Raw genomic sequence first — 72089 nt, 5'->3', positions numbered from 1 at the left:
GACAGCACCATGAGCAAGTAGCACAGAATCAGCTACAACACCTTGGGATTCCCTTATACGAGGTGTATCTCAAACTGACAGTTTAAGACAGTATTTTGTCTCCTTGTGCAACCAGAGCATGGATCTGTCCAAAGTTCTGGAGAAATAAAGATCATGTTAGCTGTGTTATTAATTTTCTTGTGTTATATTTGTAGGGATGTAAACTCACTAGTTGTCATATAAAGTTTTTTACCGGGCGTTAGAAGATGCCCAACTTAGTTAAACAAAAGAGCTCAGTTAATAATGAATAATTTAGTCCTGGTTCAGCAAAGCACATACTCATGCATTTAACTTTAAAGCTTGACTTAACTTTGAATATGGATGGACTTATGCACATACTTAAAGTTAAGTGTGTGCTGAAACACTTTGCTGAATAGGAACGGACTTAAGCTTGTTCATAAAGGCTTGGGGCATTTTTAAGTATGGAAAAGTGCAACTCACTTCTGAAAACCTGACCATTCTCTCTCTCTCTTTTTTTTTTTTTAAAGCAAACTTGTGATTTATAGATCAGTTTTAGATGCAGCTCAGTAGAATCTTCAAGAGATAACCATGATCCTGAGATAGTCCCTTGGATATATAAAGTGCTTTCCACTTATTTCATACATTGATTAATTTGTTCCAAACTTCTGGACTAAATAATTTGTATTCAAAACAATTTCATCCTTTATTCTGATCAATTCTCATAGCATATTCTCTGGATAACTTGATCAATGACTGTAAGGCCCAATTAATTAGACTTTTTTTCCATTGACTGCAAAGGGAACAGGCTCAGAACCATAGTGAGGAAGCACAACATAGACAAAGACCTCCAGAAAGAGTTATGGGATAAAAGAGGACTACAACTGAAGCTGGATTTTTCTTGGAATTATTCATTTCTATAATGTGCTATGGAAACTGTGCTATGTATTCCGATGATCAGATAGAAATTATAAAAATCAATCCCTTATTTAAATTAAAAATGTGATAAGAATGGATTTAACCAAAATGCTGGCCCATTAGGGAGATCTTGTTTAGCCTTATTATCATATGCTCTACAGCAGTGGTTCTCAATCAGGGTACACATATCCCTGGGGGTACACAAAGGTCTTCCAGGGGTACATCTGCTCATCTAGATATTTGCCTGGTTTTACAACATGCTACATAAGAAGCACTAGCGAAGTCAGTACAAACTAAAATTTAATGCAGCTAAAATGAGAAAATACGCAATTTTTCAGTAATAGTGTGCGGTGACACTTTTGTATTTTTATGTCTGATTTTGTAATCAAGTAATTTTTAAGTGAGGTGAAACCTGGGGTATGCAAGATAAATCGCACTCCTAAAAGGGATACGGTAGTCTGGAAAGATTGAGAACCACTGCTCTCCACTGTGCTATTCTGTTAGGAATTTGGAAAAGCTTTAAAAGATATGACAAGAGAATATTAGAATATAAAACATAAGGGAAAAAACAATTAAAGTAAACCATTTTTTTAAATTTTTTCATTTCCAAATCCAAAATGTAACATATGAAATGAAAAATAAGAAAGGCTTCTAGTTATAGAGAAGAGGACAGAATCATACCACAAGAAAAATATGATACATCAGGGAGGAATCCTGGCTCCATTAGTGGATGTTTTGCCATTGACTTCCATGGGATCAGGATTTCACCCCATATCCTCTCAAATTCTTTTGTATTAATTGGTAAGAAATCCTATCAAAGTTAACTAGAACTGTCAGATCTACACACTGGCCTAAAATATTCAGCATTACAGATATTTTCCATTTTTTGAGAATTAGTAATTTAACAACTCAAGTAGCTTTCTTTAAAAAAGTCTACTGCCCTGCTCTCCTTGAATGAAAATATAAGATCCCCGAAAGAGCTATGTTTGATATTAATGTAAGCCTTTACACTCCACTCCCCCAAATGTACATCTCCCAATGTGTGTGTATTAAGTTTAGGTTTTTTAGCCTCCTAATTCCAACATTAATCACTATTTTTATTCAGGCCTTCTTCATTCTATAGCGTCCAATGGATTTATTTTAGTGATCTTCCTTATTATAGCCCAAAATAAAATAGCAACTCTTCTATCTACATCACGTCTTGGAAGCAAAAACCATTACCTGGGAAATATTTCCAAATGCAGGAAAACACTAGATTTGACTGCAAGGCATTTTAGTCAGAAACAATTTTTAGCATTCTCACCCTTTTAATGTACCCTCAGACTCCACTGATTTTTAAAGGAGAAGCTAAATCCCTTACAAGATGGAGCCCAGTAATCCTATGTGTGAGTAAAGAGTAGATGGCAGTTGTTGTGTTAGTGGCAGGAATAGATTTATATAACAAAACTATTAGGATCCCATCCCTCCCAGAATGAACATTGAGTGAAATCCTGCCTAAATGCCAACTTAATTGGTTAGAGACATGGGTCTGATCTTGCTCCCACTGAAGCTGATGCCAAAACTCCACAGACTTCAGTGGAGGTCATTTCTATATTTATATTTCAGCAACAGGCTCTGGGGCGGCAGAGGAAGGAGGAGAAGGAGAAATAGTGCCTACTTCCTATTTGCTGCTGCTGCTTTCACAATCAATAGTGATTAGCTTTTACATGTTCTTTTGTTTGCTTTCTGCTTTGAGCTTTTACTTTCTAAAAATAAAATAAGAGCTTGGAAACAGTCAAGTTCAAAATTCAGAGTAAGAAAAATGTAACAGCTGCCCTGACCTGTATCCTATTTGATTTATTTAAATGTGTCATTCTGCCACCTGAAGAAATCCAGATTATACAGTAGGTCTATACTTACCTCCGGGTCCGGCGGTAAGCAATCGATCTTCTGGGATCGATCCCGGAAGTGCTCGCCGTCGACGCCGGTACTCCAGCTCGGCGAGAGGAGTACACGGCATCGACGGGGGAGCCTGCCTGCCGCATCTGGACCCGCGGTAAATTCGAACTAAGGTACTTCGACTTCAGCTACGTTATTAACGTAGCTGAAGTTGCGTACCTTAGTTCGAAGTGGGGGGTTAGTGTGGACCAGGCCTAAGTAGTAGTAATAATGTAAACCCCAATCCTGAAAAAAAACATGGACATGTTCCACTTTATGGTAGTACCCACGTATGTAAAATTAAGCATGAGCACAAGTGTTTGCAGGATCAGGGCTTTATATAGAACCAGACATTTAGATGCTGATTTACAAATAGAGGGCCTGATTCTCCACTGCCTTTTGCTTGTATAGTCATTTGCACTTGTGCAAAGTGGGGGGTAAAATGCTACTCAAGCAGAATCGAACATTTTACATTCATTGTGCACTCTTTTTGCAGATGTGTAAATGACTGCACCAGGTGCCAGACAGCAGAAAATCAGGCCCAGAATAAGATACATTTGTGGTATAGAAAAGTGAATAGAAAGAGTAGTTGGGAAAGAAGAGAAATAACAGCAGGTTACAGTAAAGTCTCAGCTGGTGTAAATTGTAATTGACCAATTTATTCCAGCTGAGGATTTGAACATCTGTGTGTGTCAAAATCAACATCTATAATAACTTCAGCTTTTGCAAGAAAAAAAAAGGGGGGGGATAGATGTGCTTTTTTTTCCCCCTTGGAGATCAAACTCTCTTGAAAGACTGTTCCTTGAGGTGCCCATCTGACCCTTAGGCAGAACCTTGCCAATGAAAAGATTCTTGCCCTTCTCCAAAATGAAAGGAAGGATGGAACATAGAAAAGGAACACTGAATTCCTGAGGAGCTCCCAAAAGGGAGGGAAAGCACCTATACATTTTTGTGTAAGCAATCTGCACTCTTTTTCCTGATCTCTCTACCTAGGCATAGCAAAGCTGCAAGGTTGCCTTTTCATTTATATGTGCCTTTATCTGAATTTTGAAATGCCTGTTTTGTAAAATTAAACAGGGAAAAGGAAATTTAAGGAGTATTTGTTTCAAACTGCTCCAGCCGTCTCTGCCAATGCTGTTCAATGCTGCATGCTGCCTCGTACCTGGAGATTCCCCCGCTATGGATCAGTGCCTTTGGACTACCACAACAGGGCAAGCTTGCAGCTCAGAATCGGGTTCTGTGTTCCCATTCCCTACTCACTTGTACTGTCTTATCTACTTTCTCCTGCTGACACCATCAACTGCCACTGTGCTACATGTGAGAAAAGAGAAATCGTTCATATTTGAGCTGATTCCTACTATGTTTCTGAGCAACCAGTTCTATGTTGAGTCTTTAGGAGCTGTGCATGGGAGTGATTTTACAGAATGTAGGCAAACGGGCTTTTCCTTACATATGGTTCATGAAACTACTGGTTGCTGCTCAGATTGCAAATGTGCTTGGATTTAATGGCACAACAGGATGTAGTTTACCAAGCGTGTTTTGGAATAACTTTTGCTGCATTATTTTCTCTGAGTGCCTTTTTTTCCCCTCCAGTCATTGCACCCCAGATTTGTAGTTCATCCAAACTTCATTCAGTGGTCAGGATTAGCTCCCCTACCAGGACTGTACTGAGGGCAGTGCTCCTGTTTTGACAAAACCAGAGATGTTTAGAGTTTTGATGGACCATGACACTGGCTCTCCAGCCCCTAGTTCTACACAGAAAAAATACTGCCCTGCTTGATATGAATAAAGCACAAATGCCTCATCAATTTTGAGCATGTCAAGTGAATCCCAATTCTGGCCCCCACAGCTGTGCTGAGTCTCTTCTTGTGTAAATCTTTCATGCAAAAGCAAAAACCAGTAGGAAAGACTGTCAAAACAAGGCAGAGTTTTGCCTGCAGGAAGATGAGCTATGCTGCTGCAACCTACAGAATGAATGCCAAGTGAAATACCAGTTACATAGGAATACATTGTTTGCAGATAATGTAGCACAGAGTTTTGCTAAAGCTTGAGGTTATTGAGAAAAAAGTCACATGTTTTCCTAAATATTATATATTTAAAATGAATAGCTTATAACACGGGAGGAGAAAAACCAACAGATTATCACAAACTTTTTTTTACCGTGACTTTTTTGCTTAGTCTCTGGTTTAATGTATCAAACACTACCTCTGTTTTTCTGAATTTGATCGTTTGGGAGTTTAAGCAACTGCTATTTGAGAGAAAACCAACACCAGAGGAAGAAATATTTGCATCAATAATGAAGAAAAGCACAAATGCTACTTAGCACTTACATAGCACTTTTCATGTTCAGTGTGATTTACAAACATTGGCCAATTGATAGTAAATTAAACAGTATTATCTCTTCATTCTTTTGTGACTAATGCTCTGGCGTGGGAATCAGGAGATTTCCTGGTTGACTTTAAGTAAACTGGCGAATTTTAGCATATTGGCTCCTTCACATGGAAGTATACCACCTGTCCACACACACAATTGCTCTCTGCTGTGCACAGGCCCTTATGCAGGACCCTATTTAGCTATCTTCTAATATCTTGCTGCAATCCCATTTCAATCTGCCTTTCCATTTAACGTATGAAACACAGACACAAATATTTCCTGATAGCAAACTGCTATACAGCTGCTACAGGAAAGGTGGATGGGATCATTTTTATGTCCATCTTCTCTGCTGCTATCCAGAAAATTCTTAGAAATCAATCTTACAGAGATAATTTATCTTGGCCCTAATTTCCCCCCGGTCCTTTGGAGTAATGTCAGCAGAACTTTGGTAAAGCCAGTGTTCTAGCCAGGCAAATCAAACTGCAAATTTCCCTGTGTCTGATAACTGTGGAAAAAGTATCCACTTTTGCAAATGCACTTGCAGACTAGAGTCGTCAGCCTGGATCCTCGGCTTCTGTAAATCAGTGTAGCTTCACTGACATCAGTGGAGCTATGCAAAATTTACACCAGCAGGGGATCTGGCCCATTGTGTGGATGTGGATCATAACTGCCTCTTAAAGGGGAAGGCTACTGTGGATGCAGTGCATTATAGGTGCTTTTCCCGTGCAGACCGTTCAGTTGCCAATGGTCCAATTCACATAGCATGCATGCAGCCTTAATCTCTCTGCTCCTAGTTCCTTATCTGTAAAATGGGTGCAACAATACTTCTCTATCTCACAGGCATGTTGTGAGGTTAAGTTCACTGATCTGTGTGAGGAGCTCAAATGCATAAATAGATAGGTAATCATTATTCGTCTAAACAGCTGCTATGTATAACTGTGTTCCCTTATTGTAAGCATAAATAGACTTAAGAATAGACTTAAACAAAACTGATTTTGATTAATCTAGTGAGAGTATGCCTGTCGCATATGCCTGACATATGCAAGCATTGAGGCATGACTCACCCTTTAAACAATGATTCAGATTAGCTTTCCTTGTGGGCTGTATGTCTTTTGTCTGCCTTTGTTTCCAAAGTCTCTGTAATCATCTCACAAGAGCAGTGATGGTTAAAACAACATTAAAATGAGACCTTTAATAGAGCCTGTACAGCGGAGTTCTTGGTAAAGGGCAGGAGGGCATGTCTCTATTGTTCTGCTGAAAAATCAAGAAGTCTGGGATAGAGGGTCATTTTAAATTGGGAAAATAAAAAAGCAGAGTGACATGGATGAGTATAAAAGTGTTACTGCTGGAAGGGCAATATTGCCAAGTCATGTGACCTTATATTTGGTTACTGCATAAGAAGCTATTGAATGTGGAATAGCTGAGAGTAGTAACACTGACTTCCCCACCACCACCACCCCCCCTCCACTCCCCTGCCCCGTTTGCTTTTACTGAGTCAGGACTGCATGATCTCAATAAGAGACTAAATTTTGGAGGGTGTTTTATTTACACAAACATGAATTTTAATGGCTCAATTGTGCAGTTTGCACACAACTGTGTTAGGGCATGGCACAGAACAGATTGCATTAGGATGACAAAAATTGTTTCTCTGCACTGGTCCCACTCGATGGTCGGTTGCATAGGGGTGCTGAATTTAGGGTTGCCAACTTTCTAATTGCTTGAAAACTGAACACCCTTACCCTGCCCTGCTTCTTTCCCCAAGGCCCTGCCCCCACTCAATCCTACTCCCTCCCTCCATCACTTGCCCCCCACCCTCCCATCGCTCACTCCCACCTCTCCTGGGACTCACCGGCTGCCTGCAGAGCCAGGCTGGGAGGAGCTGATGCAAAGCCTGCCCAATTGGGGCACAGCGGGGGCCAGTCCCTGGAGCAAGGGGCCAGGGCAGAGAGGCGTCGGTCCCCATAGCCAGGGCAATCAGGGCACGACAAGGCAGAAAGGGGTGGACAGGACCGCCCTGTCCCCCCAGGCAGTGGCACCTACCTCTTAGGTCCAGTCAGTGACAAGTTCCCTTTTCGACTGGACATTCTGGTTGAAAACCAGACACCTGGCAACCCTACTGGGACTACGGCCTTGACTCCTTCCCATCCCTTTTTGGGAGATTTGCTCCCTGAAGGAGCAAAAACGGAACAGTCCCTGCTCACAGAGATTGCTGTCGTGACCTGCCCTTGTGCAAGTGCGGGGAAGGCTTGTTGTATACCCTCCCTTCCCATGCATCTGTAAAAAGGCAGATCCTAGTCTAGCACTCAGGATTTTGATGGTCATGGCAATGGTCACTTATCACATGTAACCTTCCATATCCTACTGCGCTAGGTGTACAAATAACTGTAAAAAGCTTTCCAGGTAGCAGGCTAGAGGCTGTGTTGAGACTGAATGGGACTTTTAGTCCCCCTTATGTAAAATAAAATGCCCTCAGCCAAATGTTCAATATCATTTGCTAAATGACACTGAATGGAAGGGAGCCAGAGGTGAAAGTAAGCCGGTACGGTACGGTATGGCGTACTGATAAGAAAGTGGCTGCCGTTACACAGCCGACCGTACGGCAGGGCTGCTGATGGGGCGGGGAGCAACAGGGGCAGCTGCCCCAGGGCCCAGCAATTTAAAAGGGCATGGGGCTCCTGGCAGTGACCGGAGCCCCTGGCCCCGGGGCTCCCGACTGCCGCCCCGCTACCCCAGAGTTCCGGTGGCGATTTAAAGGGACCAGGGCTCCCGGCCACAGCTGCCGCTACTGCACCAGCGCCTGGAGCCCCAGGTCCTTTAAATCGCCGCCAGAGCCCCAGGTGGCGCAGGCTGGGCAGTGCTAAAGGGCTGGCTGGGGGAGTCTGGCCCCAGCCCTGCCCCTTCCACCCGAGGCCCCACCCCTTCCAGGGGCCCAGAGCCACCCCTCTCCCTCACCTTGCCCAGGACCCCAGCCACCCTGCGTACCGGTAAGTCCGTTACGTTACTTTCACCTCTGAATGGAGCGCCACACTTCCTATAATAGAACAATTAACTGATCTGTTTTTTGTGGCCAGACAATTTGATCCAAGTTTCAGTCCCTTCTGTCTGCCGCAGGGTACTGAAATTCAGTCAGAATAACTAGAGTCCTTGTAAGAAAAGAAAGTGAATAAAAGAACTCTCATTATTTGAGGGAGGTTGCTCTACCCCTTTAAATTGAGTGTCAGAGTTTGCAATGGATTAGAGTATATAACTTGTAATGCCGTTTTCTCTTTCTCTACCATCTCTACTGTCTATACTCGGAACTGGATCTGAAGAAAGGGATATTAAGAGCAATTCCAGACTGTTCATACGTTTTATTTCACACAGTAGAGCTCTGAGGAGGAATGGAGCTCACTAATTTTGGGGGCCCCCACTAAACACAACCAGATTATTTAATCCAACTTTTACATCCAATAACATTTTTTAAAATATTTAACTTAATGTGTCTCCCTTGTCCTTATTCCTCCTCCTCATTTTCTTTCCTTTTTCACTCACTTTGCTTCCTTTTACTTTCTATTGTGGTTTATCTTTTCCTCCGTTTTATGTCTCTCGTCTGTCTATTTTGTCTTATATCTAATATATTGGTTTGAATTTCAGTACATTTTTTTTCTCTCAAATCATTCCATTTTCATTCCCCCTTTCTCTTTCTAATGGTGCCTTTCTTCAGCTCCTTGTCCCCCCTTCCCTCCTCCATTTTCTTTCCTATTTAATACTTTGCTGTGACCTTCTTTTCTCTCCTTTGTTAAATTTCTCCCTTCTCTCTTAAGCCTCTGTCCCCTCCTTCTGTCCCCTATGTACTGCCCCTTTTTAGCTTCTCTTTCAAATGAGGCCAGGAAAGGAAGAGCAAATAGAGCTCTCCCACTGCATTGGGGAACTGATTTCTCCTCAAACTCCCTCTGGCTTTAACCGCTTGCGTTTACAGTAAGTTCTCGTTTAAAATGGAACAAGGAACTTGAATGAAATCAAATTCCTTCCATTCCTACATGCATAACTTCCCTTCAGCAGCATCAGTTCCATGTCACTCTGCTTCTCCTGCCTCCCCACAGAGTGTTACATTTATGGAAAAAAGCTACCTCACTGGCTTCATCTCTGTCACTGCAGATGGCTTTCCAGACTCTCAGCCTTTTGTCTCTTTGGGCTGCTTTAAGCTGGTGCTCCCAGTTCAGCTCAGCAGTCAATGTTTCTTTGTGTGCTTAAACCACAAGCATTTTTGCCATTCATGCCTGGGCTACTTCAGACTTTTTTCCAACTCTTGCTGACCAACCTTGTTACCATAGGGTAAACCCTGGTGTCAGCACTCAGCACTAGTAACCAGGCTCTGCACTGATAAGTTCCTTGGTGACTTGAGATGGAAAGGAATACTTCCACCCACCTGGACAGAGCGGAGCAACAGTCATTACACAGCTGCTCCTGTAGCCTCTTGGCTAAGAGAAGAATGGCAAGTGGGTCCACGTAGTCACAGATCCAGTGGCCCTCCCAGTCTCCTTGACTTCAGTAGGAGCTGTATATGCGTATATGAAGGTCAGAAATGTGGCCCTCATGTTTATCTTTACCTTTTCCCTAAAGCCTCACACAATTTGAATATATTCCATCCTCCCAATTTTGCTGTCTCTGTCTTTTTTGGGAGTTTAGGCAATCCAAACATGATATTTCAGGAGCCACTCATGAGAGTAGGTAAGGATATGAAGGATTAGGCATTCAAATGGTATTATATGGTAACTGAGCATAAAAATACAACTGTAAGGTGACTGGATTGTAAGCTCTGTGGGGCAGGGACTGTCTCCAAATATGTATTTGTACAGCGCCTAGCACAACGGGGCCCTGATCCTGAGTGGATTCTCTGGGTATTCCCATAATACAAATAGTAATAATGTTAAGTACACAAGTAATGACTTATTATGGTGTCACAATGTGAAGAAAATTACTCTTTAAAAGATTAGTTTTGAGGGTGGGGGGAGGGGAAATTCCAGTATGAAAGAAAATGCAGAAACAGTGCAGAAGGAAAGAAGACATCATAGTAGGAGACAGGGAGAAGAATACAACGCACAGGCACTGACTTTTGTTTTTGCTGGTGGGTGCTTTTGACGAGGTGTGTGTGTTTGGGGGGGGTGGCACTCTGCCAGTTTGGGGAGGAGGCTATTTTCAGCATATTTATACACTTATTTCAGATTCTAGTTATTGAATATGTGTCTACCATTGGTATCTTAACAATTTAATCATTATTAAAACAGTAATGAACTACATCATTACATTATCACGAATTATAGTATCTTAAAATCATTGCACTCACCTACAAGCTGTCTTCACTAACGTCCCAATTTAAAGACATTACGTCTCACTATAGCTTTCTGAATGAAACTGTCAGCAACACTGTGGCTCGTAGGTGCTCAGTACAGGGTTTATAATGGCCCGAATGGCACTGTGGCGCCGTGTCCATGCACAAAAGGGGCCCCGGCACCCACCTCTGCTCATCCCTTCCCCCCAAGGCCCCACCACCACTTGGCCTTTTCACCCCGAGGCCCCATCCGCTGCTCACTCCTCTCTGCCCCCTCCCCACCATGCGAGCAGTAGGCAGGACCTCGGGGGGAAGATGCTGATTGGGGGGCAGGGCCTCAGGGCAGAGCACGGGCAGGGCCTCAGGGGGAAGAGGCCAAGCAGGGGCAGGGCATTGGGACGGAGCAGGGGCTGAGTGGAGGGCAGGGCCACAGTCCAACCTCCAAGGCCCACAAAAGATTAATCAGGTCCTGTGGGTGCTGAGCACACCCTATTTTTTTCAATGGGTGCTTAAGCCCTGGAGCACCCCTGGAGTCGGCGCCTATGTTACCTTATACATAGACAGAAAACCTGCAATGATTGCTCACTGCTTGCTAATGAGAGTGGTCCCAAAGGCACGTATAAGGATTGACTACTCGTGTGAGTTAGGGCAGAAGGACTGATCTCATATTACCAGTGAAGACCAGCTGACTCTCTGACTTGGCAGTGCCTGAAGGGCCACTTTCTTTATTATGGCCCTGATGCAAAACTCACTGAAATCAGTGGAAAGACCCCCATCATCTTCAATGAGCTTTGTTATCAGGCTCATTGTGAGCATCACAAGGAAAATATCTTTCTAACAAAACAGGAACTTGCAACAACATTCCCAGCAAACTCATTGTTAACCTGTGGGTGCTGGAATTTCCTTCAATAAAATCCACTAGTATTAATAAATGTGCTGGTGACTGTGTCTGCTTAAGAACTAAAGGCATTTCCTGCAGTACTTCAGGAATAACTTTCATGCTATTGGAGTAGGCAACACCAGCACAAACACTACCCTGCTATGGAACTACTGTTCCCCAACAAATATCAGTTATGACCGAAATAAGATTATATTTTCCATGGTTATGTCAGCTATAGAACTAATTGTCAAACACAGAAATATCCTATTAAAGATGCAATAGAGGGCATCCCATCCCATGTCCCCATCCCAACTCACAAATGCAGAGAGCACTTGGAACTGGTGCAGTACTGCTGTGCAAATGGATTTGAGGGCTTCATGTCTGGGGTCTTCTCCTGCATGCTATAGAATATAGCTCTGTGGGGGCTCCTGCCTGGCAATGGATCGGGAGTTTAGGGACAGGAGTGAACTAAGAAGAAGTGTGCCCAGTGAATCCACTGCAATTGCAGCTGCCATTCTGACCTGCTCATTGAGATCATATAGCTCTCAAAATGCAAAAGCCACTGTCATATTGCCCACAGAGCAAGATTACTACCTACAGCCCGCTGACTGCCCCCTGCTCTAGATCTCCCCATTGCTAAGGATGGTTATTTGAGCAATCTTCTGGGGCAGGATTTGATCCTTGGTCAGCAAATGCAAGCAAGTAAGGAGAAAAACCACAAAGTGGAAACAGAAAAAGGAGACACCAAACTCTTCAGAGTCTTTAGATTTTAGGGTAAGTATTTTTATAAGGGAAATATTTGTGTTATAGGATTAAATAGTTCTACACTGTTCTAGTGACTTTACTAGCCTCCAGAGCCCGGGGCAGCAGGTAATGAATTTAGAATCACATACCATACTGAATTATTATTATCAACACGTATAGATGCAGCCTTGTACCTGATGAATGACACCTGCTGTGAAAAATGAGTGATTCTATTTTTGGAAGGTATTTATCTGGTATTTGGAAGGTAGCTTTAGATGTATGTTATTCAATGTGATTCTTTAGGCAAGGTAGTGATCTTCTATGGATGTGCAAACATGTGACTGTATTATACATGTGCGGTACATTTACAATAGTGCATCTTAGATCCTTAATGGCAATGACAGAGTAGAGAGCTGGAAATAAAATTAGCCAAGAGTGCAGTTTTGGGCCTAGTCCCTACAAAAACTGGTGGGAGTGTGGCCAGGAAAGGAATGCAGACTTGGCTCAATATGAGTAAAGAAAAAAATATAATTTTGTTTCTGGAAATTAAATTTTTTTTACAGATTTAAAATGGATGAGATTCTGCTTACCATTCAGGAAATTATGTTGCAAATTTGCCAAGCCACTGACAATTACAACATAACCGTCATGGAAAAGTTATTGACTTTTCTTTTGAAAGCTACATGCACTTCCCCACTTCCCCCACAAACTGTGCAATTGTTTCTTTGATCTTTCGATCCACATTCATCAACAAAAACCTACACTAAAAGATATTTAGGGCCAAATTTTCAAACACAGCCTCTAAATCTGTACAGGCATATTTTGCATACGCACTCATTTGCAGGTGCAAGTGGGAGTTTATGTGGGCAACACAAATTATTTGTGTATCAGACTACTTGATCTCCACGCACAAATACAGACACCTGCCTGCCAGGGCCGGTGCAACCACTAGGCAGACTAGGTGGCCGCCTAGGGTGCCAAGTGGTTGGGGGGTGCCAAAAAGCGGTGCCCCAAACATTTTTTTTAAACAGCGGAGCACAAGGCTGCTGCTGCTCCCCGCCTCCTGGCTCCAGAGGGGCTGCCCGCAGCGCGGCCAGTCCCTCCCCCGGGGCGAGCAGCCGGCGGCCGAGCGGGGAAGGGGAGGGTCTAGCGCTAGCAGCTGTGCCTTCTTCCCCGCACCGCAGGCCGAGATGGGCTCCCCACCGCTCCCGGGGCTCTCAGCGGCGGTGACAGCAGGCTCGGGCGCGGGGCCGCCGGCTGCCTGTGCTGCCGCTGAGAGCCCCAGGGGCGGCAGGGAGCACGGCTCGGTCCGGGGCATGGGGAAGAAGGCGCAGTTGCGCTCTGCTCTTCGGGCGGAGAAACTGGGTGTCTACTCCGCCTGCAAGGTACCTAGCCAGGTCGCAGGGAGCCGCACGGGCCCCCAGAGCGCTGGGAGGTGGGCAGGTCCAGTCCCTGGCCTGGGGAATGGTGTATGTGGGAGCAACCCGGGCACCCCTCTCCCAGCCAGCGCCATCCCCTCCAACACTCACCGACCAGCTACCTTCTCCCCTATGCACCCCCCGCCCCAAGAACCCACCCTGTCCTGCCACTTTTGCCTCTGGGCAACCTCCACCCAGCAACACCCCCCCACCCCCAGCCAGCCACGGTCACCTTCACCCCTGCACCAACCCCGGGACCCCCCCCCCCGCCACCTGCCATCTCCCTTCTGCCCACTCCTCCCTTGTGCAAACCCCTCCGTGCCACCTTCACCCCCCTGCAACAACCCCAGGCACAGACACACCCCTGCCTGCCAGCCCCTTGCAACAACCCCCTCCTGCCCACTTCTCCCTTGTGCCACTCCCTCCCTGCCACTGCACCTCCTGCAACGAGCCCCTTTTGCCTCTGTGCAATCTCTTCCCTGCCACTACACCCCCGCCCCCTCCAACTCTTGGCCACCTCCAGCCCCTGCAACAATCCCATGCACCACCCTCTTTGCCACCTTCACCCCCTGGAAGATCCCGCATACGACCCCCCTCTTTGCAGCCTCCCCCGCGCCCCCGTGCCCCCTGCACTTTGTGAACATCTGGGCCCCTGGGGGGAACTTGGCCATAGGAAGGTGGGGGCTGGACATCGGAGGGGGGGCGCAAGGTGGAAGTTTTGCCTAGGGCGCAAAATATCCTTGCACCGGCCCTGCTGCCTGCACAATAGCGAAGGCAGGTTTGAGGCCAAAGTGAAAATGTGGCCTATGAACTGATTTAAAAATTTTATTAAGATGATGTTAAAAAAAAAATAGTGAACAGAGTTTGAGCATAGAAGTTTCTGGTTATCAGGGAATAACATACAGATTATCGAGGGTGCAAAGTTTGGTTTAAGATAAGGTGGCATGAGGAATACATAATCTGCAATATCCCCGATTGGGGGTAAAAGGTTGATGGGTCAAAGTACAGACATTGAGATATGAGGGTATGAAGTTCATAAAGTGGCTATGTTCGGGTGTGGATTATAATGAGTGGATATGATGAGGAGGATGGATTGACCCTCATTTGGTGAGATTTAATGTTTAGGGAGTTTATGGTTCCAGTTCATATGATCCAACGGAGAAGGTCACTTGGTCCCTTTCTCGTAGTGGGAGAACGATGTCACTCTGGCTCACACCTCCTGGTACTGTCGGTGGCCAGTGATGTGCTCGATGTAGATGTCCCTGGACCATCGGATGGCGTCTGAGACCATGAGACGCCGCATGAGACGTGCATAGCGTCGACTGATCCCGCAGGTCCTCAGCACACGCTCGTTGCAGGGGTCCCAGGCGCCCAGGGCTCCGACAATCAGGGCATCCATCTTCACCTCATAGCCCTTCGCTCTCAGGGTGTCAGCCAGGGGGGTGTACTTTTCCAGCTTACGAGCTCGGGCTTCGCGAAATGCCGGGGTCCTGTTCTCAAAGGAGACCGTGACGTCGATGAGGATGATCTTTTTCTGGGCCTCGTCGGTGACGACCACGTCAGGTCGTAGCTGGCTGTCGGTACCGGCGATGGTGCAGTTCACGGAGATCTCCCCCAGGCGTGGCGCGATGGCTTTCACCAGGCGGTTCTGGATGGCGTTGTGGCGCAGCTGCCAGGCTCTGGAGTGGGGTTTGCAACTGCATAGGACGTGGGGCAGGGTCTCGTTGGGGTAGCCGCACTTCCTGCAACGCTTGTCTCGGTTCCCGTGGCGGACGGCTCCGTTGAGCGGGACACAGTTGAGCCGGGCACGGTGGATGAACCGCCAGTCGGCGAAACGGGTGAAGCCGCCCCCGGCGAGGAAGTGGTTGCTGGCGTCCCACTTGCTGGTCAACTCAAAGGCTTTACCCTGGTCCGGTTTATGCTTCAGGGTTTCCACGTACAGAGAGCGGATGGCGGCCTTCAGAGTCCTCTCCAGCAAGCCCCTGGCCGCCGGGGTAACGACGGTGTTGTCGTCAGACCTGATCTGCGGCACCCGGATTCCCAGCTCCTGGCGCTCCTCGCACCACTCCCAGCGGCAGCCGATGCGCTTCCCCAGGCGACGCGTGGTGTTGCGAGTGCGGGACCACGGTGAAGCGATGTCGCGCCCATCCCGTCCAAATTCCCCATCCAGGGAGCCGCTCAGGAAGGTGGCGATGTCTTGGTTCGAGGGGGCTCTGCCGATCCGCTTCTCTGTCGCATCACACAGGGCGTTGGCTGCAATGTTCCTCACCATGGCGTCAGGACATGTCAGCAGGCGGAAGGCGTGGGTGATCACTGCGACGTCGCACAGGTTACCCAGGCGGGGGATGTTGGCGCTGCCGTGCCTGTGGGCGATGTAGACCAGCTCGTTGCTGGCTCTCTGGGGAAGGAACAGCCACTTCTTCACCAGCTTCCGGATGATCTTGTCTGCCTTGTTGAGGGGCACCTTAGCCATGGCGGATCCCCTTAGGGTGAACAAGATGCATGGGATCAGGAAGGTGTTCAGGGCGTTTATCTTCTGCCACGGTGCCAGCAGGGAGGCATCAATCTTGACGGCATACTGCAAGATCTCCTGGATGGTGTCCGCCGGACATGGAACCCTGTTGGCGTGCCCAGTTGCTGGTATGCCTGCCCCTCTGCCAGGGAGATGACGGGCTCACCCTGGATCTGGAACCCCGTTGTCTGCACCAAGTCCCTTTTGCTGCCGTCAATGTGCAGAGTTGCGCACTTCTTCGCATTGAAGCGGAGCCCCATCCAGTCAGTAGCTCGGCTGGTGGCATCTAGCATACCTTGGAGGCTCTCTGGGTCATCCGCGGTCAGGACCAGATCGTCCGCGTAGGCCAGAATGCTGAGTTTCTTGCCGTGCAGGTCGAAGCCAGTCAGGCTGCTGGAGATGGCTCGGATAAGCGGTTGAAGATGATGGGGCTAAGGGGGCATCCTTGTTTCACGCCGCGGCGGATGGTGATGGCGTCCGTCTCTCCGTCCGTGGTGCGGATGGTGGTGGCGCAGTCCTTGTAGAGGTCCCGGAGGATCTGGATGAAGGTTTCTGGCATCCCGAACTCTCCCAGGGTGGCAAAGATGTGATGGTGGGGTATGGACCCAAAGGCGTTGGTCAGGTCAAGCCATGCTACTGCACACTGCCTCTTGGACCTCCTGGCCTCCTGGATGGCTGTCTGAAGGAGGAAGTTGTGCTCATAGCATCCCTCGCAGGACATGAAACCCTTCTGCACTGAGCTGACGGCGCCCCCGCACACTGACCAGTCTGTGATCCTTGCCGCGAGGCAGCTGGCATACAGCTTGTAGATGGTGGAGCAGAGGGAGATGGGCCTCCAGTTGCCGGGGTCATCTCGGTCGCCTTTTTTGTGGATGAGCACGGTCATGGACTTTTTCCAGGAGCGGGGAACGCGATGGAACTGCTTGCATTTGTTGAAGATGGCAGCGAGCACCAAGCAGCCGGGGTCTCGCTTCTTCAGCAGGGGATAGCGGATGCCATCTTTTCCAGGGGCGGTGTTTTTGGTCCTCGACAGCCTTGCCTGCACCTCCTGAGGGGAAAAATCTCACCGCAACTAGATCCCCATGGCTGGACAGTGCCAGTCGACTTGGGCTCGCAGGGCTCAGGCTGTGGGCTGTTTCATTGCAGTGTAAACTTCTAGGCTCGTGCTAGAGCCCAAGTCCCACACAGAGAGAGTCCTGTACTTCTTTCTGTAGGAACACAGAACTGCTTCCCAATAATAGGAGCTACACAGTTTAAAGGGGGAATAAATCCCTATGGTTTAGACTTGCAGCAGGATTTTAATTTATAAAGGTGGCCCATGTACTGCCCTCAGGCTGCAGCATAACTGTCACTGTGGTCAAAGGGAGTTCTGTGCGGGATCATGGTTAGTTTATGCCCTAAGAAATCAAACCTCCAACACTATGCTCAGTAGGCACAACAAAGTAATATCACAGCAGCATCCTGTTATACCTAAGAATTAAAGCTATAGCAGAATAAGGATTTGTCTATCTCCCTAAATTGTTACCATTCTTCTTGTAGTAGTTACCTGTCCATGCCTACTATAGTGCCGCATCTTGCTATAGTACTGCATATAGGAACATTCTGAGCCAGCTTCTTTCTGATGCAAAGGTGCCAGAAAGCAGCTGAATTTCCCCAGTGGGAGGAGAGGAAAGGTACCTGGTTCTGACGCCATTTCCCTGCAGCACTTGGATTAGGGAGCGTCCCGTCCCAGGAATGGGAAAAGTAGCTTTACTCCCACAATCCTCAGGCAGCTCTTTGGGGCACATAGCCAGTGACATAGATCAGAAAAGCCTGGTAGCTGCTCTCCTCTGCATCAGGGCTGGCCTAGAACCCGCTCCAGAATTAGAGCCAAACCAGCTTTCTCTCACCCTCTTGCAGCCAGTGGAAACCAGGCACAGCAGAGAACCTAGCACTTTATTTGTTGAGAAGAGCTTCCACTTTGGGGGAATTATATAGCTCGTTGTGGACAAAATGTCTCAGATTCCTTCTTTTTTTCTCTATCTAGAATTATCCTAATGAAATCTAGATCCTTACTTCCTAGCAGGAGAACCAATATCTCTATAAGCACCTGCCTCCTGGTCAGTACTGCCACTTCCCATGATTAGAATATTTGGTCACACTTCTAGCATTTTCCTTTGGTCTTTAGCTTATAGGGATTCACCAAAGTTCCTCTGAGGTGCCCCGGCACTCTGTCAAATTTCATTTCATTCTTTTTTCTCAAAAAGACAGCCAAACTCTCATTCCCACTTTTTCAGCACCTTATTGTGTACAGAACAAAACATACCTGTATTCTGCTTAACTAGCAAATTATGCATAAACAAAATAAAACTCTTACTCACTTTTTGATTCATGTTTTCAGCTCTACTAGCTTTCCAAACTAACCAACTTGCTCTATGCAAGTATTTTTTGCAATGTTCCAGTGGTACGTTATGATACCTCATATGTCTCTAAATAGAAATACGTGTTTGTTCTTATTTCATATATTATTTAAACAGTGAAACCTCTCTCTTTCCAATGGATACACATTGCTGGACATGCACCCATCATTCATAAAGTTCATATTTCCCCAGACTAGCCACATAGACTAAGCATTCTGCACATTTCACAGTTTTAAACGTATGTATTAAAGATTGGAGAAACAGGAGTTTTTTCAGGTCAGGGCATGTTATGGAAAACTGTAAGGAGAGCAGGATTTTGGCACTTTAATTTGTTTAAACTGATCCATTTGCAGATCCACCCAAGCTCTGTTATTAAATACCATACAGTACAGTACATCTCAGAAGAATAATTCCAATTAAAAAACATGATTTGTTGCTAGGCTGCACTTCTATATATATGCTAACTGCAGACCACTTTCCCCTCTTTAGCCATCATTTCTAACCTTGGGCCAGATTATCTGGCTGATACTAACAGTACAGGAGGTCACTGGCATGCAGACAGCTTCCTTATCACATGGATAGTGGATTAGCCACCTCTTTGGCACTGTGCCCCCTATCCAGACCCAGCAAAGTCATCTCTGAAGTATCAAGGCTCAGGAGAATTGAGCTGGGGCCAGGAATGGGAAAGCCCGGGACTGAGCAGGAGTTATTTCATCCATTTATCCATTCAGTCCATTCATCTCCTGTATTGTACTGTGCAGCTATCAGACTGGGGTAGTGTTAAGCCATTTGCTCAGAAATCCAACAGTTTTGCTGGATTCATCTTTGTGCAAATCTGATTACAAAAATTAACATGGCTGTAGAGATTTAATGGCTGTGGTAGCAATTTTAGGTAGAGACAAACTCAATCCTGCTGTCTCATCAGCTCAGGCACCACAGTGATCGGCATGGAATTGACACTTAGGCCTGGTCTACACTAGGCTTTTATGTCGAATTTAGCGCCGTTATATCGAATTAACCCTGCACCCGTCCACACCAGGAAGCCATTTAGTTCGACATAGAGCTCTCTTTAAATCGATTTCTGTAATCCTCCCCAACGAGAGGAGTAGCGCTAAATTCGAAATGGCCATATCGAATTAGGCTAGGTGTGGATGGAAATCGACGCTAATAGCTCCGGGAGCTATCCCACAGTGCACCACTCTGTTGACGCTCTGGACAGCAGTCCGAGCTCGGATGCTCTGACCAGCGACACCCCGGGAAAATTTGAATTCATTTTCCTGTCTGGGCAGTTTGAATCTCAGTTCCTGTTTGGACATCGAGGTGAGCTCAGCAGCAGTGGCAACGATGCAGAGCTCTCCAGCAGAGATGGCCGTGCAATCTAATAGAAAGAGGGCCCCAGCATGGACTGATCGGGAAGTCTTGGATCTCATCGCTGTGTGGGGTGATGAGTCCGTGCTTTCAGAGCTGCGCTCCAAAAGAAGGAATGCTAAGATCTACGAGAAGATCTCTAAAGCCATGGCAGAGAGAGGCTACAGCCGGGATGCAACGCAGTGCCGCGTGAAAATCAAGGAGCTGAGACAAGGCTACCAAAAAACCAAAGAGGCTAACGGACTCTCCGGATCCCAGCCCCACACATCCCGTTTCTACCAGGCACTGCATTCCATCCTGGGTGCGGCCGCCACCACTACCCCACCCGTGACCGTGGACTCTGAGGATGGGATATTGTCCGCGGCCGGTTCCTCGTCGGACATGTTAGCGGACGGGGAAGATGAAGAAGGAGATGAGGAGGACGAGGCAGTCGACAGCGCTGGCACCGCTGATTTCCCCGACAGCCAGGAGCTCTTCATCACCCTTACCGAGATCCCGTACCAACCGTCCCCATCCCTTACCCCGGACACAGAATCAGGGGAAGGATCAAGCAGTAAGTGCTGTAAACATGTAAACATTTATTTAAAACAGAAAGGGAATATTTATACTATTAACAATGTATTTTTATCAAAGTGCTGTAAACTAGTAAAAAATAATCAGGTACAAAACTGGAATATTTACAATGGTAACAAAGGGTTTCTCATGATTTGTCTGTCTTAGGCTCTTCACAATTTAGTCCCAAGTATTTTAAAAAATTTTTACAATGTCCGTTACTTCATGATTCCGAGGCCCAAGACGCTCCACTCCATAGTCCCAGTGCACCTAGGCGAAAATCCGGTCAATATGGCCGGGGATTGACGAGAAATCCTCGTAGGAGAACTCCTCGTAGGTCTCGTGGAGGTAGATTTCCAGCCTGTTTATCAGGTTCCAGGGTAGGGCGATCTTACTGGGCCCTCCGTGGTAGCACACGTGTCCCCGCCACGCCACAATCAAGTACTCGGGGATCATGGCCCGACATAGCATGGCGGCATACGGCCCCGGTTTCTGCATGCTTTCCCGCAGCATGCGTTCCTTCTGGGTGTCCGGGATCCTCAGGAGGGTGATGTCGCTCATGACGCCCTGCTTTGAATTAGGGAGGGGAATGTTAGTATTGGGACTGCTTTACAGCCACGCGGTGGAGGGAGAGGGGCAGCATACAGGGATCTTTCCCTGGGACAGCCGCGAGGGGGTGGGACAGGGGCAGAGTTGATGCTGTCCTGATTGCTGGCAGCAGAGACTGGCATTGCTTTCAATGTGAAAGGAGGCCAGTGCTACTGCTGGAGTTTTAAGCAGCCACAAGTCTACGGCTTACCATGATTGCCCGCTCCAGAAGTTCAGGTCTCCAGCCACGCTTCTCTGATCACTCCAAGACCACCGCAAGTCCACAGGCACTGAAGGCGACGGCCGAAAATTCGACCTTGTCCTGAGTGCGCATGTGAGAGGTTCAGTGCATGGTCTTGTTCACAGAGAAAGACTAGGTTCTTTGTATACAATTTCATTTATCTGTCTCAGGAATTCACTCCCTTTTTAAAATTCACACAGACACATCTGCGACTGTCTCCCAACCCAGCCTGTCAGCACACTCCCAGAGGCTAGCGCAGATTAGGCGGAGGAAGAAGAAGACGCGTGAAGACATGTTCTCAGAACTAATGGGCTGCTCCCGAGCCCAGGCAGCCCAGCAGACACAGTGGAGGGAGAACTTGTCACAAATGCACCGAGCAGTCATGGAACGGGAGGAGAGGTGGCATCAGGAGGACCAACAGGCTACTGAAAAGCTGCTTGGACTAATGAGGGAGCAAACGGACACGCTCCGGCGCCTTGTGGATGTTCTGCAAGACCGGAGGCAGGAGGACAGAGGCCCGCTGCAGTCTATCTGTAACCGCCCTCACCCGCCACCAAGTCCCACACCACCCTCACCCAAAGTCCAAAGAAGGAGGGGCGGCAAGGGCCGTTAAAACTTTCAGTCAACCCCTGCAGACTGCTCTAGCACTAGAAGGCTGACATTCCCCAAAATTTGATAAGTCCTTTCCTACCCACCTCACACAAGCCCCCGTCCAAGTTTCACCCCCCACGTTTCATGTGTGGTTCACAATAAAATGTTTGTTTCTGTTCTTTACTGTTTCAGTCAGGTTCTTTTGAGGGAGAGTCTGTCTGGAGGGGGGGAAGGGGCTTGGTAATAGGACAGGACAGTGACCTTAAGCGGGGTACAGAGGCGGTGTCAGGTCCAGCATCAGGACACATACACAGTGCAGTCACTGGTTACCCTGGTCAGTCTGGGAGGTGGTTTTCATGTTCTGGGGGGGGGTTGCTCTGTGACTTTTTGGCGGGGGAGGGCAGTTACAGATCTTATGCAGTGGTCCTTATCCTGGCTCACAGATCCACGCAGCAGGGGATATGTAACCCTACTCCCCCTGCCAGAAAGTCACATAGCCGACACATACACGCAGTCCCCCCCAGGAGTGCTGGCAGGCTCCATTGAAATAACCAGTGCACCTGTGCGGAACCTGTCATTCCGGGAGTTTAGAAGCATCATTTGCATCAGAACACTAAACCCGCCCCCCGCCACAGTCTGCGTCCCCGGTTTAAAACATTCCCGCGAAAACAGCAATACAGACAACGGTGTTCATTAACAAAATAGAAATGATTTTATTTTTTGGGAAGGGGAAGGGGGTGAAGGGGGTATGTAACTGGAGAGTATAGTCAAAATGAACTGGGTAAAGAAACGGGGGCAGGTTCAGCTTTTCTGTCCACAAACTGAAAAGTCACTGGTTGCCCTGCTCACTCAGGAACCTAGCTTTCAAAGCCTCCCGGATGCACAGGGCGTCCCGCTGGGATCTTCTAATGGCCCGGCTGTCTGGCTGGACGTAATCAGCAGCCAGGCTATTTGCCTCTAGCTCCCACCCCGCCATAAAGGTCTCCCCCTTGCTCTCACACAGATTGTGGAGCACACAGCAAGCTGCTATAACAATGGGGATATTGGTTTCACTGAGATCACAGCGAGTGAGTAAGCTTCTCCATCTCCCTTTGAGACGGCCAAAAGCACACTCCACCACCATTCTGCACTTGCTCAGCCGGTAGTTGAACAGTTCTTTTTCTGTGTCCAGGGCGCCAGTATAGGGCTTCATGAGCCAGGGCATTAGCGGGTAGGCTGGGTCCCCGAGGATGACTGTAGGCATCTCCACATCCCCAAGAGTTATTTTGTGGTCTGGGAAGTAAATACCTTCCTGCAGCCGTCTAAACAGACCAGAGTTCCTGAACACGCGAGCGTCATGAACCTTGCCCGGCCATCCGACGTAGATGTTTGTAAACCGTCCCCGATGGTCCACCAGTGCTTGCAGCACCATTGAAAAGTAGCCCTTTCTATTGATGTACTGGCTGGCCTGGTGGTCCGGTCCCAGGATAGGGATGTGAGTCCCATCGATAGCCCCACCGCAGTTTGGGAATCCCATCGCGGCAAAGCCATCTATGATGACCTGCGCGTTTCCCAGGGTCACTACCTTTGGGAGCAGTACCTTCACGATTGCGTTGGCTACTTGTATGACAACAACCCCCACGGTAGATTTGCCCACACCAAAGTGGTTCGCAACCGACCGGTAGCTGTCCGGCGTTGCAAGCTTCCAGAGGGCTATGGCCACTCGCTTCTCAACTGTGAGGGCTGCTCTCATCCTGGTATTCTGGCGCTTCAGGGCAGGGGACAGCAACTCACAAAGTTCGAGGAAAGTCCCCTTCCGCATGCGAAAGTTTCGCAGCCACTGGGATTCATCCCAGACCTGAAGCACTATACGGTCCCACCAGTCCGTGCTTGTTTCCCGGGCCCAGAATCGCCGTTCCACGATATCCACATGACCCATTGCCACCATGATGTCCTGGGCGCTGGGGCTCGTGGTTTCTGACAGCGCTGTGCTACTCTCCGACTTCAGGCCATCACGGCGGTGTCGTAGCCTCCTCGCCTGATTACTCTGCATCTGCCTCAGGGTAAGGTGTATGATAAGCTGCGAGGTGTTGAGAACGGCCAGAAGTGCAGCGATGGTCGCAGCGTGATCCATGATCGCAGTGCTGTGGCGTCCGCGCTCTCACTGACCAGAAAAGTGCGCGAACTGATTTCCCGCCGGCGCTTTCATGGAGGGAGGGAGGGCGTTAGTGACGGACGGATGACGACACATTTTTTTTACCCAGAAGGCATTGGCGGCTCGACCCAGAATTCCGATGGGCAGCGGGGACTGCGGGAACTGTGGGATAGCTGCCCACAGTGCACCGCTTCCAATATCGACGCTCGCCCCGTTAGTGTGGACTCACAAAGTCGAATTACTGTCCTTAGTGTGGACACACACGTTCGACTTTGCAATATCGATTACACATATTCGATTTAAGTAAAATCGAACTACCCTCGTAGTGTAGACATACCCTTAGATAATAGTCTTCAGTTGCTTTCAGAGATGGCTTCCTGCAAATGCCAGGGCAGGAAATCCTCCCCCGGCCAACCTTGACCCTCTTTTCTTCTTCGCTCATCATCCCTTCCACTGCCAGTCCCAGCTCCACAGAACACTTTTCACCCTCACCCACCCATGGCGTCTCCCTTCTGTTGCCACCCCTGAGCACATATAATTCTTGCCCTTTCCCTCATGCAGTATCTAGGGAATACTGAGGCCTGACACCTGGGATCCAGCAAATCTGAAAAAGTGGAGTCACTACATCCTTGAGATGAGAGGCCACTTTTTTGAACATATTTGTGTATCCTTAAATAATGCACTAAATAAACCTTACAGAAACATACTTTTCGCTAAACACAAAACAATATAGGTAAATCAGATAAAAACCTTATAAAGAATTGCACTGAAGAATAAATACAAACATAAAAATATTTCATATTTTGCAAATGAAATTATATTAAATTTAAGCTCAAATATGGGTCAAATATCTCAGATATTTCTGGATTTCCTCTGAATTGATAAGTAATATGTTCTAATGGGATACACGCATTCATAGCCTTAATCCATTCTGACACTGAAGGTACAGATTCCTTTGTCCCACAGCCTCATTATACATGTTCTTGCTACTGAGAACAGTACTCCAATAATTTTATTTTTATATCTATTTAATATAACGTCTTCTAACTTATTTTAAATTCAGACAGCTGGATTAAATAAACTAAACACGTTCAGCAAATCTTGCATATAGTTGATCACATGCAGTGGTACTGGAACAATTTGTATAGTCAGGGTGCTAAGACCCATTGAACCAAACTGTAAACCCTGTATATGATGGAAATCATTTCAAACCCGGGAGTGCGGCTGCATCCCCAGCATCCCTATTCCAGCACCTGTGATCACATCTGACCAGAACTTTGCGTTTCTAAATCACACACATAAAATTCTCAGTCTCTATGTTATTGTTTTAACACAGTTCTTCATGTCACGGATATTTATTTTTGAATGATATATAATTATGTTCAAATGAAAAAAAAGTCATCTTTTTAGTTGACTAAGTTGTTTAGTGCTGTACTTATCAATAATAATTTAACGCACTTGTATACCAACCTCCAATCTTCCTCTAGATAATTTTTCATTCTGTCTTCCTCTTGACCTTTGAAAATATGCCTCATAACTGCCACTCAAAAATCCATATAAATTAGAAGTATTTAATGTAAAATTCATGAGGCTCTTCAGTTCATTTAAAACTATACTTAAAAAATGTCTGAGTAATAAAAAGAGAAAAATAGAATATCCCACTTTCATTTTATCATTGAAAAAGAAATGAATATTTCCTTGCCAAAGAAGGCCATTAAACTAACTATGTCTTTCCCAACCTTTTTTAAAAAAGAATATGCCATCTAGAGTTGTTATTTAATGGCTGTAAGGGAGATACATTTTATTTTCTTATATATTATTAAACCATCATACCAAAAATAAAGTCCTGGTATCACTGGATCATGTCTGAAGTCCTTAATTTAACGTAAACAATACACAAAGAAAGCCTTACCTCAATTATAATGTTTTACAATATCCATTTACACACTTATCAAACGTCCCTGTCCCTAGGAAACAAAAAACAAAAAACCAACCAACCAACCAAACAAACAAACAAAAAGGAGGAAACCAATAGTAATGTATTAGGTTTGAAGCTTTGTGTAAGTTGGTAATAGTTTCATATTGTGGATTTTATATGAGTGTTAAAAAAAATGTACAATTACAAGATAGATTTCTGGGATAGAACGAGTCCTGTGCCTCTTCTTCACCTTACTATTTCAGTAGAACTTTCAAATCATTTATTAAGACTAGGTAACCAAACAGAAAGGATTTGTTTAGGGGAAAGTAAACATGAGATATCAGATAATACCCAGATCCTTTCATACCCTTTAAGAAGAGCTCTCCCTAAACTTCCTGGACCTGATTCTTATTGACACTAAAGTCTCTACACACTTGCTCCCACCTTTACACTGTCAGAGTGCTGTAAAGGGACCTTAGTACAGAGATATGTTTTTAGAAGATTATCATTTAGAGATGCTTGCTCATAAGCATGGGCGGCGGGTATCATAGGCCGGGGTAGGCTGTGCCTTCCCAAACAGCTTAGCGGGGCTCCGCCCCCAGGCCAGGCCTCCCCTGCATTCCAGCACTCTGCCTTGGCTGGCTGGGGCTGGCTGCCCCACCTCCCTCAGGGAGTCAGGGCGCTGGTGCTGGGGCCAGGCTGCCAGGAGCACCGGGGCTGGCCGCCCCGCCCAGCTGCCCAGAGCACCAGGGCCGGGAGTGCTGCCGCCCGGTGCACTGGGGCTGGCTCTGCCACCCAGAGCACCGGGGCTGGAGCCTCACCCCCTGGCTGTCCGGCACTGAGGCCGGGGCCCGCAGTGGAGTGCTATGGGCTCCTGTGGGGGTGGGGGAGCAGTAGGAGGGGCAGATGGGAGGGCAGATGGGGAGGGGCGGGGCCTTGGAGGAAGGGGCGGGGCCGGGGGCTAGCCTCCCCCAATGTCCGGGTCACCGGCCACCCATGCTCATAAGGGACAGTATTATGAACATAGGAATTTGAAGATGTGCCCTAAAGGCAAGAGCTGGGAACACCCCATGGCTGTGTGCAGCAGTTCACCAGAGAGATGCTCTCTGGTTTGTTTTGTTAAAGTTTTATTCCTTTCTCATTCACTGATTTGTTATTTAATGAACCCCAAGATTATTACACGTAGTGCCAATGAGAATCAGACCCCCATGTTCAAACAACTCCTGCTCTCTTCAGATTAAAAACAATTCCACATTTTTAACACAGATTTAATTTAAATTCTCAGAGTCTCAGGCCTGGTCTACACTACGACTTTAATTCGGATTTAGCTGCGTTAATCCGAATTAATCCTTAACCCGTCCACACAACGGAGCCAGTTACTTCGAATTAAAGGGCGCTTAAAATCGATTTCTGTACTCCACCCCGACGAGCGGAGTAGCACCAAAATCGATTTTGTTAATTCGAATTAGGGGTAGTGTGGCCGCACACCACCGAATTAATGTGGTTAAAATTAATGGGGTAGTGTGGCCGCACACCACCGAATTAATGTGGTTAAAAAACGAATTAATGTGCTTAGTGTGGCCGCGCACAATCGAATTTATACGATCTGTTTCCCAAATTCGAATTATCTAAATTCGAATTAATCTCGTAGTGTAGACGTACCCTCAGTGTTCAGAGACATGTCCTACCAGTGTTTCTCAAACTGGGGTCGCCGCTTGTTTAGGGAAAGCCCCTGGCGGGCCGGGCCGGTTTGTTTACCTGCCCTGTCCGCAGGTCCGGCCGATCGCGGCTCCCACTGGCCGCGGTTCGCCGCTGCAAGCCAATGGGGACTGCTGGAAGTGGCGCAGGCCGAGGGATGTACTAGCCGCCGCTTCCAGCAGCCCCCATTGGCTTGCAGCGGCGAACCGCAGCCAGTGGGAGCCGCGATCGGCCAGATCTGCGGACGGGGCAGGTAAACAAACTGGCCCGGTCCACTAGGGGTTTTCCGTACACAAATGGCGACCCCAGTTTGAGAAATACTGCTCTATACACATACTATTCTTAAATTGTGTCTCTCTTCTTGATACTTTTCACCTCCATATACAGTCTTGATTGCACCAGAAGTTCTGCCACTAAGGCTATGTCTACACTACAAAATTAGGTCGGATTTATAGAAGCCGGTTTTATAGAAACCGGTTGTATGCAGCCGATTGTGTGTGTCCCCACCTAAAATGCTCTAAGTGCATGAAGTCGGCGGACCGCGTCCACAGTACCGAGGCTAGCGTCGACTTCCGGCGCATTGCACTATGGTACCTATCCCACAGTTCCCGGAGCCTCCGGCGCCCATTGGAATTATGGGTTGAGATCGCAATGCCCGGATGATGCAAAGCAGTGCCGCGAGGGGTTCTGGGTACATTGCGTCAGGCTCCTCCCCCGCCGTCACAGCAACGGCAGACAATAGATTCGCGCCTTTTTACCTGGGTTACCTGTGCAGACAACATACCACGCCAAGCATTGAGCCCGCTCAGCTCAGCTCACCGTCACCATATCTCTTCCGGGTGCCGGCAAACGTGGGACTGCATTGCTAAACAGCAGCAGCAGCTTACTGCCTTTTGGCGGTAGACGGTGCAGCATGACTGGTAGCCTTCATTGGCGATCTGGGTGCAGGCAGCCGTGGGGCTGGCAGCCGTGGTGCTGCATTGCACCAGCCCCTTGCCTTTTGGTAGAAGATGGTTTATTACGACTGGTATCCGTCGTCATCGTACTGCAGCGGCTGTCAATCATGGGCACCCGGGCAGACAATGATGGTTATCAGTCGTAGTATGCTATTTTCTGCCAAGTGCCCAGTATTGTCTGCTAAGCACCCAGAAGAGGCCGATGGCGATCTGGGTGCTGGCAGACATGGGGCTGGCAGACGTGGGGCTAGATTGCTACATAGCAGCAACCCCTTGCCTTTTGGGCAGTAGATAGCATATTACGATTGGTATCCGTCGTTGTCATGCTGGGTATCAGATCGTGCAATAGACCTGAAGGCTAACTGCCAAGCGCCCAGTATTTGCTGCCAAGCACCCAGAAAATGCCAAGGGCTATCAGTCATGCTGCACCGTCGTCTTAAGATGTAAAAAATAGATTTATTCTGCATTCATTTGCTTCCCCCCTCTCTCCTGCTAAACCCAGGCTTTTGAGTTCAATCTTTGGGGGGGGGGCATTCTGTGTGACAGTTGTTTGTGTTTCTCCCTGATGCAAAGCCACCTTTCTTGATTTTAATTCCCTGTACCTGTACGCGGTGTCACTCGCCCCTCCCTCCCTCTCTCCCTCCCTCCCTTCTTCCCCTGGTCCGTCAGATACTACTTTCGCGCCTTTTTTCAGACCAGACGCCATAGCCAGCACTGGGATCATGGAGCCCGCTCAGATCACCGCGGCAATTCTGAGCACTATGAACACCACGCGCATTGTCCTGGAAAACATGCAGAGCCTCCTGGACATGCCAAAGCCAAACCAGGACCAGCTGAGGAGGAGGCGATTGCAGCGCGGCGACGATAGTGATCAGGAAATTGACATGGACCTCTCACAAGGCACAGGCCCCAGCAATGTGGAAATCTTGGTGTTACTGGGGCAGGTTCATGCCGTGGACCGCCGATTCTGGGCCCGGGAAACAAGCACAGAGTGGTGGGACCGCATCGTGTTGCAGGTCTGGGACGATGCCCAGTGGCTGCGAAACTTTCGCATGCGTAAGGGCACTTTCATGGAACTTTGTGACTTGCTTTCCCCTGCCCTGAAGCGCCAGAATACCAGGATGAGAGCAGCCCTCACAGTGGAGAAGCGAGTGGCGATAGCCCTGTGGAAGCTTGCAACGCCAGACAGCTACCGGTCAGTCGGGAATCAATTTGGAGTGGGCAAATCTACTGTGGGGGCTGCTGTGATCCAAGTTGCCAGGGCAATGAGAGACCTGGTGATATCAAGGGTAGTGACTCTGGGAAACGTGCAGACCATAGTGGATGGCTTTGCTGCAATGGGATTCCCAAACTGTGGTGGGGCCATAGACGGAACCCATATCCCTATCTTGGCACCGGCGCACCAAGCCGCCGACTACATAAACCGCAAGGGGTACTTTTCAATGCTGCTGCAAGCCCTGGTGGATCACAAGGGACGTTTCACCGACATCAACGTGGGCTGGCCGGGAAGGGTACATGATGCTCGCGTCTTCAGGCAGTCTCTTCTGTTTCGAAAGCTGGAGGAAGGGACTTTCTTCCCGGACCAGAAAATAACCATTGGGGATGTTGAAATGCCTATCGTGATCCTTGGGGACCCAGCCTACCCCTTAATGCCATGGCTCATGAAGCCGTACACAGGCAGCCTGGACAGGAGTCAGGACCTGTTCAACTACAGGCTGAGCAAGTGCCGAATGGTGGTGGAATGTGCATTTGGCCGTTTAAAAGCGCGCTGGCGCAGCTTACTGACTCGCTCAGACCTTAGCGAAAAGAATCTCCCCATTGTTATTGCTGCTTGCTGTGCGCTCCACAATATATGTGAAAGTAAGGGGGAGACATTTATGGCGGGGTGGGAGGTTGAGGCAAATCGCCTGGCCGCTGATTACGCGCAGCCAGACACCAGGGCGGTTAGAGGAGCACAGCAGGGCGCGGTGCGCATCAGAGAAGCGTTGAAAACCAGTTTTGTGACTGGCCAGGCTACGGAGTGAAACTTCTGTTTGTTGCTCCTTGATGAACCCTCTGCCCCTCCCCCACCACCCTGTTAACTCTACTTCCCTGCAAACCAACCACCCCACCCTCCCCCACTACCCTCCCCCCTTCGAGCACCACTTGCAGAGGCAATAAAGTCATTGTTACTTCACATTCATGCATTCTTTATTAATTCAGCACACAACTAGGGGGATAATTGGAAAGGTAGCCCGGGATGGGTGGGGGAGGAGGGAAGGAAAAGGACACACTCCAATTTAAAACTTTAAAACTTATTGCTATGGAAATCATCTAGGGTGGAGTGAGTGGGTGGCCGAAGGCCCCCCCACCGTGTTCTTGGGCGTCTGGGTGAGGAGGCAATGGGACTTGGGGAGGAGGGCTGCTGGTTACAGAGGGGCTGTAGCGGCGTTCTCTGCTCCTGCTGCCTTTCCTGCAGCTCAACCATACGCAGGAGCATATCACTTTGATGCTCCAGCAGCCGGAGCATCGACTCTTGCTTTCTGATTACAAGTTGACGCCACCTCTCCTCTTCAGCCCGCGTTTCAGCACGCAACTTCTCCTCTTCAGCACGCCACCTCTCCTCTCGCTCATATTGGGCTTTTTTAAAATCAGTCATTGACTGCCTCCACGCATTCAGCTGTGCTCTGTCAGCGTGGGAGGCAGTCTGAAGTTCAGTAAACATTTCGTCACGCGTCCTTCGCTTCCTTCTTCGAATATTCACTAGCCTCTGCGAAGGAGTAAGATTTGCAGCTGGTGGAGAAGGGAGAGGTTGTTAAAAAAGATACATTTTAGAGAACAATGGGTAGACTCTTTCACGTTAGATTTTGCTGTTCACAACATCACACAGCACATGTGCTTTCGTTACAAGGTCGCATTTTTCCTCTTATATTGAGAGTCTCCTGGTTTGGTGTGAGAGATCACTCACGCAGTGCCAGGACACAGATTTCAGCTTGCAGGCAGCCATGGTAAGACATATAGTCTTTGGGCTTTTTTAACCTTCTTAACATGTGGGGATGGTTTCAAACAGTTCTGCCCTCATTTCCCATACCAAGCACCCGTGCCATTTAAAATGGGTTTGCAATGTAAAAGGAGGGGCTGCGATTTCAGGTTTAACATGCAGCACAAACCCAACTAACTCCCCTCCCCCTCACACCCAATTCTCTGGGATGGTCACTTCACCCCTCCCCCCCACCGCGTGGTTAACAGCGGGGAATATTTCTGTTCAGCAGAGCAGGAAGGGGCACCTCTGAATGTCCCCTTAATAAAATTGCCCCATTTCAACCAGGTGACCGTGAATGATATCACTCTCCTGAGGATAACAAAGAGCGATAAGGAATGGATGTTGTCTGCATGCCAGCAAACACCGGGACCATACGCTGCCATGCTTTGTTATGCAATGATTCCAGACTACATGCTACTGGCTTGGCGTGGTAAAGTGTCCTACCATGGCGGACGGGATAAGGCAGCCCTCCCCAGAAACCTTTTGCAAAGGCTTTGGGATTACATGAAGGAGAGCTTTCTAGAGATGTCCCTGGAGGATTTCCGCTCCATCCCCATACACGTTAACAGACTTTTCCAGTAGCTGTACTGGCCGCGATTGCCAGGGCAAATTAATCATTAATCATTAAACACGCTTGCTTTTAAACCATGTGTAATATTTACAAAGGTACACTCACCAGAGGTCCCCTGTGTGCCCTCAGGGTCTTGGGTGAGTTCGGGGGTTACTGGTTCCAGGTCCAGGGTGACAAACATATCCTGGCTGTTGGGGTAACTGGTTTCTCCGCTTCCTTGCTGCTGTGAGCTATCTATGTTCTCTCCATCCTCATCTTCCTCGTCCGCCAAACCCGCTTCCCCGTTTGCAGAGAGGGACTCATAGAACACGCTTGGGCTAGTGGTGGCTGCACCCCCTAGAATGGCATGCAGCTCCGCGTAGTAGCGGCATGTTTGCGGCTCTGCCCCGGACCTTCCGTTTGCGTCTCTGACTTTGTGGTAGGCTTGCCTTAGCTCCTTAATTTTCACGCGGCACTGCTGTGCATCCCTGTTATGGCCTCTGTCCTTCATGGCCTTGGAGATCTTTTCTAATGTTTTGCCGTTTCTTTTACTGTTTCGGAGTTCGACGAGCACTGCTTCATCTCCCCAGATGGCGATCAGATCCCGTACCTCCCGCTCGGTCCAGGCTGGAGCTCTTCTGCGATCCTGGGACTGGGACTGGGACTCCATCATGGTTACCTGTGCTGATGGGCTCTGCATGGTCACCTGTGCTCTCCACGCTGAGCAAACAGGAAATGAAATTCAAACGTTCGCGGGGCTTTTCCTGTCTACCTGGCCAGTGCATCTGAGATGAGAGTGCTGTCCAGAGCGGTCACAATGAAGCACTGTGGGATAGCTCCCGGAGGCCAGTAATGTCGAATTCCGTCCACACTAACCCAATTCCGACCCCCTAAGGCCGATTTTATCGCTAATCCCCTTGTCGAGGTGGTGTTAGGAAACCGGTTTAAAGGGCCCTTTAAGTCGACAGAAAGGGCTTCGTAGTGTAAACGTGTCCAGGCTTAAGTCGATTTAACGCGGCTAAAGTCGACCTAAACTCGTAGTGTAGACCAGGCCTAAGATTCTGTGTACAGGACAGAAGACACCCACCTCTACCCAAATTAAAATGAACTGACTTGTTCTATTAAACCACATAGCCATTGTGACTGAGATATAAAGTATCTTGATTTGTTGATGAGTTTTATCACTTGGCTATATTTAGTATGCACAGGAACTCCCATTATTGACAATCAATGGCCTTTTCCTCTCTGTAGGAATATGGTACTTCAAGAGATTTTGACATTTTGAGTAATGTACAGTGCGTTAGGTAACTCTGTAATATTGTCTGCTAAGAGTCTACTTTAGATTAATCCCACTTTATACAGGGATAACCAGAAAAGACAGAAGACTCTGTAATTTATCACCTGCGGACTTGACGAGTGGTTTACAATCATGTGAGTTCCTGCAGTTGGCCATAATTTAGAGTCTCTGCCTGTATTTAGATAATAAAAATGGTCACTTTCCCAATGAAAAAAGATATCTATCATTGTAATATAAAAATAAAAACATCCAGCAGTACTGGTGCCAGTTGCTCCCTGAACACTTCTAAAATTAATCAAAGATTCTGTCCTCTTTTGGTGTCTTATCCCTGCCAAAAATCCAGTTAACTTCCTAACTTCTAATAGTTCTTTAACAGTTAGTCAACATATCTGGTTATCTGTCCCAAAGATATGGAGAGAGAGAAGTTTTATGTAACTCATTTGCCCTACATTTATCTCTGGTCGGCCCTTATCTTGTAGTACTATCTAAACCATACGCATACTGTATTTCACTCTTAGCATTGGTTTCTTTTCTGTTCCTATTTATAACTGAGGATATAAAGATATTATTTTGTTGAATTTCTTTCTGTATAACCCCTTTGAGAAGCCAGTATCCACTCTTCTCTGAAGCTGGATAGAATCATCTTGCCTTCTGCATCAAATTTAGGCTCCATGTCCTCATTTTCAAACCCATACATAACTTATCCCCTATCTGCCTCTCCACTCTTCTCTCTTGTCAGGTCCTTTGTTGCCAGTTAGCTCAGCCTAAATCACATGACTAACCAGCCCAATCATGTACTTGTCCCACTTTCATGCAGGTGCTTTTGTCCATGCAGCATCCTAGGCCTGGATTCTCCTATCTGGGCCAATCCACTACACTGCTGTCCTCTTCTCTTTCAATTCGCTCCTTAGAATGTTGTTTATATTACAGAAGTACCTAGAGCCCTAATCAAGATTAGGGCCTATTGTGCTAGGCATAAACCCATAGTGAAAGACCCTGTTACAAAGAGTTTATCATCTAAACAGACTAAGGGTGAGAGGGGGATGGCACAGAGCAGGAAAGCGACTTGCCAAAGATCATTCAGCTGGTCAGTAGCTCGGACTAGAGCTCAGTCCTGTATCTCAGCCCAATGCTCTCTCTACTAAACCACACTGCATCCCTATCCAGTCATATACAAACCCTTTCCATGCTTCCCACAGTTACCTGCACATGCCCGCTCTCCCCTACTCTCATTCCACATCCCATTCTATACACACCTTCTTTTATGCCCCCAGGGACTTTTGATCCCCCCTTCCCCGCATGACTTGCTACTACACTGCCAGTTCCCTGCCTCCTCATTAGACCTCTCTTCTTGCCTTTTCCAGAGCCTCCTTACATGACTAGAAAACATGGCTCCATGCCACCCTTCCATGTCTCTCATATTCTTGTAATTTCACTGTGCACTCAGATTTCCATTTGAACTGAATAGCAAACTGCTACTCAGATTCCATTCTGAACAGTAGCTGCATAGGGGTGACAAACCCACAGAAAAGATCTTTGCTTTTTTTGTCTTTTTAAAAATAAATAATCAAAGAGAGGAAACAGGCAGAGGTCCATCATGCCCCAAGAAAAGCCTGCATTGCCAAGCAAAACTTTCAAGTATTTAAACCATGACAAAGCAGTAGGAGTAGGAAACTTGCAAACCCAAGATTTGAAAATATTAAACTCAGTTTATGTGATGTAAAATCAGGGCTGTTTACTGTTCTTGGAAGTAGTTAACAACCCAGTATAATTTGGCCAACTTTTAAGAGCAGAATGTCACCCCTGATACATCGCTTCAGGAAGAGCTGGAATTGTGATTAGTTTAAATCACACTGAAGTTATTACAGTAACTATTTCACTCACTCACATAGAGCAACTTACAATATTGAGGCTTATAATGCATAACTTAGGAGAATACTTTTGAAAACACAGGGCCAAAATTTGTCCTTTTATACAGGAGTACAGGTCCCACTGAATCAAAATTTTCACTGGTGTAATTCCGGTGACATCAACAGAGTTAAACCTAATTATGTCCCTTGTTAATAATGTCCCACTGATTCAATCAAATCAATGGAAATTGCAGGTACATATCATCTAATTAGAATTAGGTTGACAGTTCAGCTCTGGACCCATACTCTGGTGTTTAGTTTGATACTGGTACATTAGAATGAGAGGTATTTATTGCTTACTGAAAAATTAGAAAATGTCACACTGAGACAACTTAGATCATCATCACCACTTTTCCGTGGATCCATAGAGTGGTTATCATTCAGCTGTAGCAGAATGGATTAGGGGTAGGTTAGAAGAAGCTAAATAATAAACTGACCAGAGTAGTGGAGTCAAGCAGAATTTATATAACTAAGCAAAAACTGGGTGATTCTGTTATTTAATACATTTTTAAAGTATTAGGAGTATCTGACAAGCCTTCCCAAGCTTAGGAGGTTAATTTTCAATGATCACATCCTTATTCCCCCAGAACTGTTTGATTGTGGGTTTCAGCTGCTGTTATTTTGTTTGGGGTTTTTTGTTTTGTTTTTGTTTTTTTTGTAGGGGATGTTTTTGCTCTCCTCTGGCAAAACAAATAAACAAACAAATAAAAAATAAGGTATTATAGGAGGGCTCTTTGTCGAGCCCATTGTAGTTAAAGTTGTAAGATACTTTAATTAACCTTATTTTCATGTTAAGAACATTTTGAAACATTTCCCTTTGCTGGCTGAAATTTTTCATGGTTAGGCTTTGCCCTCCAAATGATGATTTTTTTTTTCTGGAAAGTTTCAGCATAGTCCACTGAACAATTTTTGAGTTACAAGAAAATGAACCTTTAATTTTTCTCATGGTCAGAAATTCTAATCAGACTTTTCTTTTGATGGAGCCACAACAAAATCTATTGAAGTTTGAAACTTGTAGCTTAGTATGGGCACAGTCCTAATGCTTTTTCTTTGATTTAGAGGAACTTTTGACAATTAAAAAAGCTATAAGCAACTGAAAAAAATCACTTCTGAATTTATTTAATTGGAATCTGATATACACTGAAGAAGAGCTTCATGACTTAATTCTCTCTTTGTAACATAACTATGACTATTCACCCGATCTGGCCTGATATGGGGGCTCAGACAGAGGTAGGGACTGTTACTGTCATGTTGCTATTAGGTCTGTTTATATGTGGATGATTGTAAATGTTTCACTGAAAGGCACACAGTAAAATCTCCCCCTCCCCCAGTACTCCCTTGACATCAGGGTCAGGATGCAAAAAACTGAAGGATTTGGTTACCTTTCTGCCATTTTAATTGCATTCTGCAATAGTGAAGCTTTTGTTTAAAAAACAACATGTTGATCTTTTTCTATTGTGAAGTTAGTTCCATCATAAATTATGTGTTGCTGTCCTGTTTACCGAACCTGGCAGATAGCTGTAACTAGGGTAACCAGATGTCCCGATTTTATAGAGACAGTTCAGATATTCGGAGATTTGAATCATATAGGTGCCTACTACCCCCCACCCCTGTTCTGATTTTTCACACTTGCTATCTGGTCACTGCAGCTGTAACCAACCAACAACAGCAGTAAGAAAGATGACAACTCACAATTCATGTACCTCACTGAAGCGTGAACCTTAGCTTCAGAAATCTTATTTCCTACACAGACCCTATAAAGATACTTTGGAAAATATTTTACTGTATTTAGTATTTTATTTTATTGAAGAGCATTGTGCAAAATGAATTTCACATTACTCCGTGTTCTTGTCTGCATGCAATACTACTGGCAATTGATTTTCTGATGGTGCATGAGTTGCTAATGCAAAATCTCTCCAGAAGATTTTAGGGTGAAATTCATTTCTGCCACGGAAAGCCCACATAATCTGGTTTTATACAGGAGAAATGTATGTGGACAGTGCAAGTAAAATCAACTCCACCCCACATTTCAGTGAATGAGAGAAGATGAAGTGGACTTCCCACCCCACAGCCACTACTCCAAACTATGAGCTAGAGTAGGTTTGCCACCTTCTAATTGCTGGTAACTGGCCCCCCCCCCCCCAGGCCCCAAACCTGCCCTGCCTCTTCCCCCAAGGCCCCACCCCTTCTTTGCTTCTTTCCCCCATGGCCCTGCCCCTGCTCTGCTTCTTCCCCCAAGGCCTCATCCCATCGCAAGCTCCTCTCCCCACTCTGCCCCTCGCTCGCTGGATCATCTCAAGGAGCCTGCCTGCAGGTAGGAGGCAGCCCTGGCTGAGCAGGGGTGGCATGGGTTAATGACCCAGCACCTCCCCTGCCCTGAGGTAACTGGGCTTTTGGTTTGGGTGTCACTTAGGGTTGCCAGGTTCCCTTTTCAACCAGACTTTTCATTTGAAAACTGGGCACCTGGCAGCCCTAAATGGCACCTGGACACAGAAGCCAAAAACTGGACTATCCGGGTAAAACTGTAGCAACACTAGTACTGGCCACTACCTCTTCAAAGGGTTGCCAACCCTCCAGGATTGTCCTGGAGTCTCCAGGAATTAAAGATTCATGTTTAATTAAATATTATGTTGTGATGAAACCTCCAGGAATACGTCCAACCAAAATTGGCAAACCTACCTCTTCATGCTACTTGCACAGGGTGTCGGGACTACTGCATGTGGGTAAATACTGACTTTTGGCCCCTTCCCTCTCCCTCCTTTGAACTGCGTACATTGTAACCCTCCACACTGGCCTATATAGGACTAGCAGGCAGACACTAGGCCAGATCCTCAGCTGATGTTCTGCCCTCTCTTTGTGCAGCACATAAGGGTTCTACTGACACCAACACTGTGCACATTCTCCATCCCTGACTTCAACACATGCTGCAGTGCAGGGTGTAAGTGTGCAGAGGCTCTTGTGCTAGCAGTACTCAGCACTACCCACTAATGAGTGCAAGTCTACAGACTGTTATCTATGTGAGTCAAAAAATATTTTATAGTGGGCCAGCTGTAGCAAATATTTAGAGGGCGTATTATATTTTATAGATGTTAAATTGATAACACTAGTTTTCATGACTGTTGTATTTAATGCATATTCTGCTGATTAGTTCAAGAGTAGCTGAAGACAGTGTATGTTTGTGTCAGTGCACACAGCTGCCTTTCTGTCCCTGTGCTTAAAAGGTAACCTCCTTTCATTCATTGGAAACCTCTGGGCCCGAATCTGATTGCAAGTCCACTTGCATAAATAAGAGAGAGTCTGTTCGAGACAATGGAGTTATATCTGTGTAAAATCAGCGTACTGAAATCAGAGTCAGGCCTTGTGTGCTTTAACAATCTGCCTTCTCCACAAATACATTTGAGGAGCAAATGTGTTTCATTGCTGAAATGATATTGCCTACAGTATCTGCTGTTGTTGGAACACTGTGAGTACTTCTGAAGAATAGCCTAATTATAGTCATTTAAGAATTTTTTTCCATCTGTTCTGCTCCTTTACAGATCCCCCTATATTCTCCTTATCTCCTCCCATCCCCCATCGATAGTTGCCTTTTTAACACTTTCTCCCCCTCAGACTTCTCCCATCACATATTTCACTGTGAAGTCTATTCTCCTCTCATTGTCTGAGTACGGTTTCCATTAACTATTAAGTTAAAGGATACTCTCGGTTGGTTTATACCCCAAGCTTTGGCTTTGCAAAAACAACAAAAAATTTTAAAACTTTATATTACTAGAAATGTTTCCATTTGTTTGTGTTTAAACATCCTCCTGCAGCCTTTGCAATTAAATCATTACAGCATTTTACATGAGAATCAGAATGTGGAGCTGACTAGCAACTGACTAGAAACTAGCTGTCTATTTTCATTGTCCAAACTGAAAGTAAACAATAATTGGCAAAAGTAAAATAGATTTTAAAATATCTTTTAATTTTAATAGTCTATGATGATTAATTTGATAAGCATGGCAATTTATTTTTAAATTTACAATTTAACTTGACAATCTCTTTATTGTTAATGGTCTTATGTATATGGTTGGACAGAGGTGAATATATTTCAGTAGGACATTCATAATGCCTCATTGACAACGCGCTGACTTTTGTAGTTAAAGCTACATTGAACCAAAACATTAGAATGGGTTGCCAAGAGATAATCAAGACTTGGAGTCTTTAAATCAAGACTGATGTCTTTTTTAAAACATATGCTCTAGCTCAAGATGTTGGGCTAAATCCAAGAATCACTGAGGAAAATTATATAACTTGTATTATGCAGGAGGTCAGAACAGATTATCATACCATTACTTTCTGGTCTTACATTCCATATATACTTAATAGATTTTATCAGAGAAAGTAATGTGATTTGAGCGTGTATCCTGTAAGTTCCACATTTTAAAACCCCGGAACAAAAATTTCAAACTTGGCTTCCTAGCACTAAATTAAGGCTTAGGTATCCTATTTTATGTTTATAATAACTGCTGTTGCTCTGTACTTCAGAAAAGCATGCCATCTGTTTAGATGCCAGAGTTATGGATTCAGGTGCCTAACTATAAGCACCCAAGTTTTAAAATGTTTATTATTACTTCTATTCTTTATTTAACCTTGAAGATTCACTGTTAACAGTCATGTTTTGTTATGTGGGTTAAATATTTGGAATAAAAGGATAGGCAAAAGAGCAGGCATGGATGGTTAGCCATGGAGAAGGACCCACAGGAGGTGAGCTTTAAGGGAGTATTTGAATAAGGAGAGGGAAGTTTTTTGGTGCGCTGGAGGTAGGAGGCTATTCCAGATATAGGGGGTGATGTGATAACAGGTGCAGGGTCGTGAATGGGAAAAGTAATCAAAGAAGGTGGTAAGGAGGGAGTAGTTAAGAGAGTATATGAGAAGCAGGGGTGACATTGTGCCGAGCCTTGAAAGTGAGGATAGGCATTTGAAATATGGGCCTAATCTATCTCCCATTGGAGTCAATGGAACAACTGGGTACCAGGCCCCACATGTTGGCGGGACTGGTTCTCTAAAGTCCTCTGAAATAGAGAGGCAGAGGATTCCAGGTGAAATCTACTGAGAGTCAGGATCTAGGGACATATCTCCAGAGGTTTGTCTTGACTAGGAAAGGCAGTCAAGTTTAGTTCAGATTAGCTAACACATGCTACCTAAACCTGACAAACTCAACCTTTTTTCTAGTGTAGATGCAGGTTTTACCTGGTTGAATTGTAGCCTGGGCTTCAAGCTAAGGGTGTTACTCTGCATTTACCCAAGTTTAGCTAACCCATGCTAGCTATGCCCATCCTAAACTCAATTACTTTTCCTAGTCAAGGTAAACCCCTGGTAAGAAGGGTGTTAATGCCTGCCATTTTGTTCAAACTACTTGAATGAGAAAACATTGCTTTTATAGGCCAAGACACCCATAGAGTTCCAGTGGAAAAAACCCCAAGTTATTTCAGTGACAAACTATGGCCATGTCTACGCTACCACTTTTGTCAGTAAAACTTATGTGGCTCAGGGGTGTGAAAAAACACACCCCTGAGCGACATAAATTACACAACAGAGGCGCTGGTGTGCACAGCACTGTCGGCAGGAGAGCATCTCACACTGACATAGCTGCTGCTGCTCGTGGAGGTGGTTTTATTATGTCAACGGGAGAGCTCTCTCCCTCCAGCATAGAGCAGCTACACGAGCGATCTTACAGCGGCACAGCTGCATCACTGTACAGCTGTGTCACTGTAAACTCGCTCATGTAGATATGGCCTCTAATCCTGTTCCCTACCCACAATTTTGCTCTATGGGAAGTCTGCGAATGCTCAGCCACAAGATGCCAGAGCAGGGGTAGACTTCAAGACTTTTTCACATCCAAACAACTGTTTCACACTTTCTTGAATCTATTCAGCAACTTTTTCAAATCATGCCCTTCTTTCTTCCCTCTTTCCCTGCATAAACCTGCTTAAAAGAAAACCTCCCTTAGCTCCCCTGTCTAGTGCTTGACCTTTGAATGTAAGACTAATTTACTCCCTTCCTTTGAAAACCTGTGGAAGAGGTAAAGTTTTGTTTAAAAATGCACCAGGTTGATGATGCAGAAAACCCAACTCATTGTCCCTTTGCTTGTAGGGATTAGCAGCCAGGCAGAAAGGCAGGGAACTTGGCCTTCTATTTGGACAGAGCCTGAAGATTCATTAGGCATCCTAGCTCCAAGCACCCACAAATCCCTTTGCAGTCCTTTCAGGCATCCCTCTACTTCTCCCCTGGCAGTATGGGCTCTGCTGCTATTTGTCTCCCCGTTGATGATTGTGCATTACCGCCCCCTCTGAGTCAGTTATAAACCGCAGATGGGAAGTCAATGTTGATAACTCTGAGCAGCATTTACTTCTACAGAGATTTCTTCCAGAAACATCACAAGTCTGTTGGAGAAGCATACCACCTAGAGCTGCTCCTTGTAGGCCTGGCTTGACGTGGGAGAGGCCTCATTTCTTGGGAGGCAGGATTAGGGAGGTACATGGATCAGCAGGCTGGACACAGAATGTCTGTACTACCTAAGATAAGGGGGGAGGACACTCGGGGAACCATTTACCATGGACAAGATAACAATGGATAAGATAAATAAGGAACGTAAAGATGAGATAACAAATAAATTGTACATGGACAGAGTGGGGACAGAGCATGTTGTACAAGGATTGGTTCCTACAAGGTAACCAAGTCAATCCCGAAACGTGTGATGCAATGTATAATAAATGCAATCTAATGTGTAAATGTATATAAAGGAAGAAGTTTGCTGTGTAACTTTGGATGTGTGGTGTGCCCTGTAACCACCCCCAGTGCTTGAGCCTAATCAACTCATGCACAGTTTGATGGTATAGCTATAAAGAAACCTCAGTGATGAGTTCGGAGTTAAACTGAGTGGCTGGGAAGTGAGTGGATAAGGTCTCAGAAGCCACCCCAACATACTCCTGAGTAGATAGGGACTCAGAGGCTACGCCAACATTCACCCACCCACCACTCGCTCCAGCTAACAGAAATCACATGTGGTTCCAAACAAGAATTGTTCATGTGAGGGACTGCCTCCTAATTGGAGTTAGGGGAACATGTTGAGTACCAGGCGATGGATGCCAAGTATTTGTCCTTGTTTGCTGCCCCTTTTGACATGAAGTGTAGAGCAGCAAACGGCCCACGGTCTGTCCCATCATTTGCACCATCACAATCTGCAGTATTAATTAAATGAATCCTTACCCATCTTCCTTCACTTGCTCAAAAACTTCAAGAGGACATCTTCAAACTACATTTACTTGGTCTTCCATCTGCTGGTTTTCTATTCTCCTAGTTTATGTTTACCACTCTCAGTGATCCTTAACCTTTGTCATTTTTGTTTTTCCTTTACAGTAACTGGAGATTGTTTTGCCCTCTGTATAATGTACACATACAAAGACCATTCCAAATATAGGTTTTATATTTAAATTATTACATGAACCATGCAGAAAAATATATTACTAATGATCTTTAAAGACTGAAATTCAAATGATCAGATTCCACATGCAGCATTATGAGCGTTAATAAAGGCAAGGAATACTGAACTTGGTAAGTTTTTGGGGCGGATGGTATGATGAGGTTGCCTACAATGGCATATGGCCCATCTGCAACTGCTGTGAGTAAATGTCTCCAGCTGCTGGACATGGGACAGTAGATGGGGAGGGCTCTGAGTTACTACAGAGAATTCTTTCCTAGGTGTGTGTCTGGTGGTTCTTGACCACATGCTCAGGATCTAATTGATCACCATATGTGGGGTCAGGAAGAATTTTCCCTTAGGTCACATTGAAAGAGACCCCGGTGTTTTGTTTGGTTTGGTTTTTTTTTTGCCATCCTCTGCAGAGATCACTTGCTGGTTTGAACTAGGTAGTAAATAGTGGATTCTCTGGAACTCAAAGTCTTTAAATCAAGATGTGAGAACTTCAGTTACTCAGCCAGAGGTTATGGGACAATCACAGAAGTAGATGGCTGAGGTTCTGTGGCCTGCACTATGCAGGTCAGACTAGATCATGATGGTCCCATCTGGCCTTAAAGTCTATGAATAAGACTCTTATGGACCAACTTCTAGTTGGAACAAATGGGATTGTTACTTTGGGTCATGCATCTCTCATGTCTGGAAAGCAATTTTCTGGAGTACTTATATGTGGTATCAAGTCTAAGCAGTAAAGGTACTTTCCATAATTAAACTATAACAATTTATAATTACCTCAATACAAGTTCTAATTAGTTTTTTAATGGTTATTGTTTTCACAATGCAATTTAAAGTATCAGTAAATGAATACATCAAGAGAAATTCTTGCTCTACTTTTGGCAAATCTGCATTTTGCTAGCTACCCCAGTGTTACATATGTAATGTATAAATTTAAACCAGCTTCACTTTTTTATTTGTGAACTAAACGTTATCACCTTCTGCAGGATAATGTTAATTAAGGTCTGCATTCTAATTTTTGTATATCCACTTGTGTCTTGCAGATTGCCCTTCCCAGCTCAATGGTGCATATTCCACAAGGAATTCTGTTCTACAGATTTTGAAAATACATGGCCATGTTCTGGAGAGATTTGGGTATTTGTGCAAAAGGACTGGAATACCAAATCATGTGGTATGTACTCGTAGGAAGTCTCTTTTTTCATGACCTTACAAGGCCTGCAGCCTTTATGCGATACCTTATTGTGCAATACAGGGAAAAATACATCAGAAACAAAAAATGTCTTCTGCTCCACTCCTCATGTGATGCTTTCTTCCCTCACACACTTTTAGTTTGCCAAAGGGTCATTTAACCATTGTTTGGCAATTTCCAAAGGGGGAAAAATGCTGGGTTACATCCAAAGGAAGGGAGGAGCTTTTTAAAGTTTTGTATTTAATCTGATTATAAATACACAACTTCACCCTTTTAACATTAGTCATGTCTGTGCTAGAAGGGAGAGTACAAAAGTGCCTGACTAAAGAGTGCAAAATTTTCCATAGTTTGGAACTGTAGACAGGCAATTCAAACTAACATTTCAAATATATCATACTCAGCATCAGAAAGCGCAGCAAATCAGAAGCAAGCCTAAAAATAAACAACTTCTCCTAGGATCTAACACATTTCCTTATATCTCACTGGCTACTTTTCAGAAGGAGTATTAGACAAAAATAATACAAGTGGGAAATAAAGAGAATGACCTACTTTACAAAAAAGAGCTCTCTGTAAAGGTTTTGCTCTAATTGACGGTGTGGAGTTGCATAACCAAATAAGGAGTTACTGTTTATGCCTGTAGTAGCTGAGAACCTTGCTTTAGGTAATGGAGTTCTATGGCCTGATATGGTTCCCACTGAAATCTATAGCAAAGCCCCCATTAACTTAAATGGGGGCAGGGCCCATAGTCCTCATTATGGACCCAGTCCTGTTATCCTCCTGTCATGGGACAATCAATTAATCTCATGTACTGGGAGATAGCCATCAAGATATAGACAGGGAGGAGGCAAGGATACAATGTTTTATGTTGCTATGCCTTTCCATGGCATCAGAATATTTCTTCTAGTTGTGGATCAGTGGTTTGTGATGTTACTCTTCAGTTTCAGAATTGTACCTTAGAAGACGGGGCTGTTAGTGAAAATATGGTATTTAACACTTATGCCATAAGTAGCTTGTTGGGTTATAGTTGGCTAAACCTGAGGATTCTCACTTCCTATAAGGGGTGAGAAGGATGGTCTTGTAGTTGAGTCATGGGTATAAGAGCTTGTGAGGGAGGGGTTCTGTGGCTCTACAACAGACACCCACTGTCATCACCTAACCCAGTGGTTCTCAAACTTTTGTACTGGTGACCCCTTTCACATAGCAAGCCTCTGAGTGCGACCCCCCCTTATAAATTAAAAACATGTTTTATATATTTAACACCATTATAAATGCTGGTGGCAAAGCAGGGTTTGGGGTGGAGGTTGACAGCTCGCAACCCGCCCCCCCATGTAATAACCTTCAGACCCCCAGTTTGAGAACCACTGACCTAACCTCTTTGTGCTTCAGTTTCCTCAATTATAAAAAGGGGGGAGTGATATTTACATCTCTCCTTGGTGTTATGAGGCTTAAATCATTAATATTTATAAAGGGGATCATCAGATGAAAGGCTCAGAGTATTATTGTTTTTAAAGTGTGCATATAGCAGAGGGTTGTAGGGTACAGCGATCCTACCCTCTCTAACCTGGTCACTATAGCAGGAGAGCGGCGTAGCTAAAGAGTTTTAAACCCACACTCTGCATTTTCTGGCCAGCTTAAACTGCGATCGTTCCTTAGGATCTGGAACACCGCAGAATTAGCAAAGATCAACTGCCGCTTTATGCTCTGTCGTTCACTGTGCATATGTATAAATATAGCTAAGTTGATATTTGCTCTCGGCATTGTGTAGAAACCCTCCCTGTTTTCTTCTTCTTCTGTGCTTTCTCTAGCCCCAGCGTCTCCTTTTCTTGGATCCTCGCCTGTCTCCTCCCACAGAAAGAGGGGGGGGGGGGGGAGAAAAAAGGTCACGTATGTTTGGAAAAATATGTAGGTCAGTGGAACATTTCCTGCACTTGTGCAAAGGGAGGCAGGGGAGGGAGCGCTCCTCTCCTTCTCTCTGCAGCTTTTTCTTCCCCACCCTTTTCCTCCCAAAAGCAAAACCACCCGCTCTTCAAAAGGGGGGAGACGGGAAGCGATCACCGGGTCCCTTTTCAGCCCTGACCAATTTTGCAGCCCAGCTACATTTTCCTTGCAAGAGAGTCCGATTATAGCAAAGCAGCCCCTGCCTGCCCCCTCCAGCTAATTCGGCAACCACGCACTAGCACTCCCGCAGGAGCTGCACCCCGATGATCGCCGGGCGCAGGCCGGGCTGCGCCCTAAAAGCTCTGCTGAGCGGGGGTGGGGGACGATGCAGGATTTGCTGGGAGGATGCTCCCTCCTCGCCCCCGGGGCACCAACTTTAAGGAGAAGTCCCGGGATTGCAGCCTCCCTGCCTCGCCCCTCAGTGCATTTAACTTAATGCACCAGGACGGACCCCAGCCAGCAGCCCCTCTGCCCCCCTACTTCCTTCTCCTCGCCCCGCAGCAGCCCGGGGTGCCGGCTGGTTGGCGGTCCCGGTGGAGCCCGCGCTGCCGCGTGTCTCTGTGCGGTGCGGCGGGGAAGCGGGAGCCCGGCATGCGGCGTCCCCTTGCACCATGAGATACAGCGGGGGCAGCAGCAGCAGCAGCCCCAGCAGGAAGGCGGCGGCCAGACCCCCGGGCTTGTCGTGTGCGAGGACGAGTTTGCCGGCTCCCGAGCCTGGCCTCTTGCGCGAGTGGAGCAGCCGCCGCCGCAGCGGCACCGGGAGGCACCAGAAAAGCGGCGGCATCAAGCCCAGCAGCAGCCGGTGTCAGAGCGGCCGCGGCTCCCGCGCTCAGGTCGCCACAGCGGATAGCAGCAGCAGCTGGGCGAAGCCGGCCCGCCTCCCCCAGCACCCCAGGTAAGGCGCAGCCCGCCGCTGTCTGGGGGGGGGGGGGGACAGACAGCGAGCCAGGGGACTGGCTTCAGTGTGTGTGTGTGTATGTGTGTGTGCGCGCACTGACACACACGTCGCTGGGTCAGCCCCCTCACACTCTTCGCATTTTCCGCGCCCTCAAGGACAGGGAGACGCGTGTGGACACACGCACAGCTCCACTCTGTCTGGGCGTGATAGGCTACCCCCGCCTGAGTCTAACCAGAAGGGAACGGAGACTGAGCCCTCAGGGCTCTGCCCCAAGCCGCCACCATCCGCCCAAGCCTGGGTTTCATACTGTGGGCGGGGTTTGGTCCCCTGTGGCCCTGTGGCAGAGGCACATGTACAGAGCCTCACACACGAGCTTCCCTTCCTGGCTAGCAGGATGGAGGTTGTGTATTCTGGGTTACTCACTCATGTCAGGACGCTGTATAGCAAATGGTTTGCATTTTAATGGACATCACCTCTGACAGTAGGAGGTGTCAGCAAGAACTTGGGTTGTCAGCTACTGTCCATTCAGAAAACACACACGTGTTCGTTTTAATTTTTGAGTATTTGGCTTGAACATGGAAAGTGAGTTGGGAAAGCACTAATGGTCCCATCGCCTCAAAAATTATCATGTGGCTGTATTCATACAGAGTTGAAGAGTGATCTGGGGATCTGGGCATTGATGCTGCAGTCCTTATTCAAGCAAAGTTCCCATTAAGGTCAGTGAGAGTTTTGCCTGAGGACTGGGCCACAAGGTTGTCATTTGCCAAGAGCTTCTTGTAATTTAAACGGTTTGTCAGTTTTCTTCTAGTTTTCTTTTCGTTTGCAGACCAGAAAAAAGTTGCTAAATAGACTTCTAACAACATGGACCTTGTTTCTTAAAGAGTTGTGTAGTGTTCTTTTCCTGTCAGGGCACTGGAGTGATTTAGCAATTAGTGAGGATGCTAATCCAAAAACTTTACTTGATATTCCTTAACTGCTTACAGGATGATATCTTACTTTCACTCCAGTGATTTAGAAATAATTAGCTGTTATAAATATTATAGCCAGCAGAGGAACTTTAATCTTTTTATGGTACTAAATCTCCAGAAAGGCTATAAAACCCCTTAGTGTGGGCATGCATAAAATGAGCTTTAAGTGTACAAATTCAACAAGTGTCTACTGTGGCTGTACCTTGAAGTGGAAAATTGTCTCCTTCACTCATGTATGAAATGCTAATTTGTATCCCATAGTGATGTTTGTTTAGTTAGATTAAATAATTAGTGATTGCAGCTTCATGATGTAATCAGCTCATCCATTGATCTGTGTCTGTTTCTGAAACCTATTGGCTGGCTAACGAAAGGCCCAAACAACCAGACTGCATTTAGGAGTAATATTATTCATGTGAGTACCCATGAGTAACCTGCATGTGTGAGGGTTTGGGGCCAATAATATATGTCATGAGCTTAACACTAACACTGTTTGTCTGTTCTTGTATTTTAAGATACAGAGCTATGATTTCATCATCTTTTCAGTAAAATTTTCAACAAGTTTTTCTGTAACTTAATTATAAGCAGTGCAAGTAGTGACCTCTATAGTTAAGGTTGCCCAACACTTCCCATTATAAACCTCTGTTTTCAACTGCTTAACTTTGTGAAAAGTAAATGTTTGGGGCTGAAATTTTCCATGTTGGTGTCTGCCTAGGGCTGATTTTTTTTTTTTTTTATTTTGAGCTAAAATAGTCCAGTCACTTCTGAGAATGATAGTAGGGAAAAATATTGTTTTGTCCATGTTAAAAAAAAAATCTTAACCATTTCTTTGGGAAGCTCTAATGCCTCCATGATTTTGAGCAGGGAATTAAAATTTGGCAGGGATGTCACCCCAGTGGCAGGGATGTACCTTTTGTTGCTTCTCTGAAAATGTATGCAAATTTGGCCAAGTTATAAGCTTTTAAAAAACCTCAGTTTGCACATGCTCAGTGGAGACTTGTTAGAGTTCAGCTGCTAAATTTTCTGAAGACTCTGCGCTGAGCATGCTCCATCTCCTCACAGCTCCACTCTGTGCATGTGCCATCTCCACAGAGTGACTGAGCATCCTCCAACCTAAGGCTGTAGGGGCTGAGCAGGCAGCTTCCCTGTGGTTGCTCCTCCCCATTTCCAGAGGCTGAAGTGGTGCTGAGCACCAGAACTGAGAGGAGGCACTGTGGAAGAGTTGGAGGAAACAGCTATGCTCAAATGAAGAGGAGTGATAAGTAGTGGGGAGAGGGGAAAGAGATGCAGGGAGGGAGGATTTGGGCATGCAGGGGATAGGAGCAGAAGTGTGGGATAGGGCAAGAGCTGAGGGGGTCAGAAGATGGGGGGGATGGGAACAAGAGGTGGAGAAGGGCAAGAACTGGGAACGGGGAAAGACAGGAATGAAAATGGGTTGGGAGTTGCAGAACAGGGGCAAGGCTGGGAGCTGGGGGAGGGGAAGGAATCCAAGTGGATAGCAGCAGGCAAAGAGACAGGGGCAGAAGCTGGGGAGGACAGGTACAGAAGGATCTGTAATGACTAGAGCACATTCCCCTCCAGAATCTGGAATTGAACCTATTATTCTGGTGTCGGAACATTCCTTTGATAGCAATTTGTTGTGAAAGCTACTGGCAAAGTGTGTGTCTCCATCCTCTTCTACTAGCAGGTCCATATAGAAGATAACCTTCTACTGCTACCAGTTACTCTGTTAACTCAAGTGATAGAGGACTTTGCTGTGGATCTAAAGATCCCAACCCTGCTGATGACCCATGTGGAGCTCAATATGCTTCATGATGGAATTTTTGTTTTTTCAATTTTAAAGTTTTTAAAAATCTTTGGAAATTGCATAAAAGTACATTAAAAAAATATTAAACTTGCAAAATTCTATGGAAAAATTGTATATGGTGATGTAATTAAAGGCTATATCACAAGGGGGCCAAATTAAGATTACATGGGCAGCCTTAATTGTGGTATTTCCTAACTTTTGAGCACTTGACTTGGCAACCTTAATATTCTTTTCATGTAGGGTTTTTATATAATGAGCGTAAAGATTTGAAGAGCTACTGTCAGTTAAATACATATTTGTTTAAACATATAATTTTCAACCTACATACCAATTACCCGTATTATTACTATAATTATTAAAAGTGAAATAATTTTTAAAATCCAATATATTTGTCACTATGTATTTTCTATGTTTACTTCCTGTATTTCTCTCATCTCATCCTGGACAATATAGAATTTTAATGAATTTGGCTTTATTTTTGTTTATAGTTAGTTTCACTTTCAGGTTCCTAGTGCTGCAGTGTTTGAGTTTCAGATTCTGCAGAGGAATATTTATTTGTGTAAACATAGCAGTTTCTGTTGGTTTGATTTTGTTTTGCTGTTGGCCTTAGGTTTTATAAAAAATTGTTTATTATAAAATTAGGGTTAGATCCTTCAAATACTTATTTTTGTGAATAAGTTCTCTCACACAAGTAGTTCTGTGGAAGTCAATTCAAGCTGACAGTACCCTTTTAACAGATTTGTTATGAGACTTCTTAATTACGTTTTAAAAAATAAATGGTTTATTGTCTGACTTAAACAAAATACAGAGGTATTAGTCTTGCTGATATTATGTTATTATCTCGTATGTCACAATATTTATTCATAGTATAAGGCTCTGGTCCTGCTCTGTGATTCACTGTGGACTGCTGGGCCTGCATGGAGCCCAGTTGACTTCATTGGGGGAAAGGAAAAGAAGGAAGGGGGCAGGATGGGAACAGAGAGTGACAGCTTCGTTTCTATCCACTAGGAATTAATCAAAGATTTCTAAAATGTCATACCAAATCTTTTCAAATTTGTATGAGGTCCCTCTTTGAAATGTTACCTGCTTTTTAGATGCCAGGTCAGCCAAGTTGCTGTGCCAAGCGTCTATCCCTGGCAGCAGTCTGCTCTTCCATCTAAGCAATATGAGTCATTGGGCTACAAGCTCTGTTCTAGAGAACCAAGCTTTCCTTGAATTGGAGAGTTTCTGAGATGAAGGGATATATGCCAAATGTAGTTCTGGGAAATAATTTTTAAGTTGTCTTGTTATTATATAAGTCCCAAAACATGTGAGCAAGTGTGGCTCCAGGTGATGCACATTTTCAGCAGCAATCTGTTTAGGCAAGGCCCATGCACTGTAGCCTATGCAGGGACCAAGTATATTTTTTAATGCTAGACTATTTTTATCATAATGAACAAAATTTACCTTTTTTATCTAAAGACTTTATATTGTTGCCAGCTTCTGGATGACGAAATAGTAATTTTTTTAAATTAAAAGTCATTCTGATAATATTTGCTAGCTTTTGGATGAATTCATCCTGATTGTTTAAATAAACAATCTCTCACTATTTTTAATCAGTTGCTAACACTACTCTGTTATCTGGTACAGACACCAAAGTTGGCAGTTTTTTCAAACTAGCAAATACACACACACGACTATACTATACTGGGTGGATTGATTTAAATCAAAAATATATAAATCACCAATTTTAATCATGATTTAAATCAACAAGCAGGAAACCTTGATTTAAGTGATCAATTTTAATCATGTGTTGTATTTATGCTTTTTATTTTCCTAAAGAGAGGTTGATTCTCACTGGTTAATTAAAACATGTTGCATTGTAACTAACTATATTCTGTATTCTAAATTTGGTGCATTTTTTTTGCTAACCAGGAGGATATCTACATCTATAAACATTTAATGAAGCAATTATATAGCTTAACTAACATTTATTCAGATTCTTAACTTTTAGATTTTTTTTAGTACGTTAGAAAATACTGAAATATGCATTTCTTATTTACCAGAATATGACTAATCTTTTACTTGTGATTTGTGTCAAGCTCTATGTGAATGGAAATTCAAATTCAATCAAAAATGCACAAAAACACAATTTTAATTTTTTAAAATCAAACTTAAATGTGCTAGATATTTAAGAAAAAACGTTTATCAAAACATATTTTACATTCAAAACTGATTTATTACACAAAGGAAATATCTGTAGTTAATGAATTGCCCTGATTGCTTCTGGTCACCATGTCCTTTAAGATTTTAGAACCAGTAGATCTCATCCTATCACATCTAGTTTTTCTTCATAGACTGGAAGAGGAAAACAAGCTTTCCTGCTTTTTTCAACTCCTACATGGTTTCTTAACTTTAAATGAACTAGTCATTAAACTGAACTAGCTGAATAAACTGAAATGAAAAAAATATTCTCTCTATTTCTGCAGAAAAGGCTACCACTGTCAAAAGCTAGTTTAGAACGTCAACCAGATCGGTGGTTTGATTCTATTTTAAAATTGGCAGAGGTACTGCTCAATATTTGTTGTATTTAATTTACATTATTTTAATAGTTTAGACCTTAACATAAATTGTCAATTTCAAATTTAATTTTAAATAGGTTTATTTAAAAAAAAATCTATTTAATTTAAATAAAAATATCTGATGGAAAAAAGCCAATATTTTAAAATAATTGATTTTTATGCATCCTGATATTATAAAATAAAACAGCAGACTCTCGTACTTTTTCATGTTAGAGTGTTGTTGTATAGGCAGTTGGGGAAAAACAAAATACAGTCCACCCTCGCTATAACAAACCTGTCAGGATCCAGGCCTTTTGTTTGTTATAACCAGGGGTTCATTATAGCAAAAGGACAATCAGAACGAATCATAAACTGCTGGAGTAAGTTAATGAAGTCACGTTGGATAGAGGCGTTAGCTTAATTAATTAATTAATTAATTCTACAAGTTGGTCAGGGAGGGAGATTTTTGGTGACCTCTGCGACTTCAGCCCCTAGTGGAGGAGCTCCTGGCTGTCAGCCCCCCCACAGAAGCGGGACTCTGGGCTCCCAGCTGTCAGCCCCAGGTGGTGGGAGGCAGAGTGGGAGCCCACTCCTTAGTTTCTGCCCTTGGGCTCAACCCTGGATAAAAATTGTCCATGAATGTGCAACATCCCGCCCCCCCCTTTTTTTTTAACAGTACGGTAATGAAGGGCATTATACCAAGGGTGTACTGTATCTAAAAGCACTCCTGAGTTTTGTATTTCTTGTTCAAGCTGTTTTGTGTTATTTAATAAGCAATATTAACCACACTTCCCAATGGTGACAGCGAAACAGTGTATTGGACACTGATTCTATTGAACAAATAGACATCTCTTTTTCAGAGAGCTGTCAGATTGTTCTGTCTATTGAGCAGACCAATGGTACAGGTTCTTGGGTGCTTTGTAATCAACATTCAATCAAGTTAAAAATAAAATATACAAAATAAAGCCTGAAGATAGAAAATACATTTTTAACAAATTTAGGTTCTAATTTGGCAGTCACTTTTACAGGTCTGTCACTATGATTTATTCTGTTTTAAGAAAGCATGTACTTCATTATTCAAACTTCATATTTTTATGTTCCTTCCTTTAAAAAAACTGGACCTCACTGGATAAGTGGAATCACTGGGAAGAAAATTGAAATTTACACATCACACCAAAATAATTTTTTGCATAAAAAGTTTTTGACACAATCATATTGGGTTTGATTTAATTTTGATATTTTGCAGTTGATGAACTGTCCACTATATTTTCTCTTAATTCACACTTTGAGACTCCAAGCAACTTTTTACATTGAGGGCTTCTTTTCAGAATGAAGCTCTCACTTTGGCTGTCTGAATCAACAAGTGCTGTGGAGCCTCTGAATCAAACTCTATGAAACTTAACATTGCTGGGTTATCTGACTTCAGTCAATGGATCTACTGTGCAAGCAAGCCTTGAATGCTCAATCCACTTGTTGTATTTGACTGAAGTGGGAATATTCTCACTGATATGTGATATTGAACATTATCTCTTGTATTGTACAGAAGAATTGGAATTAATTTTCCAGTTGCAGGAGTTGATGGATATTGCATCTCATTATTCATAATCTTTGTTTTTGCGAAGTTATCAGTTTGGGGGCAGGATATTTTTTTTTGTTCTAACTAGATGTATCTTCTTCACTGGGCCTTATGGAATAAGTCTGCAGATTCTACTTGTGGCATTTTGTCTATTTCTGGTTTTCTCATCCAAAACAGAAAAAGGTTTTATATTAGAGGCTTTACATTAGACAAATCCATATGGCATTTATACTTCTAGTGAAAGTTTCTTTAATTTATGGTAACAGAAAAAGTTGTTTTATTATTTCTGTATGGCCCATTCTTTACCTTTTCAGTAACTCCATCCTGTTCATCAGACCAACATCTATATTGCTTCATCTTCAGTTACAAAGATAAATTTTTTTTCTATTCCTCATATTTTAGTGATCTTGTGCTACATTTGCAGGTACACTAATAAGCCTTTTTAAAAATAGAGAAAAAAAGCCATTTTCTTATTTACATATGGTATTTTCTCAGTGTTTCTGCAATGTACAGTAGTATGTCCAACTAGATATCCCGATCAAACAATAGTTCTTTTATAATTGAAACATGCTGGTGTATTTCTAACAATTTCAGGAAGAGTAATGCAGAGTACAAAGTTTAGTCATACAAGTTATTGTTTTAACAATTGTGGTGTTTTTACGATAAAGACTAGAAAGTCTCCATTACACTGTATATTGCTACTGAATTCTTTTGATTTCCATTGAAGTCAGAGGAAATTTTACCTGAATAAGATCCATAATACTCAGCCCTCAATCTGATTGGTCTCCGAGTGATAATAATCAGTTTAATCTTACCTGTTTCTCTCAAGCACAAGGGCCAGGTTCTCAGCTGCTGTAAATTGGCATATCTTAGTTGATTTTAACAACTACAATTATTGAAATGAAAAAAAAAAACCTGCTGAGAATGAGGCCCCTAATATCCACATTTTCCTTAAAAATATATAGTGCAACCTTTTCAACAACCAAGTACCTTGCAGGTATTCAAACTTGCCAGTATTCAACCCTGAGGAAGCAGAATTTCATTTGGGGCCTGATCCTGCAGTCCTTATTAAGGCAAAGCTTCCACTGAGGTCAAAGGGAGTTCTGTGTGACAAAGGGCTACAGGTTTGGGCTTTTGAACATTTCTGTCCCCAGCTTCTTAGGTAGGTGTTACCTGAGTTAAAAGCAATGAACAACAATATGGAGTGCTTACTATATATAGCGATTTTCATCTGAAGACCTCAGAGCAAAGTAAGAATTCAACCTGTTCGTTGAATCTGCCAAAGCAAGATTATACAGGTTTTCTTTTGAATTTTTGAAAATTATTCAGATAATATCCACACCCATACTAACAGCTGCATTTCTTTATTCAGTGGAATAGCACAAAAGATAAATTTGACTGAAAGACTGATTCACTAATGCTATACCCCAACGTTGCTGTAGTTTGTGTATTTGCAAAAATCAGTTAACAGTGTACAACATTTTTTCTTCACCCGATTAATCCCAGCTAAAATGGCATCATCTCACAAAGGCAATGGTGAGGGGCCTATCCAACAAAAGTATCCGTGGCTTCTTGAGTCACAGAGGCTGTAGATGATTTTACCTGGCTCCTCGATGACCAATGTATGTAGGAGAAAAGATCAGCCTGTTGTGGTGGATCTAAAAACACTCCTGCATGCTGTGGATTTGTGGAACCGCTTGGAGGGAGGACAATCATGTAAATAAACTCCTTCCCTCCTGTATTCTGTTACCTCCTATCTCTCTCAGTCCATGGACTCTCCAAGTAAGCAACAGGGACTGATTCCAGGTGCCCTACAGGTTGTCTTAAAGGAAAGATGGGAGATGGAGCCTCTCATTTCTCAGTAACTGGATTACAAGGTCTGCCTCCTCTGTTTTTCAGTTCTCTCCCACCTTTGTCTATTTTTTTTTTCTATTTTTTGTAAAAAAAAAAAAAAAAAAACTGGCATGGGGAAGATAGGAATCATCTCTGATTCAATGGATCTTTTTTTTTTCTACCTTCCAGGCTGACCAATTCAAAGCTGTTATCCTGGGAGAAATCTTTGTCTTTGGGGTACGTACTTCCTTAGCTTAGTCCCCCTAGATGAGAACATTGTGGAATGTCCTGAGCAGGCTCTGTGCATGCCCAACATCATGACCCTAATTCAGGAATGTAACCCTATTCAGGACAAAACTTAAGTATATGCTTAAAGTTAAGTACATGTGCTTGAGGTTGATCAAGTGCTCTCCTGAACAGGGATGGGCTAAAGTACATGGTTATGTGCTATCCTGAATCAAGGCCAGGAAGTATATTTCAGTGAGGATGGGTGGATGGGAAGGGAGCGGTCCTAAGCAGCGAAGTTAAGCACTACATGGCTGCTAATAAGTGGGAAGTACCCTCTGAAAGTCAGTATAGTATAGAGGAGCCCAAGTGCTTTTCTGAGCCAGCAAATTGGAAGTTACCCTTCATCTGGATATGGCCCTGAGGATATTAGCTGCCCTGAACTTTTGGCTATCCATTTGCTTTGTTATGTGCCTTCTCCTTTAATTTCTCCATATATAACAAGGATGGCATGAGCAGATTTATAATTAGAAGTCATTTATTTTGTTTCTTCAGCTTTATAACTTTTTAATATTTTCTCTTCCGCAAGCTCTAAAAGAAGATTTTGTTCCCAATTCCTCATACATTATATCTGATGTGATTTGTGTGTTAATTTATCAATTTGTTGTTAAACAGCCTGATAAATGTTGATTCTGTTTGCTAAGTCTTTGGAGAATTACCTTGTATTACATTTGTTGTGGAGGATTTTTGTAAAATATATAAACTATTTTGTCAATATGCAGTGTTGTAGCTGTATTGTTCCCAGGATATTAGAGAGACAAGGTGGGTGAGGTAATATCTTTTATTGGGCAAACTTCTGTTGGTGAGAGAGAGGAAGGGAGATTGAGACTGGGAGTCGTTGGGATGGGAAGTGTGGGCAGGGGAAAAAATAGTATGTGATCATGTAATTAAAGACTGTATCATAATATGTATGCACAAGGGGGCTGAATTAAGGGTCTGGCATTTCCTAATTTTTGAGTACTTGACTTTACAACTTTAATGTTCTTTTAATGTAGTTTTTTGTGGGTAATTTCCTAGGTTTTTAAGAAAGTAAACTGAAGTCAGAAATTCTGTCATGTGGCATCATATTGACACCCACATGGTTCATTAGCATCACAGATCCCCACTCCTCAAGGCTCCTTGTCCCAGTCACTCCCAGTTCCCCCATTCCCAGATCCTCATCTGATCTCTCTCACTCCCCCACAGCCTCCAGTCATCCTCCTGCTCACATTTCCCATCCCCACTGGCTCCTCGTCCCAATCTCCCTCCCCAGGCTCCTTTTTCAATGTCAATGCCCCCCCTCCCCTGCCACCAGCTCCTTGTCTTAGTCTCTTTGTCCAATCATAGTTCTCCCGACACACCCCAGCTCCTTGTCAGATCAGTCTTCTCTCATCTCCTTCCCCTCGCCCCCCTGGTTCTCAGTCTCAGTTTCCTTGTTCAGCCAAAGCCAACCCCTCCAAGTCCCAATCTTTCCTCCACCCCAACTCCCAGTCCCAGTTTCTCTCATCTCCCCCTACAAGTCTCCAGTCCCAGTTTTTGTCACTCCCAACTTCCCCTCCAAGTTTCTTGTCCCAGTTTACTTCTCCTGCCCTCCCTGCAGGTCCAGCTCTTGTCTATTTGAATCATGAAGCTTCATCCTCCATTCTGACTGGGCCCAGCAGGGAGATCATAAGAGCACAGACGAGACAGTCTCCCCGTTCTCAGTTCATGTGCTTGGACCCGGCATGGCCTGCATCAGCCCAGAGTTGCAATTGCAGGGGAAGTCCTGCTGAGCCCTGGAATAGAGCATGCTCAGTGCAAAAGGAATCTTCAAGGATGATAGCTGCTAAAATCTAAGAAGTCTCTACAGAGCATTTCAAAGGCTGAATTTAGGCATATTTTCACACGGACAGCAAAAGGCACATTCCTGAGACAAAAGTCACCCCTCTACCAAATTTCAAATCCCTGCTCCAAAGCATGAGGGCCCAACAGCTTTTTTTTTTTTTAATGGATAATGTATTCTGCCCTAGCTACATTTTCAGAAATGTCTGAACCATTTTCACTAGAATTAAAGAACAAAAATCAGCCTGAATAACACATCTGGCATGTAAAATTTAAGCCCAAATGGTTAAAAATTGGTAAAGTTATAAGCAACTGAAAACAGGGGCTTATAATGGGGAATGTTGGCACCCTTAATAATAGGCAGCGCTACTAGTCCTGACCATAATTACTCTAGAACAATCCACAGTTCCCTAGTTATTGTTTGGTTTTGAGGTCTCTAAGACAACTGTGACACTGTCATCCAAGAAATGCCAGATCAAAGAGCAAAAGATTGACAGAATAAGAGATTTTGTCATCAATGAGTAAACCTGCAGAATGGCTGGGCAAAGAGACAGGGGAAAAACCTCCAGAATGGTTACTAACTGGATAAAAGTACAGAAAAAATGTATGGCTTAAAGTAAGCTCTCCTCTATAAGGTGTACAATATAAACTTTGGAGGAACATGTTGTTTTCTGTAAACCCTACTGCTGATCTAAGAATGAAACCAACAATTAAGACTATTCAACATACCAAGCATTGGAACTCGCTTACTTATTTTCTACTTATTCGGTCAAAAACTGACCATCTCGCAGAACTATTTTTTAAGCTAGCTCCTCAGAGGCCTTACAGTACCTCTCTCTCTCTCTCTCTCTCTCTCTCTCTCTCTCTGGCTGCATGATGTAAAACATTCATCTTTATTCACTAGAGGCAAACACATTTCAGGTCCAAGGAAGAGGTGAAAAGATCATTTTGGTACCTAAATCAATTTAAGTTTTGCAGACTAAACTGTGAAGGCTGCCTTTTTTCCTCTGAATAAAAGGACTACAGAAGCAGTCAAAAGAGGCAGCAATTTTTGATTTTTTTTTCTGCTGTTGATAAAATAGAGAGACAAGATGGGTGAGGTAATATCTTTTATTAGACCAATTTCTAATCTCAGTGCCATCCTGTCCCACCCATGTCCTTGTCCCAGTGTCTTTGTCCAGCCAGTCCTAGTTCTCCCTGTGTACTTTGGCTCCTCATCAGATTTATCTCCGACCCTCCTCAGCTCCTTTCATCTACTCCACTGGTTCTCAGTCCCAGCCTTTCCTATCTCCTCATCCAATTTCAGTCTCTACTGAGCACTGGTGAACTATAATTTTTTTCCAAACTTGGATGTGGATGGATTTTTACAGGAACAACAAGGACATATCTCTGACATAAAGTAGGGTTACCATATTTCAGCAAGCAAAAAAGAGGACGGGAGGAGCCCCGCCCTAGCCCCGCCCCTGCCCCTCCCACCCCCTTCAGGACCCCCAACCCTCCCGCTGTTCCTTGTCCCCTGACTGCCCCCTCCTGGGACCCCTGCCCCTAACTGCCCCCCAGGACTCCACCCCCTACTTAAGCCTCCCTGCCTCTTGTCCCCTGACTGCCCCCTCCTGAGACCCTCCCCCCATCCTAACTGGCCCCCTAGGACCCTACCCCCTACCTGTACCCTGATTGCCCCAACCCTTATCCACACCCCCACCCCCAGACAGACCCCTGGGCCTCCCACGCCCCGTCCAACCACTCCCCACCCCCTGACAGGCCCCCCAGAACTCCCGACCCATCTAAACCCCTTTGCTCCCTGTCCCCTGACTGCTCTGATCCCTCTCCCCACTCCTGCCCCCTGACAGCCCCCCCCCAGAACTCCCAACACCCCCCCCCCGCTCCTTGTCCCCTGACTACCCCTTCTGGGACCCCTGCTCCTAACTGCCCTCCAGAACCCCACCCCCTACCTAAGCCTCCCTGTTCCTTGTCCCCTAACTGCCCCCTCCTAAGACCCCCCACCCTAACTGCCCCCCAGGACCCTACCCCCTACCTGTACCCTGACTGCCCAAAACCGCATTCATTTTGGTATAGGAGTAAAATCAGATTTGTCAAGATTTTTTCTTAGCGATAGCTGAAGTCATATGTTACTGATGATCATAAATAATACACTGTTTTCTTTTTAAAGCCATGCATATTGTATCTGATTGAATATTAGTTCATATTTCAAGTTATTTAAAATGGCTATACATATATATTTAATATGAGTGATTTCAAATATCATCCATCTGTAACAAAACTTAAGACTGAACAGGGTTTCTAATTAGTTTCTGATCTTCTAATTCCATCTCTTTCAAACAGATCAGCAGACATGAAAGAAACTTTTTATGTACACATTTATAAATTATACACTGACAAAATCTAGTGCAGAAGACATTTTATTCTTATGAATTTGTTCTTTGTCACAGGCAAAAACAAACTTTAGGAATCTTGCTATTACAAAATGTTGTCTCTCCTCTTGCATGTGCTGTCTGGCAGTATGTCTCTGAGTCAGCAAATTCAAGCTTACCTTTGAACTCACGCTCATGGCCCTTTTGCTGAAGAAGAAGGGACTTAAATATATGCTTAAAATTAAGCACATTCTTAATTACTCTGCTGGACTGGAGACTATGTCTTATAATAATCTAACGGTGCTATATTTCTTGTTACTAATGTATATTTTCCCCCTCCCATCCAGTATGCCTACAAAATATAACCCTTTATGCCCCTTTAACCATATTTTTGAGGAAATTATTTTTTTAGCTGCAGAGACATAATTTATGGATCAGACTTTATAGTATACTGCTAGCAATCAGATATAATAAACAGAAAATCAGTATGTAAACTATGTTGTGCTTTAAAGCTTGAAGGACAGAGTCATAAGTGTCAACTACAGTGAGTTTGCAGATATTTGCATATGCAAGGGTCAGATAATGTAACTATTCCTGAATAATAAACCTGTCCTTTTTTCTAACTAAAGAGCATAAAAACCTTTCAGGAGATAGTAGTGATTGACCAATGTTATAGGTGATGCATATAAGCTAAAATCAGTTGCAATTAGTCAGACACTGTGATGAGAGTTGTGTATGAACAGAGCCCTACATCTTTCTTTGTCACTATGCAAGGCTCCCAAGCTCTAAAAAAGAATAATGATGTAAACAAGAAGAGTAAAAACCTTCATTGTGTACATACTTCAAATCCTGCCAAACTGATGCATTAACTCCATGGTTTATGGACTTCAGTCAGCAAAAAAGTGAGCAAGCTCATAATTAAAAGTTTGATTTGTTTTTTCATTATTAAAAATATTAAATACATTTAAAACCACTTTAGAAGCATTGGACATTGTTAAAAACATTGTCTAATTTGAAAGTGAATTTAAGTTATCTATCCATACGTTCAGTTAAGAGAAACGTTCTTTCATGTAGAGTGTGGAAACCAAAAGCTCTTCCATAAACTTTCAAGGGACCCAGTTAACATTTTCTGAAGTCCAGCCATTATAGCTACAGTAAATACGCTGTTGTCATGGTAATACACTGATCAAAGTCTGAAGGAAAAAAACTCAGGCGTTGTTATGCTTCATAGTGTGAGATGAAAGGATGGCCTGACTAGAAATAAAATAGAATTGATAAGCATTTAGTTCAAGTTGATTTTCCATCCTTCCAGAAAGGCATATTTAATTTGAATTTTAAATTAAACTATTTCAAAATAACTGTGTGATTTCATATAGTTATTCAAAGTATAGTTAGTACTCAACATTATGCATGTCAACATTATCATGAAAAGGCAACTTTTTGATGCAGATAGTACTGTATAGCTGAAATCCATTTCTCTCCGTTCTTTTGAACAAGATTAATACTTTCCCGTATGCGGCTATACAGAGGAGTAAGGGGCAGTACATCAAAGCACACTATGGAAATTTTAGTGTGTGTAGCAGGGTCCACATGGCCACTTAATGTGTGGCAGGCCAGTGCGCTGTACATTCACACTGTGGTTTTTCACGCACTAAGTCTCTGTCCAGAGAAGCCGTTAGATACCAAGGTGCTAAGGTAATTAAAAATTACCTTACATATATTCCACAGCTTGCTTTTTTCCCCTGAACTACAGTCAGGATGTGGGGGAAAAAAAACTATAAGACAACAAAAGGAAACAAGCAAATTAGAGTATTAAGTGAACCAGGATACCCTACAGATAGACGGTAAGTAGAGTGTAAGGGCAAGGAAGAAGTTTTCATCGGTCCTGAAGCAGCATTTAACTTTGTGGAATATCATGTATCCAAAGGAAAAGGCCAGAACTTCAAAGACAAAGGAGACAGTGTCCCTTCAATACTGCTTGCAGAAACTTAAATTTGTGCCTGGCATGCATGCATTTAAACACAGCCTTTAATTACATTGATTTGGTGCATACTAATTGTCTAATATCATCCAATTTTTTGACAACCTTAGGTATACATAATTTTCTCCTCTATATTACTCTGTGTGTGCCAGGCAAAGAGAGTCAATGAAAGATGTGCATAGAGGACATGATCCACAACCCTTTTAAATCAAGCAAAAAGCTTCTGTTGGCTTCAGAGGGCATGAATGAAACAAGGGCTTCTGTATATTCTAAATTTTCCTTTCAATTTTCTTTGATTGCTATTGGAGGATAGTATTGGCCTAATGCTTTTCTGCCTCATGGGCTCTCTCATATAGAGTAACACAGGGTTCTATTCTGGCACCCCCGCCTGCTCAAGATATATCAGCGGTAACTACGTGAGATGGTTTGGGTTGTCTGCTGTGCCATTACTATTCTGATGATGTTCAGTTTTGCAGTACACATGTTTCACTGAATGCTGAAGTTGCAGTTTTTCTGTTTTCCAAGCCTGTGTTGGAGATCAGGTCTTGGATGAGAGCTTGTGGCCTGAGGATCAGCCTAGACGTGAAGCTGGTTGGGTGACAGAAGGATCTTCAGGATCTTTTGACTGAGGAAGTCTGCTTTTGTCACTGTTGTTTAGAGTCTAGGGTGCTATTGGAAGCTGTCTGCTTTTGGAAATCCAGATGGGGGAGCGGAACAGTAACCAAGAATGCATTTTTCTGTTTAGACTGGCTAGGGGGTTATGACATTTCTTTTCAGAAGAGGATTTAATAGGTGTTTAGGTATCTAAATCATCAGTGAGTTGCCTAAAATAAGTATCCAAATTTGCAATTTCCCCCATGGTATTTTACATACTTGAAATAGAGTATAAATGTGATTTATTGAATCCTTAGTCATGTTACAAGAGTAAGGATGAAATGGACCTGTTTACTGTTACTGTTAGTTTATTACAAACCAGAGCCCTGTTGGTTTCACATGGACAGACCCTTGTGTCTAGGCAGAGCCCTACTGAAGTCAGTTGAAACTACAGTCTTCCATCCACAGTGAGCCCAAGGGCCTGATCCAAAGCCCAGTGAAGTTAATGGAAAGTATCTCACTGATTTCAATGGGCTTTGGATTGAGCCCACAGTAAATAAGATCACCATATTTTTATGTATACAGTTTTAAAAAGAAAAATATCATTAAAACAGCAGCTAAGAAAGAAAACATATATGAACTGTAAGGGGCTGGCTGGTTAGGAGATTAGCAGTGGGTAAGGCTGTATTATTTTCATGGGTCTAAGTGAAAATGTGAAATTGACCATTTTCAGGGAAAAACCAAAATCTCTGCAGAACCCATAATCCGACTTTCTGCTGCTTCATTGCTTATTGTGTTCAAGCACAGAAAAGCCTGAAATGTAGGTGTTATTGAGGGCTAGTCTACACTAGAATCGCTACATTGGCTTTCCCGTCAGCATAATTACTCCACCTCTGCTTTTTCACACTCCTGAGCGATGTAAGTTATATCAGCATAAGTGTTAGTGCAGACCTGCCCTGAGTAACCAGTCTAACTGAGGTAGGGGATAACGTGCAGGAGGCAGGTAGAGATGTGACCTTAGCCTTAGCCAGCTGGCTTATTCTTGGGCTTTCTGAGGCTAATCATGTAGACCAAATGACGGAGGGTAACAAGGGAAAAGGTAAATAACCTTGGAAGGTAAGGAGAAAGAGGATCTTCCCCTCCTGCCTGAAACTTCTACAATACCACTGATAAATAATAATGTTCTTAATTCCACACCCCCCCTCCATTTCTGAATAGTTCATTCCCTCTCCTAGCAGCAGGCTCTGGCTACCCTGATTCCCCTAGATGAATTACTACTGTAGATAAGCCAGACTGACTTTAAACCTTGAGTTACTGTGCATGGAGTGTAAAACATTGAGACAGACAAAAGTATATTCTAAACTAGGAAATATTCCTGCCAAATTTCAGCAGCTGCTATATAGAATCATACCATTTCATGTGTTAGATGATGTGCTATTTTGCACTGTCCATACATTATTCCAGTTGATCCTCAAACAAAAGCTATACTGTACTTGCTACATAGAAGCCTAATCACATAACGCGTAAGAAACATTGATTCTGCTGTAGCTATTCGCTGGGAAAAAAGGTAACTGAGAAAGTGGTGTTTGGCACAAAAACAGTGCAATGAGTAATAAAAAAAGTAGTTCTTTTTTTAAATTGTTGGAAACATTTGCATTTGCTAATATTCCACTCTGTGCTCTGAGTAATACAATTTTGCATTCCTACCTGAAAACAAACCTTAAATCTACGTTCGTAGAGTGGAAGGTCCAGAATACGTATTGTTCAAAAACACAACAAATTTTAATAAAATATGTTGTGCATAAATTACTCTTCGGTTCTTGGACCCAGATTCTTGGCTACTACAGAGGAGCAGACAGCACAGGAACAGGGGGGATGGCCTTTTTACTCTCCCATTCCTGAGCCTGATATATGCCAGGCTAGTCCTGTGAGCTGCCAGTGGCAGCCAATATGACAATCAATATGGCAAATGGGCATCTGCAGGGACATATTGATGCCTGCCCACACTGTCTACACTAGCTGCAGGAGGAAGTGTTTGGAGGTGGGGCAATGTAAGACCCACAATGCTGGCTCTATGCTACTGAAGGATCCCCTGCACTGGGATGGCTCTTCCAATTGCCAATAAAGCCAACTTTAGGGCTATGCTCTGCAGGCAGTGTAGCATCAGGCAGATGCACTGCACTGCAGGATGTGGGCCTGTGACTTTTTCAAAGAAAAGCTCCAACAAATTAAACAGTAAGGGCAGGTTCTGTGATTCTTCCTTCAGGTTTGAACTCTTTGGCTTGTGCTAGACATTAAAATATGTCTTTGTTCAATTTATGGCCAAATCCTTGACTGTAGTCAAACCTCAAAGAGCACAAATAGGAGGGGTGTGTGTGTGTGTGTGTGTGTGTGTGTGTGTGTGTGTGTGACTTAAAGCTCACCTTTGCACTCCCCAGTCTTCCTGCTGTGTATGCTAGTCCACTTTTGCCCTGTTAGAACAGCCTGAGTGATGCTCTAACTTACACCAGGCTACAGTGGCCACGGGGAGCTAAAAACACAGATAAGGACTGGCATAGTGCGGGGGTGACCTGGCCAAGCCCCCTCTCATCTGACCATGCCCTTTTCCCCTTCTATACTGGCAACAAGGAGGGGATGTGGGGTAATAGATTCTACACTGGCACTGCACCCCTGGAGGATCATATGGTTTACTGCCAGAAAATGCCAGTGGCTCAATGCAAAGCATACCTTTGAATCATACCCAAAGTATCTTGCCCTTAAAGTTGTTCTATGATATTTGCTATTTTGCTTCATGAAAAAAATGCAGCCTTAACTGTATGTGTGTAGGTATGTGTTTAAGTATACAAAAAGACTAATAGAGTCTTTCACTTCCATGTCACCAGTTCAAATTAAGCTCAGATTGGTGGTGATCAAAAGACTCCTTCCGATGTGTGTTTGGTGGCTTATATAAACTTATCTGGATCTCAGTACTTCATCCACCAACGGTGGACACATCACAAAAACACTATTCCAATTCACACTACTATTGGTGGTTCTTGCACTGATTTTGAGAACAGTAAAAATGCAGTTTGTTTAATTTAGATCATTAGTACCGTTCCATTAAGATGATGCTCACTTTCCTGAGCAAATAATTACAATGCTATTTACTTCCACACTATGTTTTTACAATAGAGCTGAATCAGTTAATCTGATTCCAGTGGAACTTGATATTATAATTATTTGATGAGCTCTTTAAATTAATTCCATTTAGACATTCAATTTAATGCCGTTTACCCTGATGGAGTTAAATTAGCTATGACTGACTAGCTATGGCGCCAAAAGAGAAAAGAAAAAAAAATTCGGATTAGATACCTGAAATAGGTTTATATATTGATATATAAAAGCTGCACAGTATAGTTGTAAAAAGGGCCATTAGTTATCACCTAAATAGAACCAAACCAGTCCCAAAGTCCCTCTGGCTTTTTTTTGGCATTTGGGGATAAGATCAGGAGCCAGTCCATTTCAACACAACTACTGTCCAGATAGATCAGATGTTATATACTTCATTGCTATGGCTTAGCAGATCTTGAGCCGTCTATGGGAATTCCACTAGGTTTAAAGCAGCCTCACAGCATACCTTCAAAATGATTCTCTCATTGAAATACATAAGACTTAAAGCTCTAGGCACACTTTTACAAAGCACAATTACTACACAGGCTATGCCTCTAGATCTGATGCCAATTCATGAGATGTCAAGTAAAAACAGTGACCCATCTTTAGAGGATCTCTATTGCTTGTTAATCTCCGAAAACTGAAATCTGTATGGACAATTCTCAAAGGAGAAAAGTGATCACTTATTGTAGTCGCTTTGTGCAGGTCAACCCTAGAAGCACTACATCGGCACAGCTGCACCGATGCAACTGCGCCGCTGCAGCGCGTCTGGTGAAGATGCTCTATGCCAACAGGAGAGCGCTCTCCCATTGGCATAATTACTCCACCTCTGCAAGGGGTGGTAACTATGTTGCTGGGAGAGCGTCATAGCGCCAGTGTGGACAACGCTTAGGTCACTGTAACTTCTGTTGCTCAGGGGGGTTTCTTTTTCACACCCCTGAGCAATGCAAGTTAAATTGACTTAAGCGGTAGTGTAGACCTGCCCTGTGTTTCTCCAAGATGATTATATGTATGGACCCTTACTCCTAGCCCACCTTCCCCACTTCCTTGAAGTATCAGGTTAATGATTTCTGAATTAGTGGAAGGAACTAAAGTGTGATTTGGAGCATTTTATACCCTGGGGGACCTGTACTACAGAGAAGAGGCATGCCATCCCGTAGACTCTGCTTGTGAAAAGCTTTTGAGCTTGTGTGCAAGGCGTTCCCTTCTCCTATGAACCTCAGGACCACTGAGATGTCTGACGAGTAGCTATACTTTTACTGTAAAAATCTAAAAGCCTATGTGTTATTTCCATAAAGGAACCATGTGTCCCAGTTTTACAGGTGTCCCAGGGATTTCATTCAGGGCATCTGAAATGTCCCAGTTTTATATTTCATCAACCAAAAGTTTTTGTAACTACAAAATCTTTGTACAAGATGTATTGCTACCCTGGTATCAAATGTTTAGTATGCGCCTCCTTCACTTATGTCACATGCCAGTGTGTGTTTCACATCGACCATTGCTCAGGGTCACGCTTGCGAAATGTGCCAGGCCACAACATTACACTACGAATCTGATGAGTTGATGACCACGTCTAGTCAGTGCAAAGCCTCTGTTCCGGACTTCTGGTAATGAAGGGGGGAGAGGAGAGGGAGGGGATTGGGAAGAGAGGTGGAATATTTGGTGGTGCTTCTCTCCTCTCTTTGGCCTCCCTAGCCAAAGAGAAGAGAGCAGCAAGGGTCAGAGGAGCACAGGAGAAGAGGTGGAACTCAGACTTTCTTTGTTCTTCTCTAATGCCCTGGGGGAGCCTTTCCAACCCAGATGGAGCAGATCAAAGAAAGGAGCCAGAATGAGTATTTTGAAGCCCTAAAAAATGTTGTCACAAAAGTGTCCTCGATCTGTATTTTGAAACTATAGTCCCTTTATAGTGCTATGCCCTCATCCCTCGCCCTCCCCCCCAAAAGGCTGTGATCAGAGTAAAGGTTTGTATGTTTTTATGTGATTTTGAGAAATTGGACATGTGTGTTGCGGGCTTTTGTAAGCTGAATGTGAAAGAGAATTTATTATGGTGGTGAGGTATCTATAAGAGAGTTGGGTATTATGATGTTTGGGTGATAAAATATGTGAATTGTGGTTGTTCTAAATGTTCTTGTAACTGGTAATGTCCTTGATTTTTAGTAATTTTTTGATGGAAAATGTATTTGAGCAAGCTTAGTTCTAATTTAAAGATTTTGTGTGTGTGTGTGTGTGTGTATAGGCGGGGAGAATTTCCCTGTTTCTTTAAAATGATCTGTAAAATGAAGGCTTTCTCACTCAACAGATATGTGTGTACAGTTCTTTGCATTTGCTATTATTTAATTTCATCTTATTGATATCAGACCAATTCTCCAATTCATCAGGGTAATTTTGAATTCTAATCCTGTCCTCCAAAGTGCTTGCAGTCCCTCCCAGCTAGGTGTCATCTGCAAATTTTATATGCATACTGTCCATGCAATTATCCAAATCATTAATGAAAATATTGAATAGTACTGGACCCAGGACAGACCCCTATAGAACCCCACTGATACATCTCCCAGCATGACAGCAAACCATTGATAATTACTCTTTAAGTAGTCTTTCAACCAGTTTTGCACCCATTGTATATAGTAATTTTATCTAGACCACATTTGTGTAGTTTGCTTATGAGACTGTCATGTGGGACTGTATATATCACATCTACAGCTTCTCCCCATCCAGTAGGCCAGTAACCCTATAAAAGAAGGAAATTAGGTTGGTTTGACATGCTTTATTCTTGGCAAATGCTTATAAATAGATTGTTTAATAATTTGCTCCAGTATCTTTCCAGGTATTGAAGTTAAGCTGACTGGGCTATAATTCTCCTGGTCCTCTTTGTTCGCTGTTTTAAAAGACAGATACTATGTGTTCCCTCCCCGAGTTCTCTAGGACTTCACCCATCCTCCATGAGTTCTCAAAGATAATCAATCACTAACAGTTCTGAGGTTGCTTGAGCTAGTTCCTTAAGTGCCCTAGGGTGAATTTCATCCAGCCCTGCTGACTTGAATAGATCTAACTTATGTAAATATTCTTTAACCTATTCTTTCCTATTTTGGCTTGCATTCCTTCCCTGTTGTTGTTAATATTAATTGTATTAAGTATCTTGTTGCATTAACTTTTGCAGTGAAGACTGAAGCAAAATAAGCATCAAACACCTCAGCCTTCTTGATGTCACCTTTATTAGCTCTCCTTCCCCTCTAAGAAAAAGACCTACACTTTCCTTCATCTTTGAGGTGATGGGTCAGTCCCTGGCATAAATTAGAGCAGTCTGGCAGGGGTGCTGGAACAATTTGTATAGTGGGGGTGCTGAGAGCCATTGAACCAAATTGTAAACTGTATATAATGGAAACCACTTCAAGTCAGGGGGTGCTGCTGCACACCCAGCACCCCTACTTCCAGCACCTATGCAGTCTGGAAGTTTTAATTTACACCATTGATCAGCTGGGCATAAAAGAGCCCCTAACATGCTGCCTTTTTCCTTGGCTACATCCCTCCACTGCCCTCAGGAGGCTGACATGGGAGACACTGGGCTTTATGAAATCCAAGGATTTCCCTGCTCAGGGGGATCAATCTGCTTTGGGACATTTGTGTGCCAGCCGGGTGTTCCCTTCCAAAACTACCCCGGAGTATGGGAGAAATTGGCTTTTGATGTTCCACTCCCCATTTCTGTACCTCAAAGCTTCTTGAAAAGCTAATTGTCTTTTGTTTTGTTTTGTTTTTTATAAATCTGTAATGTCTTATTTAACATTTTAGCTTCCTTCTTATTCAGCACAAGACTCCTTGCAAGCTCCACTCCGCTGAGATTTTGTGTTTAGATTATCACATTTTCCATCCATTTGGTAGGGAGGTACATAAGGTTGGGTTTAGCAGTGCTTAGATTAGCTGTTGCATAGAGTGGAGTGTTAATGTTGCTTGTGTATATTAAAGTAATGACAATGCTGAGGATAGGGGGAAAGAATCCTACAGGAACAGAACATGAACATTAATTATAGGGAAAAAATATATTATTAACATCAGACCTCACGCTACAGGAGGTCCCAGTGTGACTATTATGGGAACTTAATTACTACCTTCCTTTACCTTTTCAAGTCAACTCTTCCTCATAATGAGAATAATTTCACCATTGATATCACCAGTGTAGTCAGACATTACAGAAAAATTATCTTTCCTGGTATTCCAGGCAGAGAGAGAGAGAGCATGTGTGTGTAAGTGCAATAGGTGCACCTGGTCCCCTTTGCGGTCCCTTGTGTCTTACTTCATTGTTTACAAAACACTGTGATATCCTCGGATAGAAGTTGCTCTGCGATAGTAAATGTGAAGTATTGTTAAGGCCACACAATGTGGCAGTGCCAGGAATATAGTCCAAGAGTTCCTGGCTGCCAGCCCTCAGCCTAGTCACTGAGCCCCTCATAGTCAGTCCACTGCTTACATTATCTGTATTGGCCCATATGCAGTGATATTAGATTTACACATTCCAAACTAAATAACTCTAAAAATAGCGAATCAGCCTTTCCAAAAATAATTAAAGGCACCAGTCCTCTTTGAGGCCAAGTAAATATAATAAATTCGGAGTTTCTGGACCCAAACATTTTTAAAGATATTATGTTCCTTTCATCCCCAACTCCCTGCAAAAAATAAAAAGAAGAAGAAAATTTTAAATAGTGAAATACTCCAATTTTGTAAGCAGCTGTATCTCACAATGGTTTTTCCAATTCCTTGCAAGCTTTACAAATATCTTTACTGGCTGATAAGTGTACATGAAAAATTTCTGCTGGATTTTTTGATAAATTCCTAAGTAAATTCAAAACTGAAGTAAGAAAGCTAGTTATTACTGAAACATACGTAGTACCCTCTATGACAGTAGTTCTCAACCTGTGGCCCACAGGTGCTTGCAGCCTAATCAGCACACAGCTGCCGCCCATGTGACATTCTCAGGGCCATACAGGTAGTGTATATATTTTGTGGAGTGACCCACATAACACATAGAGAGCTGCATATGCGGCCCACAGTGCTAAATAGGTTGAGAACCACTGCTCTATTGAGATATAGGAATGTAATGAATTGGCTGGGGATACATTATTTCTGTTGCTTTCTTGATCACCTTATAAATCACAAGTGACGGAGTGTGAGGGAAAGTAGTGAGTTATGAAAAGTCATCAATTCCAAGAGGAAATTATATATAGGAATCCCATTAATTTTTTTATTTGTGCATCAGCATTAATCATAGAACTAAAAATTAGTGGTAGCTTAGGTTCAAATGATCGTGACTTGATCACATTTGTAATGTGTAAACAAAATAAAGTCCAAACCAGTAATAAAGTTGGTGCGTTAGCAGGCTGAGTTTCACAAAGCTGAAAATAATTATGAGCCAAATCAGCTGGGAGGGAGAATTTAATCAGAAAAATGTGAATAATAATTGAGACTTTACTGGATGCCTAAAAAGCCACAATCAAGGAAGAAGGTTAAAAAATTGACTGTCTTAGAGGGGAAGTGAAGGCGGCTCTAAAAGTATCTTGATCACAGTCTATAAGTATCTACATGGAGAACAAATATTTGATAATTGTCTCTTCAGTTTAGCAGGAAAAGCTATAACATGATCCCATGGCTGTAAGCTGAAGCTAGACAAATTCAGACTGATAATAATGTGTACCTTTTTAACAGTGCAGGTAATTAAGCAAACTTACTAACATTGTGATGGATTCTCTATCACTGACAATTTTTAAATCAAGCTTGGATTTTTTTAAAGATATGCTGTAGTTCAAAAGGAATTATTTTGGGTAATTTTTATGGCCTGTGGTATACAGGAGGGTCAGACTAGATGTTCACATTAGTCCTTTTTGGCCTTGGACGCTATGAATTTATGAATTTTGCTCTCTCTGTCTCTCTTTGTTGTAATCTTCATTGTGAGTTTTGTTTCTGAAATCAGAAACAATTGATCTCACTGTAGCTTTTAATTTTCACTTATAATTTTTTAAAAATACAACTCTAAATTGAGGGAGTGTTTAGTGTGTTTGATTTCATGTTAAAAATATTTATTTTATATCAAGACAAAGCTTGAAACATTCACAAAGTGATAAAAAAAATGTATCCGCATGCCTCTGCATATTGTGGAGAGAAACAACCATCACAGAGCTCCCAGGGGCCTATCCTTTTCAAAATCTTTTGGAGGGCACACCAGTGCCCTCCTGTGTCTCAAGATAGTCCTGGAATAGAGGCCAATGTTGATCATGCTCCCCCATACTTCCCGTAAAGATTAGCCATATTTTTCCCTCAAGACAAGATTGTCTTTTAGTTGATGTACTCACTGGCCTCTGTGTGGTGTCTTTTTCCAGAAGAATAAAATTCTGTGTCTCACTTCTCGAG

The sequence above is a fragment of the Terrapene carolina genome, unplaced genomic scaffold (genome assembly GCF_002925995.2).
Source record: "Terrapene carolina triunguis isolate 2854851 unplaced genomic scaffold, T_m_triunguis-2.0 Scaffold21, whole genome shotgun sequence".
In the NCBI taxonomy this organism is placed as follows: Eukaryota; Metazoa; Chordata; order Testudines; family Emydidae; genus Terrapene; species Terrapene triunguis.
Note: the sequence above shows the minus strand (reverse complement) of the source record.